This window comes from Borostomias antarcticus, assembly GCF_949987555.1.
Source record: "Borostomias antarcticus genome assembly, chromosome: 15".
NCBI classification, from domain to species: domain Eukaryota; kingdom Metazoa; phylum Chordata; class Actinopteri; order Stomiiformes; family Stomiidae; genus Borostomias; species Borostomias antarcticus.
Window position 1 is genome coordinate 7314358 of NC_140248.1, and position 69192 is coordinate 7383549.

A 69192-nucleotide genomic window follows, 5' to 3' on the forward strand; every position below is an offset into this window, starting at 1 on the left:
TCATGGAACAGCAGCTAGAGGACTACCGAGCAGACCACAGCAGGGAGGCTCACAGCGCTGGCCAAGAGCAGCTCATGACATCTCTGTGGAGGAGGGTATTGTTCCTGGACACTTATCAAGAAAACACAGACACACACCAAAGCAAAACCAAATAACGGCAGCCATCTTAAAAGGAGGGTAGAAGTATCATCTAACAAGCCAACATTGAACTGTCCTTACATGACGGTATGGCCTGTATGTGCATCTCATGTAAAATGATACGGTGCTTTGGATGGAGATAGCGAGGAAAAAGAGGGTTGGAGTCTTGTTTAGTTGTTACCTGTACCCTTATGAGAGGTCATGCTAGTTTGTTTAAGCAGAATGGTGATTTCATAGTAGACATGTTTGAGACCCTCCCAGAGTAGGAATGACATGTTTTTGCCCAGTCTTCCCACTAATGGTTATTTATGGGTCAAAGCCTATGCCGTACAGTGAGGAAAAAGTGCCCTTTCACAGGAGTACAAAAATAGCTACCATTATTCATTGTTAGTGTGCGTCTAGACACTTGCAGGATGTACAGTACACTCTTTCCAGGCCATGTGTGGGCGTGTGTGTGTTTGTTGGCGTGCGCGTCTGCGTGCGCGTCAGGGAATCGATCCCGTCCGGTGTGACCATCCATCACCCTCGTCCCACGTCCCCAGCCCTTTTATTCCCCGCTCCCTCTTTGTCTCCCTTTCTGTCTCTCCTCACGCTCTCATTCGTCCAACCTGGGCTGTCTTCTCTCGCGCCTCACACAGCGCTCTTGCTTCGGCCCAAAAAAAACACAGAGCGTCTCCCTGGGTCGACTACAGCGCCTAGCTCCCTCCTCTCCGTCTAGACAGTACAGTAACTCACTCGCAGATCCTTGAGGATGAGATATGAGAGTCCTCGTCTCCACCTTTTCGCCTCCCCATCCGCCCGCCCCCCCTGCCCCCCCTGCCCCTGGGGGCTTATAATGTATTGATGACAGCCGAGCTGATCTGCGTCGGGGTGTTTTGGTGGACAGCCACACACCAAGGGCCCGACCACTGAGCGGCTCGACCACGGTGTCGTTTTCCTTTGCCGGAGACGCGACCGCGGTGGCGCGGCGATTAGAGCAAGACTGGCGTGACTCTGCTCAGACACAGATCAGAGTGAGAGAGCAGGGCTTCCAGACCTCAACCTCCATCTTACTAACAGAGCCGTAGCCATGAGACTGGACCCATCTTCTTCTCTCGGCCCCGTCTCATATCACCGTGTGTGTGTGTGTGTGTGTGTCCAAATATGTCTGAATTTGATTTATAAGATTTTGTGTAATAAGTAAAATGAAGGGCTATTTGTTTTTGTTCCATGTGGTGAGTGTTTCTGGAGAATGTCTGACACATTGGAGACGATATTTTAGATAGACAGCGTTTATGACAGTTAGTTTTCCTTTACTGGATGCCAGGGTCATCAGGGATCCAGCTGTCTAGAACAATGGAGCCGATGGTTGGGGAGTTCCAGCTAGACCTCTGATTAACATTAAAATGAGGAAAATGCATCGACAGATGAATCTTACTTTCACTGAAATATTTAGGCCACATTTAGGCCTCAATGATAAAAACACAGTCAAACAACACATTCCAGCCAGTGTGAAAAGCGCTGAACAAAGTCTGTGTTCATGTTGGCGGAACCAGGTTTGTATTGTGTCACATCTTCAGCCCGTCATCCTGTACCAGGGACTCAGTAGGTGTCGAACCTCAGCAGTGATGAGTCACCATGGCTGGTTCCCACTGTGCTCTGACTCAGTAGCACTGAAGACAGGCTGGCAGAGAACTCGACAAGAGCATGAGTGACAATGGACAAACCCATGGGTAACATCATCTGCTTCTGGTTTTCTAATGACTTTCACATGCCCTTTAATGAGAATTGATTTGCATTTATTGCACTGTGTAGTGTAACCCTAGAACTCTATTGCTTTGAAAGTTTTGAAATATTTGTTTTTCACTGTCTATTTATATGTTTGGTTGATTGTGATCAACCCACTCAGCCTGATTGTAAGCAGTTGTTCACGGTCACATAAGGCCACGCTGGGGAACACATCTGAACATGAGTCAGCATTCAGTTCAAGGGTGGCATACATGTACTATACTCTAAATATGTTCACTCGCACAGACACCCCTTTCTACACCTACAGAAATAAACTCCACGATGATTGTGCTGTAAAGGTGAGTGAATGAATGAATGAATGACTTTATTTATATAGCACTTTTCCAAACGATAGATACGAAGTGCTTCACAGTTAAAACAAAATGCATAGTAATAATCAGGTCTGCATATGAATGTCATTTCACAAAATGGAGAAAAAAATACATCATAAATAAAACCACATACAAAATACCATTAAAACCAGTAAAAGAGAGACCGAAAAGCAGATAAAACATAAAAATGCCAACTTTTACAAAGTTTTTTTTTTTTTTTTTTACGTTTTTCTAAACGGGTCACAGACTAAGCTGACCCGGTGGTAAGGGGGAGGCCATTCCAAAGTGTAGGGGCCAAAACAGAAAAAAGCATGGTGATAGTGATGGAGGGCCTTGATACTCTTTCGTATCTTATTGGCCACTGCCCCCACCTCTGTGTGTGTGTGTGTGTGTGTGTGTGTGTGTGTGTGTCTGCAGCGGAGGCTGACTCAGCAGAGTTGCAGCCCAGCTGTCGTCTAGTCGCATGTGTCCATTCATCTGGAACTCCACAGGTCAGAGGTCATGCATGATACCAGTCCTTCTGGGCTTCCATTACTGCCTGCCTCTCTCCAGGACACACACACACACACACACACACACACGAATGGTGTTGCCTGTTCTGATCCACACTAATGATCCAAAACCATTAGTGTTCAGTTACTGGGTGTAATCTGCACTCCTGTCTGCTTCCATCTACACTTAAGGGGAATGAAAATACATGGATATCAATGAACATGCCCATCTGATATAAACTGATCCTGGTCTGGTTGTGGGTTACATCTAGTATGCAAACACCTTAACCTACAACTTCAACACAAATGAATCTGGCTTACAGGCTTATATTGGAGGACGGTGTAAATAAAGAGACGCCTTTCTGTGACTCCAGTGGTCTTACTGCACCCTCTAGTGGCCAGAAAGGAACAGCAGGGTACACAGCCACTGGCCTTCATTCCCCCCTGAACAAGCTACACAGCAACAGCTAATGTGAATGTCAAACAATTATATTTAATACAAAAAAGTTATTTTATTAATTTACTTATTCAAGTTCACAGACTTTGCAATCAGTGGCCGTTCATCAGTCCAGCCATTACATCTACAGTAACACACTGATGCATTTTTACAGATAGGCAGGTCACAAGATCGTAGTCCAGATACAGTATATGCATCTAATAAAAACATTCACACAAACACACATTAAAAACAAAATTATTCATATTTGTGCTTTACAGTGAGTAAATACACAGGATTCAACCTCAACCATCGCTATCATATGCATCTGATTATGGCCTCAATAATGCTTGAACAGTCACTGCAAAATAACCTCCACATAGAGACACAGTACAGTATGCTTGCCCTAATCATAGGTTCGCTATGGCCATCCAGATCTATTGCACACATCCTATTTCAAATATACTAGACATTGCTTACAATGAAAATGTTTAGTCAGTAAACACAGATTCATATGGTTAAGCACAACTCCAACTCATGGTTACAGTAAAACATACCAAAAGAGCTATTTATACACAAACATATTCATACTGTACTGTAGCAGGCCTTCGGTATTGTGCATTGAGACTACACTAGCTTCTTTATGTAGTCTCTTTAAAACTTTTACATCAATATCACGTTATACTTCTGTTTGATGTAACCTACATCTACACTACAGTATCTTACACTTTTCAGCAGAGTCAATAAATAGTCTGTACTCGGTCACACACAAATGACTCGTGCTCCCTGCCTCCCCGACCTGTCTCCACTCCACCACTACAACATCCGCATTACCCACCACCATCAACAGGACTTCCAACAGTGAGAGGTGTGAGAGCTGTTGCTGCTCAGTAAACACATTGAAAACAAACTCCAGATGTACTGTAATTGTCCATGGGCTGAGCTCTGATTGGTTAGGCATTTTTGTCATTTGTTGTCCCTGGCAACTCACAGCAGCGAACAAGGTCAGAGAAGGCCAGGAGAAGACTGCCTCAGTGACTGGACCCAGACCAGAGCAACCAACCAGGCCAAGAGGTCCACACAGGGTTTCCCGAGCAATTGTTCAGGGGCAGGGGTCAAAAGTCACAGGGGCAGTCCTCCACAGGCCTGAGTGTGCAGAGACAGTGGGAGCAGAGCTGCACACCAGTCCCTGTCGATGGCTATGAAGTGGAATGAGAAGTATTAGCAACAGAAGAGCAAAAAACTCCTGTTCTTAAAGGGGCAGTCCAAGTGCAAAAACAAGGGAAATGTTCAAAATCTTGGAATGTCCCTTTAATAGAAATCTTATCCCACAGCTACAATATAGTCGCAAAGATAAGCTCTGCATTTGTTACCTGAAAAAGCGGGGCAGTGTGTATCTGGGAGCTGGGTTAGTGTTAACCTTTAACAGTTGCACTGCTCCCTGCCCTGTGTGGTGCCTCCCTGTGGTGACTGGCGGAGTTGCCTCACTGTCGTGTCTCCGTACTGGATCCCTGAACCCATCCTCTCCGGGTCCAACTCACCTACAGCGCCGGGCAACACACCCACAAACCAAACACAGGTGAACAGCCATCCAACATGTGATCATATATTCAGGTTAAATACATAGACATTCATGCTCACATACACTGTGCGGCAACTCTGTGAGCTCGTCCTACCTGACTCGATCTTGTTGAGGATGGTGCGGGCGCATTTGAGGAACGCCTCCTCCACATTCTCTCCCGTGAGCGCACTCGTCTCCAGGAACATCAGCTCTGCGGACAGAGGCGCCACCCAGACAACGTCAGCCATCATCACTCTCCTCTTCCACTGTGTGGGTCATGCGGCCCATTCTTCGTTGCGCTACGTTACCGTTTTCCTGGGCGAAGCGGGACGCCTCGAGGAAGGTGACCTCCCGCTCTGCCTCCAGGTCCTTCTTGTTGCCGCACAGGATGATGACGATGTTCGGACTGGCCAGAGTCCGTGCGTCGGTCAGCCAATTGGTGAGCGCGTTGTACGTTTCCCGACTTGGTGACAGACGAGACAGAAAAGATTCACGAGTTCATTCAGTCCAGATAGTTTGTTCAGAACTGGACACGCAACATTTGAGTGAGAGTGGTCTCGTCTTACCTGGTGATGTCGTAAACCAGGAGAGCACCTGCTGCCCCTCTGTAGTAGCTGCGTGTCACTGACCTGGGAGCACAGGAGGGGGGCATGATGTCAGAGCAACACTCACCATCTCGTTACTAAGTTAGTGAATTTCTCTAACGGTACACCCCGTGGCCTTCGCCTGACCCCCAACAAACACAACATCAGGCACTACCTGAATCGTTCCTGTCCAGCTGTGTCCCAGATCTGCAGCTTCACTGTCTTGCCAGCCACCATCACCACCCGCGAGCCAAACTCTACCCCAATGGTGTGGCTGGAGTCCTGCTTAACTACATGCAACAGGACAGACAAAATTATAGGACTGTTACAACTTCTAGAAATAAGGTCAGCTGATATCATATTCGATATGATGGTAGTAGTAAAATAATTCTTAAGCATGTTGTCCTTGAACGATGTTAGAGCTGTATATGCAAGAATATGATTCTGAATTCTGTAGCTAGAGCTTAGGACAAGATCACACTGTGATGTTGGTGCTGGAGTCTTCTGGCTTACACTTGTTCTCTATGAACTGGTGGAGGATACAGGACTTCCCTGAACCTGCACTTCCAATCACCAAGAACTTGAAAAGGAAATCTGAAGAACAGAGAAGGGGAGAAGTTAACTTGCAGCAAAGGCAGAGTAAGGGCCATCTAAGTGGCTTGCTAGCTTCACAGAGATCGTTAGATCAACAAGAATAACGTTACTCGTCAATAACAACATCTAAATGGTAACAGTTACCAGAATCTCAACTGTGACACTTATACACAGATGAGCTGTCATCTGTCTATTCTAGCTAGGACACAACTAAGCTAACGTTAGCTAACTAGCGGCCGTTATCATAACGTTTAAACTAGCTAACTGGGTAGGTATGTATTGATGAATGTCATTTTCTTAAAGTATCCCAACTGTAGAATGTTGATAAAGCAAATTACAGCGCATCAAAATAAAAACGGGTCGCCAGTTAGTCAGCAGATGTTGGCGAGAAAAACAATTTGTTGCCAATGAAGACATGGCTATTTAGCAGCTAATGTTAATGTAGCAACAGCAGCAGCCATCTGAAGCTCGGGATGCATGGTTGATAGAAACATATTCCTTACCATATGTCTCTGTCATTATCCTTGATGGAATCAAGATGTTGCTGAGAAGTGATTTTTATGAATCAATAAGATTTAGAGCTAACTAGCAGTTCATCCACATCTCGGGAATCGGGACGGCTACAGCGGCTAGCTAGCTTGTTTTCACGTGATGACGACATTGCGACGTCAATTCTCTGCAACGTCAGAGGTGATGGCATGGATGCATGTTGATCAAAACATTATGTGGATGGTAAAGACTTACTGGGATATAGCGATATGTTCAAAAACAACGATAGCCTTCTAGAAATGTTTAAACAGTATCAGTCAAGTTGGAAAGATATGCAGAAATTAAATAAAAGTGTGAACAATGCAGTTTAATGACACTTGAGTTACAGAGTTACAGTACCATCAGATCCAGTCCAGCCATTCTGTATTTTGTGTGGTATAAAAATCCCCCCTAACCCATTTGACCAAATGCCTTCCAATCCAAATAGTGCATCATAGCCTAAGTATGTGCCAAGATCAAAATCGGTTTCCAGTCTTGCTTCCATTAACAAACACCATGATGGGGAAATGGTATGAAATGGCTCTTCCTCCAGACAAGAACCTTGTTTCCAGCAGTCCCCTTTAGATCCCACATAGCCCCACCCAGAGTAATCCAGAACGACCTAAGTGGCCTGATAAGACATGCGAGTGACCCCCTTGTCCACTGCAGAAGCCCCTCCATCTCATCACTTTGACTTGGTTTTTTGTTTGGCGGCTGGTGTTGGAGCAGCAGCAGGTGTTGGGGTGAGAGCAGGAGCGGCAGCAGGAGCAGGTCTGATCTTGTTGTACACCTTATTGTACATCCTCTTAAACCTGTGACGACAGAGGGCAGAGAACATGCGATTGAAAAAAGAGATTTGTGTCAATCAATGTTTATAATGTGGTTAGAATTGATGTTGACTATTTTCACTTGGATTTTCAAGAACAGAATATTAAATGCCCCTGGGTTTAGTACTAAAAATAACCAATGAATAATCAAATCTCTGTGACATAGCGCTCACATGTTTTTGATTCTCCTCAGGAGGGCCTTGACTGATCTCACCAACTTCTTCATCCGTGCCTGCGACCCGAAAGACAAGCTGGTTAGTGTACAACCCTGTGAATGCTGCTAAACATTGCATTTGTTGTTATTCCATTTACACATTCTGTATCTGTATGGCGTGGGTCCCTAATCACACAACCCAGGGTAACTACTGTGCCTGATGACAAGCACACTGCCTTACCTGCTGCTTTTTGTAGAGTAGAGGAAGAGAGAAGAGACAGATCACACCTGGATAAAAGCAGAGAGAGAACGAATGAGTGTAGAAGTGGGTGTGTGGAATAGATAGATCATAGATGGTGGAGCAGCAGTCTCACCGACAATCACCAAGGTCAGTCCATTGGTAAGGATCCCCACATAGGACAACAGGTACAGCAAAACTGCAAACTGACCACAACGAGAATTCCTTTTAAAATGTGCTGTTCAAGTGTATTCTGCTCAGCTGCAGATAAACACTGAGGGGTTTCTGTCAGGTCTAGGTGGGTGTTAACGGTGACCTCTGACCTGGACGGAGTCCTGGACACTCCCAATGAAGAGCAGGTGTTTGATCTCTGTGAGGGCGAAGGCGATGAGCAGCACTAACTGCTCCACCAACACCACTGTCTCCTCATCTGTCAGAGAGCCGTCGTGGTCCAGGTAAGACCTGAGGGAACACACACACACCCGCACACGCACACGCACACACACACACACACACACACACACACACACACACACACACAAATGTTTACTGTTGAGAAGAGATACAACACTTTTAAATGTGTAAAATGTATGAATGTAATTTTACATGGTTATTATTGTTATACTGTTTTTATATTGTTTTATACTTTATATGCTTTGTAACTAGGGCACTATTGTAAATGAGACCTTGGTTCTGGCTAAATAAAGGTAAAATAAAACCTAAAAACACATGTAGACGGATCTGCTGTCTGGACAGGACTCACTGAAAGGGATGTTCCTTTTCGGGGTTCCAGTGCAGCAGCTCCAGCAGCTTGTAGTAGAGTCGCAGGGTAAAGGTGACACACATGATGCCAAGGCACAGGTAGGACAGCACCGTGACTGCGCTGAGCTGGAACAGGCTGGCCAGGCCCACCACCAACCCAGTGAACACCACGCCCGTCTTCCCCATGTGCCGCCAGTACACCAGGTCCACAACTGGGCACAGACGAGACAGAAGAAAGACATTTGAATGCTGTAGTGGGGGACCATCGCTGACAGACGAAAGGTAGCTGTTTTGTTAGCTGCGGACGTTCCGACTGCTGTCGCTCAGGTTGTTTGGAATGGAGGCTTCAGGGAGGCAGGTTGATGTCTGGAAGGAATGGAGCTGTAGGATATCAAGAGAACTGTGTCTAGCTTTATGTGAAGCTTTGGTCTGTGTTTGTGTGAGAGAGAGGGAACCGACATGTCTCCTATGTTACTGGAGCTATAGTTATCCAGTGGCTCTTGTTCTAAGATCTCAAGCTCAGTTCAAGCTCTATTGCAATGAGGAGAGTTTAAAATGTAATATAGTAGTCTGGTGGTATGGGGACAGCAATCAAGTGACAGCCCATTTAGGGTCACCCTCATTATTCTCTCTCTCTCTCTTTCTCTGTAATATTCAGAGAGAGAGAGAGAAGGAGAGAGAGAGAGTAATATTCACACACACACACACACACACACACACACACACACGCACACATACATGCACCGATAAGCATATACACTCCATTGAGTAGTAGCAAGTGAGAGGCATGTCCTTGCATATCCGTTGAGTCCTGTTTGAGCTGCTAGGGTCCTGTCTGTGACAGCTAAAGCTTCAAATGAGCTCACTAACAACAGTGTAAATCTATAGGGGCACAGTAGTTATCTGATTAAAGCTTACATCTAGGAACACACATGAAGCTCCTCCATACTCCCACCACTTAGTCCTGTATACACAACAGCTGTACCCAGGATGATTCACCAACATGGCCAGGTCAGATTAAATCACCGAGGAGTCATCAATCCACACAGCCAGATTAGGAGATGGAGGATTTCTATGCAATATTCTGCTGAAAACAAGTTTTGTTTTAGTTCTACAGTAAATCCCCCTGTCCACCAACTTAGTGTATGTCAGAGACCTGTTTGACTGGTCCTCCAGTGCCCTGACCTGGCCAGAGGAATTAAGACCCCCCCTGCCCCAAGCCCTCTTCCACCACAGCCAGCTACACCCCCTCCTCTACCATTATCTACTCTACTCAACCTAGAGTCACACACCATTAACCAGCTTACCTTTGGTGGCCATCTCAGCAGCTGCTGTCTCACTGCTTGCCCCTCTCCTAAAACCCCTTGCCCTCCCACTGTATGGCTGGCCCTATACAGGCTTTTTTTGGACACCCCAGCCCCGTCAGCAGAGTATGGTCTGGCTGACCTAATTTTATCCTGTATTGGATACCCCCTGTTTGAGTGCACTCTCACTCTCTCTTTCTCTCTCTCTCTCTCTCACTCTCTCTGTCTCTCATTCACACTCTCTCCCTCTCTCCCTTTCTTTCACACACACACACACACACGCACGCACACACACACACACACACACACACACACACACACACACACATATGCACACACACACACACACATATGCACACACACACACACAAACACACAGACAAACACACACACACACACACATGCGCGCGTGCACACACACACGGCAAACTTGAGATGTCACCATGTGCTGAAGACAGTAGCTTGGTCTCTAGAGGGAGGTCTAACTCCTTGGTCTGTGATTGGTCTATGATCCAAAACAAGCACTCTTCAACCAATCAGACACCAGGACAGGTTAAACTAATCTTAAACCCCATAGGTTGAACACTGGTGGTGAATGCTGAGTTGGCAAACTATCATATCATAACCAAGTTGCTCTATCATTCAGATTAACCCTGATGGAGACCGCATTGCAGCAGAAATGTTGTATTTTTTATGTGTCATTGAACCTTTTGCATCAGAGCTTTGAGTGTGTGGTGACCTTAATTTATTTCATGTTTGTTGTCGTGGCACCTAATCACTACAGCTGGCATTTCACTTACTTGGCATGATATGAATACAAAAACATTTTCAGGGTGAAACAGTCCCCCAATTAAAAAACCTCTTCTTACTGATTAGACAAGGCTGACAGCATACTGTATATTGCTAATGAATAATTAAAACATGTCTCAGTACAGCACCATTTCAAATTTCCGGATGAACTATGCATATAGGTCACGGACAGATAGTTCTGAATACAGATTGTTCTGAACAACACACATATTGTTCTGAATAAAAAGTATGACCACCACTAAGTGCGTCATTCACAGATTTAGCTCCAGGCGAACACTACAAACGCACCAAGACATGACTCATGTCTTTCAATGGGAGCATCAGTGTGCATAATGAAGATGAGCCTCCTCTCTCTCCTCCCTTCCACCCCCCCACCCCTCTCTCTCTCTCTCTCTCTCTCTCTCTCTCTCTCTGCCTCCTCCCCCTCTTCTCCCCTACATGCGGTACTACAGTGCGTGCTATTATATACGAAGGGCTGACACTGTAATCCTGCAGGGGTAGATGCTCGGTAATCCAGCCTCTTCGAAGGTTCAGATTAACGGAGCCGGGAGGGGTGGGATGAAAAACAGAGCTGCAGATAGGAGGAGAGAGGGGGAAGGAGAGAGTGAACGACAGCGCACGCATGACAGGGGCGAGCCGTGCTGCTGCTGCTCGGGGATTGGTGCACAGAAATAGCCAACCAATCGCAGAGAAGGCAGGAGAAAACAAGTCTAAGGGAGAGCCAGAGAAAGAAGGAAGAAGAAGCTATGAAAAAGAGAGGGAGAGGGTGAAATCACAGGACTGGAGAGGAGAGGAGAGGCATAACAAAGAGAGAGAGAGAGGGATGACTAGCAGAGTGAGAGCAGATCAGTGAGACCTCCGGAGAGAGCGGGGAGAGGAGAGGACGTCGAGGAGATGGGCAGAGAGAGGCGGGAGAGCAGCCATCACAGAGAGAACACATCAGCCAGACCAACAGCGTCGTCCGCAGAGGCCAGGCTCTGAGGCCTGAAGCAGAGGGGCTACGCAGACACGGCTCGGGCCCAGCACCAGGCCCAGCACCAGGCCCAGCACCAGGCCCAGAACCAGGCCCACAACCAGGCCCAGAATCAGGCCCAGCACCAGGCCCAGAATCAGGCCCAGAATCAGGCCCAGCACCAGGCCCAGCACCAGGCCCAGGCCCAGAATCAGGCCCAGCACCAGGCCCAGAACCAGGCCCAGCACCAGGCCCAGCACCAGGCCCAGAACCAGGCCCAGAACAAAGCCCAGCACCAGGCCCAGAACCAGGCCCAGCACCAGGCCCAGAACCAGGCCCAGCACCAGGCCCAGAACCAGGCCCAGCATCAGGCCCAGCATCAGGCCCAGCACCAGGCCCAGAACCAGGCCCAGAACCAGGCCCAGCCACCAACCACAGCCGGACGAAAGAAGCCCCCCACCACCCCGCCGAAAACATCAGCAGCCATGAGGACAGCCAGGAAGGGCAGCGTGGAGATGCCGGCCTTTGTCCGGCAGCTGGTGAAGGAGACAGAGAAGAGGGTCAGCTCCTTCTTCAAAGGGGGCGGCGCGGGGGCTGAGCAGGCGGAGGGAGAGGGAGAGGAGGTGATCCCCAGCCCCTACCTGGACTACCCTGTCCTGGACAAGCTGACCGAGGAGGGCTGCTCCCACTGGGGCCTGAGCTACGCCCTGGGCAGCATGCAGGGCTGGAGGGCCAACATGGAGGATTTCCACAACTGTGTACCACAGCTTGGCGGACAATTGGCAGACTGGAGCTTCTTCGCCGTGTTCGATGGGCACGCTGGCAGCTCCGTGGCACATTACTGCTCCCAGCATCTGCTGACTCAGATTCTAACCACAGGTGAAATACATGGAGCGCAATCTGCACCCCACTTGTCACTTCACCAACTTCTTTCATCTCTTGGCCTCAGAATAGAGAATTCTTGATCTTGATACTGTAGATTGAGTTAGTGCAGTTTTATTGGGATTTAGTTATTAATTGATTGAGGGTGAGTTATTAGTAATGGTTCTTTGATTTAGCTGTCGGTAACTTATGCAGACTATTTATTATATAAAGGGTAGTTCCGAGCTCGCAATCTGATTGGTTAAGAGCCGTTGTAAAGCCTCTTTATCGTTATTTATTTTTTATTTTATTTTTTTAAATGTAATTAATTTATCATTTAAATAATAATAAATAATAATAAAACATAAAAATTATTTATTTAAATTAATTTAGTATAATTATTCAATTATTACTGCCTGTAAAAACGTTAGTTCCATTGCGTAACCGTCTGTTGGTACATTACGGTTTCTCCTCAAGAAAAAATTAAACATTCAATGTCAATTTTGAGTTGTTCTATCCGTCCTGTAGCCTAGCCTACTGTACCACTCTGGTTTATCGTCAGCACTTTTGCAACTCGTGTTGCACAGCAAAGGGAGGCTCCACTCCGCTCATGGCTAGCTAGGTTGGTCAGGAGCATTAGTTTGGTTGCTAGGGTTCATTGTTCGCCGTTTCAACTCCATAGCAACGTGATAATTTTATGAACTAGCCTACCTTTCTTGGCGGAGTATAGTAAAATACTGATATTAAGTCACTGAAATAGTCGTTATTTATCCCATAAATGTTTCCCGATGATGTAACCGTTGTATAAAAGCAATAGCCTAACTCCCTCAAGGGTTGTGGTCCATAGCTACCACACCCTCTCATGAGTTATTGCGTCAATAGTATGTGTTTATGTGTGCGTTATTTATGTGTGTGTGTGTGTGTGTGTGTTAAGGAGCGATTGGGTCTGAGGACGACCCGGGGAAAGTGCGAGGAGGCATCACGGAGGGCTTCCTGCAGACGGACAAGCGCCTGCTCACCGTGGCCCGCCGCCAGGGCTGGGAGCGGGGCGGCACCACCGCGGTCGCCGCGCTCCTCTCGCCGCGCTTCGTCTACTTCGCCAACTGCGGCGACTCGCGGGCCATGCTGTGCCGGGCCGGCCGGCCCTGCTTCTCCACCGAGGACCACAAGCCCTTCAGCCCGCTGGAGCGGGAGCGCATCGAGAGCGCCGGCGGCTCCGTGTCCCTGCAGCGCATCAACGGCTCCCTGGCCGTCTCCCGAGCCCTGGGGGACTTCAGCTACAAGGGGGCAGAGAACCGGCCGCCCGCCCAGCAGATGGTGTCCCCGGAGCCGGAGGTGTGCGTGCTGGAGCGCTCGCCCGCGGACGAGTTCCTGGTGCTGGCCTGCGACGGCGTGTGGGACACGGTCAGCAACGAGGAGCTGTGCGCCTTCATCCGCAGCCGGCTGCAGGTCTGCACTGACCTCAGGGAAGTCTGCTCACAGGTCATCGACCTCTGCCTCTATAAGGTTAGTAGGCCTACCTGGGGGTGATGCCCTCAGCATGTGGCGGAAGATGGACATCGAGAAAACCAGGGAAGGATCAGTGAACATGATTATTATTTATTAAGATATCCTTATATATGGAAACGTTTTAGTCAGAACGTGCATTTCTCTGAGAATACCTTACACACTGATATAATTATTTATACAACAGTATATAAATAATGATATAGTACCAAGGGGTGGGCTACTATATTTTGCCCACCACTTGGTTTTCTGTTACATCATAATATATAATCTCCTGGAATTAAGTTTGTGCTGAAATGAAGAGGGAATTCATCCAGTACCTCCAACCTGGACTTGTGATTGGCTCCTAGACAAGGTGGTGCCACAATGACCAATAGACACACACAGGTGCATAATCTCTTCAGACGAAGCGCAGAGGCCACACAACAAAGCCAGGAGCAAACAGACACAAATGTGCATGCAAGCTGAATGAGGGCTGTTCTGGCGTTCGCTGTCATGTGTAGCTAGATTTTTAGGGGTGACGACTATTTGGACACAGATGCCTTGTTAGGGATTAAAAATACAAGAGAGAATAGGAGGCCAAAGGTCTATACTAGGATACTTACCACCTGACCTTAGGTTGACGTGATCCAGTAATCCTGCCAGTGGCCTTGTGACATTAAGTCTTTCACTAGCGCCTGGGGGACAGACAAATAAATGGATTGACTGAGACATTTTCGTCAGGGGTGAACATCAACATGCAGCCTTGTTTAATGCCCACAGCATTGTTGTGTACCTCATGGATGTGCAAGCTAATAAATCATTCAACTCTGTTTACAATATGTCAGATGTGCACTATGCTAATGTCATGGCTCCTCTGTGGTGAAATGGCGCTCTTCTGCAGGGAAGTCTGGACAACATCAGTATCATCCTGCTCTGCTTCCCTGGCGCCCCCCAGCTCTCCGCCGAGGCACTACACCAAGAGGCAGAACTGGAGGACCTGCTGGAGTCCAAAGTGGCAGGTGCTGTGAGAACATGGCCGCACGCACGCACACACACACACACACACACACACACACACACACACACACACACACACACACACACACAGGCAGTCACACCTCGGGCATTCAAATACTACAGCTGTGGTGTGATGGTTCCATTGAACTTGAGTATTCATACAGGCAACTTAGAACTGCTTCAAAAAATAACCGGTGCAATGGGGTGCTTCAGCCTATAGTGTGTGAGCATCTGTATCCGGTGCATTTGAAACACTGCGTCTCCTTTCAACAGAGATTTTTGAGGAGCTGGTCGCTAGGAGGGAGGAGCCTGATCTGCTGTCTGTCCTCACGGTGCTGGCATCCACAGTCATCCCTGGCCTACCTCCAGGAGGAGGTCTGCAGAGCAAGTAAGAGCATACGTGTGTGTGTGTGTGTGTGTGTGTGTGTGTGTGTGTGTGTGTGTGTGTGTGTGTGTGTGTGTTCCAGACCTAGGCCACATTTGGGGACAAATGTTGGACATGAAACCAGTTGATTGGAGTGTTGGATTGTGTGTTGCAGGAGGAACTGTATCATCTCTGCATATTACCAACAGAAAGAGGCACACAGACCAACACTATCCAATGTGAGTAAGTAACCTGTAACCTCATCCAACCAATGAACAACTATTAAAAAAACACTTAGTAACCATGTTAATGATAAACAAATAATATTTGTTCTATGCTCATACTGTAACCTGACAGCAGTCTTGTTTCCTCCAGGAAGTAGGTGGTCCTGAGAAGAACACCTAGGATTGGTCTCAAGGGAATCTTGTGGAATAGAGCCAATGCCAAAATAAAACTTTTACTGTGGCAATTCGACCAATCACGCAAGGGGAACTGAGGAACGAATCACTGTCTCTCACCACCTCAGCCAAACAACTGTACACCCTAATGTGACAATTGCAGTGCAATTTTGAGAAACTACAGATGTAATATATTTCTACGATATTTTATATGATTATGAATACAGAGCAGCAGCATGACCCAGTAGATACAGTAACAGTAACAGTACAGTAACTGTTAATTGATGTCAGATCAAATGATTGATAATGAAAGATCTTAATTCATGATTGGATTTTCCATTGAAAAGTAAATAAATCAGAATAAATTAAATAAGCCATTGAGGTAAAATTGAAACGGTGTTATTTGGGGTTGTACTTCAGGTTGATATTTGATGCTTAGTGTTAAGAGTTGGGTCCCCACAGAGCGCTCTGTCCTGTGTTTGCTCTGGTCTGCATGCTCTGTTCTGTGCTGCCTTGCTGACCTCTTTCATGGTAGATGCAAAATGTTACATGACCAACCATGAGTGGTCCATGGAAGGTCAGTAAATTCATAAACATGTGACTATTATCCATGTGATTTCAATTAATATGTGCTTATATACTGTGCATAGCCTTAAATGTTTTCAGCCTAAATAAAGATTTGACTGACAGAGCATTATCTGTGGGTTCTACAAAAACACAAAACATCCATATTCTATTTTTCCATTCCATTTCATTCTTAATATTTTCAGTATTCATATTGTTGACAGTTGAAATTATATACAATTAGAATGATCAGTTAGAATCAGTCATATCCATTAGATGGAGGTGTTTCTCTAAGAATAACGAACTACTGATCCATGTGTGCAGGAAACCTAGGGTGAGTTCAATCTGAAAACGTGCACTGTTTTGCTACGGTTTCCGGGTTGAACAAAACGTTTGGTGGGTGTTATCCAATCAGTGGCCCAGTCCCAATGTTACCCTAAACCCTCAAGCCCTGAGCCCTCACACTTATTGACGTGACCTGGTAAAGTGGTTGAGTGTGAGGCGCTGCAAGGGCTCAAAATGGTATAAAAAGGAATGGGACAGCACTTGCAACATCATGTTACGTTGACGTCAAAACTTATTTCTTACTATTGTGGGTGTGGGACTTTTTATTTTACTTTTCACTCTTCATTTTACTATTTTTTTTTTATTGTAGGCCTTCATGTAAATTAATTTTGGGCTGAGTCAAATCCCCTTTACATTATCACAACCCTCTGTGTTACCCTCAAAACATTTCTGTTCCAACTTGTTGAAATAATTTTATTGTGTGGCCATAAGCTAACTACATTAGGCTACTGCCTGTGATTCTTGTTTGTGATGAATCCAAAAGTAATTACCCATGAATAACACACATTTCTGCATCTCACAACTCGTAACATATTCCATGTCTCAATCTCAGTTCAAAGAACACTGCACTGAGATGGATGATTGTCATGCTGCTTTTAACTGGGAAATCATATGATTTAGGGCAACAGAAATCGATGTAATTTATAACCATAGCCTACATATTTTCAAACAAATCAAATTATACAAACCCATGGGGTTGATAACCTATATGTAAAAATATTGAAACCAAAATAATTATAAGGCTACTTGTGCAGATAAGCAAGTCCAGCTGAAAACATGAAAACATATTTTGTTTTGTAACGTGAATGTTAGGGTTGATTGAACTGTCCGTGCTTGTTTATTGGCCGTTCTTCAGGTAACCCACGTCACAACAATATGAATTGTGGGTAATTTCCATAGGCAAAGTCTGCATGAGTGCAGACTTACAGAAAGGGGGCATAAAGGGCTCAAAATGTCTGCCAGAGAGCAATCATGCACTTGACGATTTGACAGTGAGACAGCCCTAAGCCCTCACGCACTTAGCGGGAACACACTCTCACACTCTCACAAGTCTGAGAGTCCGTAAGGGTGGACATTGGGCCAGGGAAGGATCTTCATAGGATGTTCCAACACACCACCGTTCGTTCCTTCGTTTCTGCTTCAGTAAATATTTTGCTACGTTTTGCTGGGGCTGAACTCACCCCTGCTAGCTCCTGCCGGTAACATATGACAGTGATGCTTTGAAGAGCATCTGGTCAAGATAACAAAGATTGATAAAGTGAAATACATATGGATGATATAGCCCGCCCATGCAGAGTGATTTGATTCTAATGTATAATGCTTTGCAGTATGTAATCAATTGTGTGGCCAACTGTAACTGGTGTCTAGACTGTGCTTTCTAGTGTGATTGTAGAGCTGGAGTGTTCATTAGCAAGACCTTCTACCCAAGCCTCATTTGATTAGATGTGTTACAGTATTCCTATCCGTCACACACATCATGATTGCACTAAATTTTAATGAGACACTGATTTAAAAAGTGTTGTGCCTTAATTTAGAGCAATCAGCATATTAGTACATGTTGTTCCTCCTTACACCTCGTTTCCAAGGGCTTTCTACAGTACCTAATTTAGAAACACCATCAAACAGTGATACATATTCATCAGGTACTCTAGCAGAGCCCTAGACTTTGACTGACTGAGGATGAAAATACAGGCACATCTCTTTGTTCACCGATGGGCACCATCTCACACACAGCCATCGTCTCAGGGGACATCTGTGGCGCTCATAAATCATAAATCAGGGCTCCCTCTCAAGAGGCCCTCCAAGACTCCCGCTGTCTGATTGCCTTCAGCATAAGCAAATCACTTGAGCATCTCGGAACCCTCTCAAGACCAATGTTCTCTGAATGACACGCATCTGTCAAATCTTCTCATTTCTTCTCACATCTTCTCCCTACAGAACAAATGGGGCTATTCAAGTATCAGCGATATTGATGAATGTCTGGAATTCATGGAGTGGGTGGGCTTTCAACAGTAACCATGCCTTTCATTAGCACAGCACCTTCCTGGAACATGTCTTTGATGGAAATGAAACCTCTGTCAGAAAACATAAACAGAATATCTATGCTTATCCGGAAGATCTAGTGCAAATGTCTAAGTCATTAGCAGCAATTAGCTGATTCTCTACAATCATGTACATTTCATTTTTTATCAACAGTGGGCAAACAGGTCCTTCATACAGTATGACCATCCCAGGTCCTTCATACAGTATGACCATCCCAGGTCCTTCATACAGTATGACCATCCCAGGTCCTTCATACAGTATGACCATCCCAGGTCCTTCATACAGTATGACCATCCCAGGTCCTTCATACAGTTTGACCATCCCAGGTCCAGAATCCATTCTAGAGAAGTATTCCAACGTCTCTGATCAAACAGTACATTCCTACGTTGAAACGAAGGCGCTTGTCGTTCCCTAGGCATAAGGTGCGTATGGTTCGTGGCGGGACTACCTGTCCACACTGGTCTCCTGCAGACGGTTGTTCATGATGGCCAACGCCCCCACCCCCCCCGAGAAGCCGTTGTGGCGCGCCAGGCTCTGCCGAGGGCCCTGGTGGGCCGTTTCACACAGCTGCTTCTGCAGCAGCGCCAGAGACACCTTATTGGAAGCCGTGAAGTTGTTCACCGAGATCAACTCCCCAGACAAACGGCGGCCCACGGCGTAGGCTTCGTCAGGCCCCGCCCCCACGTCCGTCTCGCTGTCGCACACCATCTCCACGCAGGCGTCTGCGTAGCGGTGGCGGCCGGGCGGGCAGTGGGACGGGGCGGGCTGCACCGCGTTGCGCTTCAGGCGGACCCTGGCGGCCGGGGGCCTCGGGTTGGGGCGCTTGTTTGAGAGGCAGGGGCAGCAGGGCGGCCAACAGCCCCTCAGCGAGGGGCAGGAGCAGCAGTGCCCGGGGCAGGCCAGCTTGGCCAGGATCCAGTTAAGCGTCTGCTTGATGATGATGGAGATGACGTTGAAGAGTGAGTAGATGCAACACACGCCCATGAGGATGAACAGGCAGTTGCCGAGGCGGTAGGCGTCCTGGGACTCGTAGCGCTGCCTCTGGCTGCTCACCAGGTCCCCGAAGCCGATGGTGCTGAAGGCCACGAAGCAGAAGTAGAGCGAGTCCACGTAGCTCCAGTCCTCCATGGAGCAGTAGAGGGTGGAGGCGCTGCAGGCAATCAGCGCGGACGCCACGCCCAGGATCAGCATCACGTAATAAACGGAGGGCTTCCAGCCCTCCAGACTGTCCTCCTCCCTGGGGGGCTCCTCCCCCCCCGATGAACCCCCCATCCCCGCGCTCCTCAGCCGCCGCTCGTGGCACCATCGCATGATGTAGGCCAGCATGGTGATGATCCTCTCCAGGAAGAGGTTGAAAAAGAGGATGGTGGCAGCGCAACCGATAAGACCGTAGAAGATGAGGAATATCTTACCAGCTATGGTGACTGGGGTGGTCATTCCAAAGCCTGGTAATAAAGGGGGGGGGGGGGGGTGCGAGAGAGAGAGAGAGAGTCAATGAGCAATTTAGGTTTCAAACATTTTGTTTAATAAACAGCCCCTGCATGTATAATATTACAAAAGTGGATAAGCCAGTTGACTTTTATGTTCTAGACCTGTCCTGAGCTAGTCCTGTCTGGGGACTGAGATGATCTCAGTGAATGACTTCACGGCCTCCAACTCCTCCCTGATTGTGAGACAACAGGCTCTTCAAAATGATGAAAACTATGAAGGGCGGAATGAATTATGAGGACAAGGGCTGAGAGAGAGAGAGAGAGAGAGAGAGAGAGAGAGAGAGAGAGAGGGGGGGGGAGCATTTTAAACTGAATTTATTAATTGTTCACAGAGTAGACCCGTTGGAATAACCACCCCCCTGACACCTCTGGTTTTAAGCCTAACTGCCTCACAGCTTCCTCCCTATTCTGAAAACTCATCCTCCGTGTCTCTTCCTCTCACTTCAGTCCAGTTCAAACCTAGAGCCTCCTGAGTCCAGTCATCTCATCGTCATGTAGCCTACAGTAGCTCTGTGAGGACATTATAGAGGAGCTACTGGCTCACCGATGGTGGAGACCACTGTGCCTACGAAGTAGAAGGCTCCGGAGAAGTCCCAGCGCGGTCTGAGGGCGTCCACTCTGATGCCCGCCCCGTTGGCCTCTTCATACTGGCGCAGCAGCATGTGCAGGTCTCCCTGGCTCACCCGGTGGTGGAGGGTGAAGTTGGCGAGCTGCTGGTCCCAGAGGTGGTGGGCGAGCAGCTCGGAGGGGCGCTCCAGGGCTGAGAAGACAGCGGCCCCGCACAGCAAGTAGAGCAGGATGAGCGCTGCCAGCAGACAGAAACGGGCGTTGTCCTCATTCAGAGGCAGTCGAGAGCAACGGCCACCGCCGCCGCCCCGCCTACGACCCATGATGTCAGTCCAGCACAACGCCGATGCACAAACATACACTACCCCCACACCTATCTGATCACTACACTCACAACTAACACAGCACACACCAAACTACCACACACACACACACACACACAACACAGTAGGCTACGTATATATGTCACATGCACAAGACTTCCATCTGGAGCTATAACCACAGAGTCCTTTTTGTGAAGATATATGGAGGTATGTATTCCCCTCCCCTGTTTAAAGCAAGTGACCAGGTTGAAGAGATCCAAACACACAAGGAGTAGCCCTCTGGCTTGGCAGAGAAGTTACTGTTTTGTACTGTGTGAGAACGTCGAGGGCTGGAGCAGTCAGTTAAATGATGTCCTTTGGGATTGGTAGCTGCTCATGAAAGACATTTGTCAGTCCTTCATCACTTAGTTGATCATTCTCAGCATGTTCTGACCTGAAAGAAAGGGACGCATAGTGTATGATCATAAATAAACTCCATCCTTCTGCGGTGACAAGAAGTATGCCTCAATAAAAAGGCATGGAAAATAATAGCCTATCTTAACTCTGTCGCCATTCCACCATTACATTACATTACATTACATTACATTACATTACATTAGTCATTTAGCAGACGCTTTTATCCAAAGCGACTAACAATAATTGCATTTAACGTAGGAAGAGCCAATGTACTACTACTTGCCAGAACTCACAAGTGCATCTTCCTTCTAAAACAAACAAGTGACTAAGAGCATAATCTAGTGCTGAAGGCAAAGTGCAAGAACCAGTATTTAGATCTATTGATTTAGGATCAGCGATGCAAAAGCATCCTCTCACAAATACACATACACCCATCAAATCGGTTACAGGTATAAATAAATGTATTACATAAGAAAACTTGATATTGAAGAGATACAATAGTTAACGATTTGTCTTGCCACTTGTTTAACATTAGCAACATGGATTTATTTACAATGAAATGGCGATCAAATCCGACGCTCGCAACTCGTAAATATTAACAACTCACCGTTCTTCTATCCACTGTCTGACTGAGTATAGCCTTCAATGAGGATCAAAAGTGAGCGCGTGACGCTTGAGGGTTAACCTTTTTGTAGAACAAGTGCGTGGATGTCTGTTGACATCACCCACTAATATTTTCGTAATTTACTCATGTGTGTGTTTGTGTTTTCAAGACAGACAGAGAGAGAGAGAGAGAGAGAGAGAGAGAGAGAGAGAGAGAGAGAGAGAGAGAGATAGATAGATAGGGGAGGGGGTTCGGCGGATGTGCAGGCATTGGCTACCTTGATTGGTGTAATCATCTCTTGAAGCCTTTATATTCAGGTCCTCCAACCTGTAATCAATGTTCACTTTAACTTCTCTTCTCACTTTTCAGAGATTGGTAGTTTTCAATGATGCTATAATCAAAACAACAGGTTCTTGTTCTGCCAGCCACTTATCTCAAGAGGGTTTTTGCATGTGCATTGATGGCCATATATGCATATTTCAAACAAATACGCCCCACTTGAAATTAGTTGTTTCATGACAAAAACTGTGGTGGCAGCTAATGCCCCCTTCCTTTGGAGAAAGTTGTCTTTGTTGCACAGCAGTCTGCTTTGTTCACCTTGAATGTTCCCTGTGTCTGTCTGCCTTTAATCTTGGCAGAGGGGCAGAGGCCAGGGGCTCCTCCCACTTGGGCCCTGGTCAACGCAGGACTGAGTGCCCAGGTGTGAAAGAAAGGTACCACATATAAAAAATAATTACACCTTATTTTATAACACCTGGAAGACAACCTTCAATGGTTTATGCTTCTCCTATCAATGACTGCCTGTGATGTGATATTTATATAAATAAGAAGAATCGGGTCAGCAATGTTAGTTTCATTCATTGAGATGGACATTGTTTAAAATAGTATCATTTTTATTTTCCAATCTTCATCTTTTCCCAGCATTGAGTCAACATAAATCAACAAGCTGATTAATAGGATACTCTTGGCAGTTTAGATGTAGCAGGAAACTTTATTAAAAAACACAATATAAGTGAATCAATCAGTGGAAATCTGAATGGATAGTTGGACCAAACGTGTTTGTTAGTAGTGACAGAGGTAGTGATATCAGCACTAAACTCAAGCCAATGTGAAACCTTAGAAATTATCAAAAGAAATATACTAAGAATACAGAGAGACAAATCTGCTTATATTAGTATATCTTCACACTTGCTTTGGCAATGTAAATGCATCTTTTTCACGCCAATAATGGAGAGAGAGCGAGAGAGACAGAGACACACAGAGAGAGAAGGAGGAATGTGGTATCAGTGGGTCTCAGAATAAGGGAGCAGAATCCAGGGCCTGTACCCGAGCAGCAAATAGCAGAACGTGCTTCTCAACTTCTGCATTGATTTCCTGCTGTTTGGCCCTTGGATTCCTCTGCACAAATTCAGCAATGCTCTGGATACATTCTCTCTGTGTGAAGAAATTCAACCAAGTTAGCCTAGTATCTCACATTAATCCGCACCATTTCCAAAGCCTTACTGTGTGGTTAACTGTTGTCATGTGGTTAGATTGTTCCTATCTTGGCCATTAGAAAGACAAACCTTAAAGGCATCCACTTGTCGTTGTCCAGTGAGCCGGTTCAGGAGCTCTCTTGCCACCTGAAACCCTGTGACAGCCGTCAAGATGTCCTTATCCTGCTCACTGTCAGAACGGAGCCAGCCAAGAAAGGCCAGCTGGCAAATATAAATTAAGACAAAGGGGAGATAAAATTAGATAAAGGAAGTTGAAAGGAAGTCAACTTCACTATTGCACTCAGCTGGCAGCACCTATGGGACCACAGATGTCGCCATGTCGTCGACAATTAACGAACACTAATTTACACCAAATGTTTACGTCAGCTTAAATTAAATTCACTTCATACACAATTCAGATCAGAGTGAAACAGATGACAAGCTAGCAAGTTAGATGGCTATCGTTAACGACTGACCTGTTGAATTAACTGCGAATTGGACATTTCACCGCCTGAGCTCGCTGGTCCGGACATGATATTCTTGTAGCTAATGATGACGAGCTAACGTTGGCGAACTAAATCTGTAGCTAGAATAATAGCTACCTCACAAACATCAGTTACGTAAATTAATCTGATATGTTAATGTTAGCTCTAAAAAAAACAACTAAAAATACGTTTACGCCCTCATCAGAGCTGGCAACGTCCTGTTTATATTGTCTTCTTCGTGTGTTCTGATCTACTTGGTGAGATAGCTCACTACTGTCACCTACTGGTTGATACTGTCTGCGTCGTATTGTCCATCCATCACCATTAGATGACACGATCACAATATGATGGGGGAAATATCTAAGATTTAAAAGCAGTCCACTAATAAGATGGCATGCCTCTGCGTGAAACTTATTATAAATTAATATGACACGAATTACTACTATTATCATCATTAATTAATATTTTACTCTGAAAAGACGTTAGGCCTACACATTGATGATAGCATTTTACAACGACATAAAATCGGCTCAACCCCACAATGAAAAGGTGAATAATCAATGTGTCAATCTTTATGTGGCACGGTGCGTAGCACTGTCGCCTCACAGCAAGAAGGGCCTGGGTTCGATTTCTGCTTGAGATGCTGTTAGCACTGTGGGCAAGTTCTCCCTAGGTTTGTAAGGTACCCTGGCAGGGTATCCCCCCCCTCATAAAGAACCCAATACAAAACACATGCAGAAAAACAGATTGCTAACACTAGGACAGCAGCACTTGGACTGGTCCTCAAGTGTGGCTCATGCACCCTTGATGGAATGTCCCGGGCTGGGTTAAGAGCAGAGAAACATTCAAGAGAGGATGGGTAATTGCAGAGAAACATTCAAGAGAGGATGGGTAAGAGCAGAGAAACATTTAATCGGCGACCCTGATGCAAGTTTGTGTGTTCCCTATGTCGTCCGTTACACTACATGTGTGTTGAGTGAAGTGCACCCGTGAAAGCCGTGTAACAAATAAATAATTCTTCTTCTTCTATTCTTTATAACAGGGTACATTCCTGTGATCAGACTGTACATTCCAGATCAATCTATAATGCTTGGAACATTCAACAGCTGTAGCACATCTTCAATCCCAACAGCAGTGGTGGGTATTTTGCAAGTTGCATGATCATAACCTTATACAGCATTGAATACACACAACACTTCCAAATCATTATAAAGCCATAACAACGTGTGAATGAAACGATAGTGGTCAGCTGTCCCTCTTTGGTTTGTAAAAAGAGCCTAGCTGTTTTGTGTTGACATCTTTCATCTGTTCTAGCTGCCGCTCTCCACGCCTGTAGAGATATTCTATGTGCATGACGTCAGTCTTTTTGATGCGGGAGTTCTCTCGAAATTCCTCCCGGATCCTGGGTAGAAAGCCTGGCTTGTCCTGGCCAGCACGGAGGAACTGCCGGTACAGAGCCAGCACCTGCTTCTGTAGCTTACTGTGGCGCACCATAGTGTGAGACACACGGCTCTGTGGTACAGCAGACGTTAGGGAGCACCAGCCAGAGAGTGGGTCTGGAGGAAGAATCTGTCTGATGGCTGAGTGATGTCACAACTCATGCATTGGTGTAGATTAAGTGTCTTCTAACCCTATGGGAGAAATACAGGATTAGCGGCTGAGACGGGAAGCTTGTCAATAGGACGCTTGAGAAATTGATGTTTAGTAGCCTACATGATCAAGGTGATAGCTGGGCTAATTGAATATAAACAGACTAATTATGTCATCAAACCTCTGTTGAGGCACAGTTCTATTCTAGCTAGCTAATTTAATACTGTGCTAGGTAGTCAGTGTCATTACATCTACTGACCAGCTATCTGTATACAGTAAATCAGCTATAGAGGCAACCTACCTTGTGACAGTGCTAGAAAGTTGGTTCACTTTTCTTCGACGGTAGGTTGCATAGAGAGGACCTTCCATTCATTAGTCACTAAAGCCGGAATATTTTCAGTCCAACCACAGCCATAATGAATTTAAATCTGGCCCAACTACTCTTTGCTACACCAATATGCTACAGAAAGCTGCTGGTCGACCTCGACATGTTGTTACGAAAGCCAAAGGCGATAATGCCATTTTGTCGTTGCTACACTGCCCTCTTGTGACTCGGCTGACTTTCATAAAACCCAATAAATAAAACACATTCAATTGATATTAATCTTTATTTAATAAAATATCTTCTGTAGAGGATCATTAACTTTACATTTATGCCACATTTTTCCCTTTACATTTATGTCAATACCGAGTAAAAGTAACTTTAGGTAAGTAGTGCAATTCAATATAGGGGTTGAGGACCAATAGTAGCTCATTAGGGATGATATTGATGCGGTGTTATCATGATAACCCAGAGCCACTGTTAGAAATGGTCACATACCTTCAGTTTCAAATCAAAGAAATAATATAATTAAATGTTGATATGTACATGAGACAATAAATATACTGTTTCTGCATTCATCAGCACTATGTTACATGAGGCAAGACCATGGCAAATATACAGACAATATAGTATACCTAATATGTTAACAATGCAACAACATGACTCAGCCTTACAGTAGATGTGTTGTGGAACTTGGGGAACCAAGACTAGATATGCTGTAACCGAGTTAAGTATTGATCCTTAAATAGTCATAATAATTTGAGCAGAGTTCACGTCAGAGCCTGTGTCAAAATAGTAGATGCTATAAATGTACCATTATATATTGTATCTTGATTTGGCTCTAGCATCTTAGTTGGTTAGGGAACTCTTCTAAATGTGTACTTCGTGTTTGCAATAGAGTGTAGTTGTGTAGGGGTAAATAGTGTCACTAAATCACATTGCATTTAGATAAATATAAACTTAAATCAGTAATATATTTGATTACATGGATCTAAATTTCGGTTTTACAGTTGACAAAATGTTACAGTTGACACTACTTCTTATTACCTGCGTTAGCTACATGCACTGCTCTGTATAATTTAACACTTCACATTTACTGTACCACCACATAATTACTGCTGTGTCTCTACTGAACTTGTTATAAGTGGCCTTTATTTAGAGAGAATACACAATGTAAATAGACCTGTGGTGTGTCATTTTCCTCACAGACATGGGCTTCACCTGTTCACAACCTGACTGACTGAATGTATTGAAAAGGCACATATTAAAGAATAATACTATGTTTTGAGCAGGTATAGCTTAGATACTAGGAATGCTAGTTTCTGCAAATCATAAAACTAATGTATGGAGTCAAATGTATGGAATGCTGTCCATGGGAGACTGTGGTATGTATGTGCACGGTTAAGTTATAACTGCAGTTAAAGGAGGATTGATGGTCTATATTTAAACAATCCAAGGAGAACGTGACACCGGTGGGCATGGATCCTCCAGGGAGAGAGTGTCTATCAGAGCCCCAGATATTCAGCCAAGAACACCGCCAGCACCTTGGTGAGGTTCTCCACCGTGGCGGAGTGGATGTTCTCGATAGCGTCCTCCACAGTGTGCATGAATGAGGGGAAGGGCATTGCGATCATATGTAGCACTGGAACACCTGCAGGCGCGGTGATGGAGGTAAAAACACAGGGGAGGGGAGAAGACAAATGAGATGGAGACAGAAGGCAGAGGGCACTCAGGATAATGGAGGAGAAATGGAAGGACAGTGCATAAATTTAACTCTACTTTCATAATGCTACAGAAGAGAGTATATGGACAAAATGGGACTGTCTTACAAAATGTGGATACAATACCCTTACAAAATGTGGATACAATACCACAATATAATTTCAGACATTCAATGTATGTATACTGTATGTTACATCAATATTATTTATTTTCATAGTATGTGTGTGTGTGTGTGTGTGTGTGTGTGTGTGTGTACTGTATGTGTGTGTGTGTGTGTGTGTGTGTGTGTGTGTACTGTATGTGTGTGTGTGTTTGCTCCCTCACCCATCTGGAGGAAGGGCAGGTGGTCATCATCCACAGGGGCCAGCTGTATGTCCTCCCTGAAGTAGCTCTGCTCTCTGGGGTGGGAGGCCAGCAGACCCAGCAGATGGAGTCTCTTCTCTGACAGCACGATCAGAATGGGTTTTAATAAGGATGGGAGGGCACCATGCCACAGGCTCAGAGCCAAGGGCAGCCCCCATGGGCAGGAGTGCCAATCAGAGACAGTGGAGAGAGAAGTGAGGGAGGAAGAACTGCATTTTACCAGGTGTATTGTTACTGTGCAAGAGAGGAAATGCAAATGGACTCTCTGTCGTGACTCTTTGTGTCATTCTATTGCACATTAGTCTAACATTTAGTCCCCTCTCTCCTTTATATCAGGTGTCAGTACTACACTACCAGTGAGTAAGATAGATCCTCTTACCTATAGATATGAGGCGTTCAAACCAGCGGAGTGTGTTGTCAAAGTGGCTGATAAATGATGGGTCGGGGGCACCAATGAGATCAAGCAGGACAAATAGGTCCTGAAAATGGATCATAACGTATCATATGAGGCTCAGCAAGAGAACATAGTAGCAACATGCAGACAAAGTCTCTCAGCCTCACCAGAGCCTGAATGAGGGTGGTGTTTTTGGCTCCGTGTGGGTGGGGGGTCCGGGACATTTGTTCAGCGAGGTGACGTGAGCCGTACAGACAGTCTGAGGACGTCCTCTCCCCAAATGCCTCCTCTCCATCAAAGAACACCAACTGCAAAGTAACCTGCGACATCTGCAACAGAGAAGAACACAGAGGGAACTAAAGTGAGACGGTTTTCTTGTAACGTAAGATGCTGACAGATGGTTTTTGCTATGATACTTTCTGTATCAACAATATACCGGGTGATGCTATAGTGTTCTATGGCCAAGATATGAGTGAGTGTTAATGATATGTGTGCCTACTGGTCAATGTAGCAGCAGAGGAATGCACACACATTAAACAAAGTGCAACAGGTGCTCGACAAAAAAGATATACTTAGGACAGAGAGAATGTCCGCACACGGTAAGTACTAGCTCCCACGGTGAGTTTAATAAATAGGGCAAAACGTTTAAGCACAAATGGCCTTCTTCAGGTGCAATGACTACAGGCCAATCCCTGTGGTTTTCACAATGAAATACTGGAAGAACGTATGAATAATTCATCGATCAATATGTGTCAGATAAACTATGAATAGACAAGTCAGTAGACAGAAAAAGTGCAGCCTAAGCAGTTAAGCCACATCCTGTCATCAAGTTTCCTACAGTTTTTTTGCTGCAAAAATGGACAACAAATTATGCCACTGCAGACAGGGACCTCAAAGGATTTGTCAAATAATCGCTTTCTTTGTAGCTCTCAGAAACGTGTCCGTGTCGTTATGGACGGGAACACACACCTGTTGTTTAAACACTCTGAGGTGTATATCCAGAGCGGTGACCAGCTCCAGGATCATGGCACACGAGACGGCCGAGTCGCTGGCCCCTAGAAACCTCCTCAGCGGACCATCGGGGGTCTTCGAGGCAGCGGGGAGGTCTTTGGAGTCGTAGTGACAGGCCAGCAGCAGCCGACGGGGGGCTACGGGGTCCAGAACCGCCAGCACGTTGGAGAAGCTGATTGGTCCCTTAGGGGTGGGCGAGTTGAAAGAGTCGATGTCCAGCGACCAGCCGGCTGACAGGAACTCCAGCTGGGAGTAGATGTGCTGAGGCCGTCACAGGAAAGGACAGCTTCTCATTTCATCAACGGAATCAGTCATGAATCAATATTTGGATCTAGCAGAGAAAATAAAAACAACCCCCTGCAAAGTAGCCTTCTACAGTAACCAAGGTGATCTTTACCTGCCGCACCATACGGCTGCCTCTAGTGCCTGGCAGTCTCTCGACCAGGATGGGCCTCAAGTGAGAGTACCACAGCCTTCCTCCATTTACCAGAGATACAAGCCGCTTGACCTGGGCCACAGTGGGTCGCCTAGGTTTATGGCGCATCTGCAGAGGTAGACAGAAGAGAGAGGCAAAGGAGGATTTGATTACTTCATGAAATGATCATTAAAGTAGGCTAAATAGTATAGTTTGGATATAGCTAATCAAACCCCTTCTTAATCAACAATTTACCTTGTCCCTAACAAGGTCTGGTTCACGAAAACGTATACTATCGTCACTTTGTAGGTCATCGCTATGTTCATAAGTTGAGAGAGAAAGCCCAAGTGTCAGAGCCATGGCCAGAATCCCGCATAAGCAGAGGAGAAGCACTCGAACACGGGATATCCGAAGCCAGTTGCAGCTCCCCATCCCGCTGCCATGGATGCCCGCGGCTGTCCTATGCCTTCGGACGGTCCTCATCATCATCTTGAAGCGGCTGGTTCATTCCGTATCGGGTGCGCATTCACAATGCGAGCACTTCCACGTCCTTCTAGACGCTGTGCGGATCAGAGCTAGAAGGTGCAAATGGGCAGAGCACGCGGGATCAATGTCACAAAATAAATGCGCCACATTCCATTTTGACAGGTCCAATTGCCTGCCCCCACTCAGCACGTTACACTCAAATGCAATTATTGTTAGTCGCTTTGGATAAAAGCGTCTGCTAAATGACTGTAATGTAAAATTAATTCGTTATGCTGGCTGGCTATATTAAAATCACTCGTGGGACAAACCTAGACCACAATATGCTTGAGTATTAGCTTACCTGGATGAAGAGACCGCGTAGTCATGCTGAGACATAGGCTGGACCGTGTAACTAAACGAGTCTGTTCCAATAGATGACCAGTAGCCGGCTTTACAGTGTATAAATGTCTATGCGGATCCCTGTTGCAGACCGTTCCCAGCACTCCGCATATCGCCTATATTAGCTGATGAGCAGCTGCATGCACCATCCTCGATACTTTCTGGGAGATCTTGGATGACTAGTGAAAATTGTGCGCGCAACATTCAAATGAGTGTCTGCTGTAGCCACTCAGTTTATCCGGAAATATTTTTTTTAATCAAAACTAATTTGCTTATATTTCATTGAAGAATAGCCAATAGAAGAATGTGTATCGGTAAATACATACTTTCTAAAGACGTATTATAATAAAAAAGATGACACTGCAATACTGGTTTATTTATATAAAGATAATTAAACATTAATTTCAAATATTGATTTTCCTGTATTTCTAGGTTACACATTTCCGCTATGCAACCCTGTACCGCTGGTGTCCAATGGGCTTTCTAGCCACAGACATGTTTAGCCACTCAAAACGTCTTACCTGGAATCTAGGATCCAATCACACGCCTCATGCTCAGAAGGAGACTGGTTGGTCTACTGGCTCAATAGCTGTTTCTAGGGTTAAACATTGTTAAACGTTTTGAACAGGCGTTGCATAGCTGTCACGGGGCATCTTGCTAGTTAGCCAGCTAACCTGAAAATTAATTTGGACAGATTGCATTTTATTTCCTCAGTAAATAGCTAATAGAACATGAACATGTAAACAATGTAGCCAGACCATAGATAAACAATATCGAGCTAACCGGAGAGTAAGTTCTGTGGCTCCTTTGGCTAAAGTAAGGGTAAGTTGGCTAAAGTAAGGGTAAGTTACTGGTTAGCTAAAGTAAGGGTAAGTTACTGGTTAGCTAAAGTAAGGGTAAGTTACTGGTTAGCCATTGATCGGCCTCAGCTAGGCTAGGCCAGATAACGTTAGCCCGCCTGCGATCTTTGAATGGATGACTAGTGAAAACGTTAAAATGTATTTATTAATAGTAGTGAAAATTGTGCGCGCAGCATTCAAATGAGTGCTTGCTGTAGCCACTCTGTTTATCCAGAAATATTTTTGGAGTATCACACATTTATAACTACAGTAGGACCCCACTTATCCGAACCCAACGGGACCGAAGGTCGTTCGTATCTCTGAAATGTCCGGATGACTGAAACTTATGTTAAAATGCACCAAATTCAAACAAGTGTTACTTGTTTCATATAGACTCATAATAGACCGATAAATACCCTTAATTACTTGTGAAAATGCATCAAAATTGCAATCAAATAGCCAACTAAACTCATATAGCCTAGCCTATAATAGGCCTACAGTAGCCTATAATAAAATAACCGAATTTCCACTTGAGTGACGTGCTTTGATCAAATACAGTACTTTATTCTCAAATGAGGCGTACGCTGCATCGATAGGCTACTGTATTCGCAGAACAAAATGGTATAGCCTAAAAACAACCCAACATTAGAACAATTAGAGCAAATGATAATCAATAAATAAATGAAATGACAGACAAGTTGTCGTGTCTTAGGCTATTGTAGCCTAAAAGAAAGTCTCTAAAACAACCGATGTAGGCTAACGTGGCCTAGGCTGTAGACTATTATTTAACAAATACAGTAGGTCTAGGCTAATCTACATGCCCACAACACGTCTGTGTTCCTGAAGTCCATTAACTGGGAACGAATAATGACTCGATGCTCATCTGCTTCAGGTTGCTGACGCGCTTTCTGGTACCAAGGAATGCAGCTCTCGCGCAGCAGACTCCTTTGCGTTTTGCGCTCGACATTAAAGTAACAAAGAAATGAAACGTGACAGTAAGCTACAGCCTACAGGCAACATGTAGGTCTACATACAGTTCTGTTTTTATTCACAGTAGGATACAGTACTGTAATGAAAATCCCACCAGTAACCAGATAGCAGGCTAAAAAAAAAAGTTTTTTAAGCCTGTCCGGTAGACCGGGAGGTTCGGATCTCTGAAGTTCGGATGAGTGGGGTCCTACTGTACTTTGCTTACATAGTAATTATAGGAATAATTAAAAGATGGCACCGCAATGTTGTAAGAATTAATCTTCAAACACAATTAAACATAGCTATCAATTTCAAATATTGATTTCCATGTATTTCTAGGTTAACTTTACACATTTCCACTATGCAACCCTAGTGTCCAATGCCACTAGCCACTCAAGACTTATTACTAGGATCTAACCAAATGCCTCGTGCTATGGAGATTGATCGGTCTGTCTCAATTTCAACTGTTTCAAGGGTTAAACATTTTAAATCTGAGTTGCGCATAGGTCGGCGGCATCGCTTGCTTTAGCTAGTTCTATAGATCAGCCTCTAGTTCCAACTCTATTCGGTTGTTAATCCTGCAGATATCTCTGGCGCCTCCTTGTGAGAGACTTGAGTCATGGCAGCTGGATCAACAAGAAGAGAGACTCTTAGAAGGAGGTAAACTAAACTCGATTGACACTGACATTGATCTGTTGCGTATCTCAGTATATGTCAACGAAATTGAAAGAAAATTAGATTTGCAGCAGCAGCTTCTTTGACTCTATAACAGTGCCTGGGCGCTCCTGAGTGTTGTGGATGAGTGTGTGTGTGTGTGTGTGTGTGTGTGTGTGTATGTATGTATGTATATTTAAGTATGAGTATACATATTTATACAGACTGTATGTATGTATGTTTATGCATACTGTAGGTATACAATTTAATTTAATCTGTTATGTTTATTCTCTATGTATATTATTTATTCTGCTGTACTTTTGCACTGCTGAAACACCCAATTTCCTTCCACGGGGATTATTAAAGTATCTATCTATCTGTCTATATTTTGATTTATACTGTACGGTAATTGAACCTTGACTCATAGAGAGACTCTTCTTGACTGGAACACGTGTTGGAGCAACAGTCTGAAAGAGATCGCCGGTCTACTGCCCATCAGTGAACCTCCAAAAAGCAGACGACTTACTAAGGTTGAGGGTTTTGAGTGTTGATTGTTTTACTTTTCTCGCTCTCATTACTTTATATGTTTTTGTGTGCATTGCTGAATCCAAGTCGGGATATAACGTCCAACAGCGATAGATACGGTAACTAACCATGCACCGTGTATAATAAGTGTGATGCGCCTCCTCCTCCTGTTCCCTCTTCAGAAGGAGACCCTGATCCACATGCTGCGCTACTTTGCCTTCCTTCAGGAGAAGATACAGACCCTGCAGGGCCGCCTGCCTCCACACTGCCTCCCCCAGGAGGATACAGGTACAACCGCCCCAAACAATCTCATGACATCGCTAACGCACTAAATAATCTCCCCAGCTGACCCCCCACCACTCACACCACTGGCGATTCACTGTGTGTGTGTATTTGTGGAGGAGTTTTTATTACTAATTGTGTGAGTTGGCGTGTCCATCCAGGTTCAGGGTCAGAGAGCGAAGAGAACCCCCCCTCTGAGCCCTGTACCCCTCCTCAAACTCTGAAGGCCAAACGCAAATATGTGTGCAGCCGTGGTCGCAATAGACCCCCCCCAACATCAGGTGGGTCACCAGTCTACCTCTCCCCTACGGTTCATGTTCAGCACTGACCAAATCACATAGGGTTTTAATCTGTAGCTTTCAGTAACTAATCAATACACATACACATTTTAATCAAGTTGAACTTGAACTTGAACTGTTTAACCTCTGCCTCTTGGCCAGGTCGTCATTGTAAATGAGAATTTGTTCTCAACTGACTTACCTGGTTAAATAAAGGTTAAATAAAATAAATAAATAAAAATTGATCTTGATCACTTATATACACATTTCCCCTGTTTATCCCATGTGGACCCAGGCTGGTCAAAGCCACAGGTCAGCTATGAAGAGTGGTCAGTGCACGACAGCGACTCTGTGCCAAGCTCCATGGATTCAGCCCTCAGCATCAGCCCGACGACACTCCGCCTGACTACACTCCTGGAAGGTGGGAGGGCCAGCACACTTCCTCATATGTGGTTTTCGGGGCCTTTCCTATGTGGCTTCATGTTCCTTCCTAATCACTTGTTTTCTCTCAGGGACCAGTGGGGTTCTGTGGTCTCTTCCCGGGGGGCAGTGCTCAGTGTGTGACGATCCCACCGGCAGTGAGAGCAGTCCAGGCAGTGTGGTCTTCGACACTCCGCCAACAGGGTGGGTTCCATGTAGCGTTGTATAAATGTGCGTGTGTGTGTGTGTGAGTGTGTGCATGCGTGTGTGCGAGTCGTCCACCTTTATGAGAGTGTGTGTTTCCAGGCCAGGGTCACTCCTCTTGAAGGACCGCATGTTTGGAGTTGTTCCGCTCGTGGGGGGGCGAAGGAAGGCCCTCCTCAGCCCCGCTGTCACGCCCACATGGCCTGGCCTGCTGCCCCGGCTGGGGACCGGGGAGACCCTGAACCTCAGCCCCTCCCTCCTCACCTCTCCCGCCCGGGGGCTCAACCACTGCCTGCTGCCCGAGGGCCAAGAGGAACTCCAGGGTAAAGCACTGCCACCCTGGCACCCTGGTACTGCCACCCTGGTACTGCCACCCTGGCACTGCCACCATCGCTGCTCTCACACACCTGCTAAGGTCTCTGGCCTTCTGCTGTGGTGTTGGAAGTGTGAGGGCTGGGTTTGGACTTGAACCTGACCCTAGAGGAACAACTGGCAGTGAAACCACTGGCGAAGGTCCTATTAGCTGCAATATGATCAGATTGTATAATACCAAACCACCCGTAAACCAAACCACTGTCTAAAACCTCCAGCTTTTGCAGTAACGCGCAATAAGTCTAAAGTGCAGTAAATCTAATACGTCCAAATCCCAGGTTTGTACTGCATTATCTACACCCAACCCTGAGCAAAAATCATTCTCTAAACAACCCTGTCGCATCTTCTTGCAGCCCTATTTGAGGATGTTTGGGTCACTCCCAAAATCAGCAACGCCAAGGTGTCCTGCCGGCCATGCTATGACCCCTATGACCCGGTAAGGCCCATCGGATCACCCTTCACCGAGTTTATTCCATGTTATGGATAGTGTAGGTCTGAATGTCTGTATGTAGACTTAGCTCAGCTTGGTGAAGCTACCCCTGCTCTGCCCAGCTGTCAGAGGAGGAGGAGAAAGCAGTGGCGCCACCTGGCGGTGGAGGATGGCTGTCCTCCCAGAGCGAGGGAGAGGGGGGCGACGTCACCTGGACCCCCAAGTTAAACGCCCCTCTGAAGAAGACCCGAACAAGGCAACGGGGCCGCAGAGCCAAATCGGCCACCAGGGGGCCTCGGTGTGCCCAACCAAACCTGAAGAAGAACCTGAAGAAGAAATGCGTCAACGGCTTCATCATGTTCTGTCGCGTCAACAGGAAGACCTACCTGCAGTGAGTGACCTTTCACCTTTAAACACTAAGTTCTATCAGTCGGGAGGAGGAGCCAGCTCTGTGGGTGTGTTCTAACATGTCTGACGTGTTTGTGAGCAGCACTCATCCCGGAACCCCCTCTACCGTGGTCACAAAGGAACTGGCCAGCCTGTGGCACGTCATGCCCAAGCAAGAGAGACGGATATACTGGTCAGTACCCCCCCCCCCCCTCACCCCCCTCACCGCAAGACACACCCGCAAGATTCACACACTGAGTCCGTGTCTGTTCTGTGTTCTCTCTCCCCCTCAGTCTCAAAGCCCACAGATTCAGTCGCCAGCACAACCGCAACGTGAGGAGCGATGGCGCGGGAGAGGAGGAGGGGGAGGACTGCGTGCCCAGCCCCCTCCACATGCTGCTGGCCTACAGAGACCTCTGTGCCACCACTAGAGGGATGCCTTAGACCAGCGCGCGAGTCATCCACAAGCTTATTACAAAGGACAGAGAGTCATCCACGCGCTTATTACAAAGGACAGAGAGTCATCCATGCGCTTATTACAAAGGACAGAGACTCTCTCCAACATTCATGTGACTTTATCTCAGTGACGTCAGTGGGCTGCTCTTCTCACTGGACCAAACCTTTTATAGTGTTATCCGTTTGGCATAGGACTATATCTTCATGACCATATGCACTCAGCATTGGACGTTCATATTTTGTTGTGCCCATACAAATCAACATTTGTAACATTTGTAATTTAGAGTAATAATAGAGTTAATTATGAGTTATCTGGAGAGATTAAACCTCCGTTTATAGATATTATTGAGAACCACTAAATATGGGCTGTGGTATTTTGTTTCAAATGTAATTATTTTTATTCTATAAATTATAATAATTTATAAAGGTTCTAAATTATTATATTTATTTATAACCTGACTTGTTTTATATAATGCATAGGACCAAAATAATTCCAGTCTACATTATTGTTAGCATACAATCACTCCCACCGTCACTAGCTGTTTAATTTATTACCTATTTATACATACACACGTTTTATCCATATTGTGGGCAGACCAACTGCTGCTGGGCTGCTGCATACTGAGGGTGAAGGGTTGAACTGACAGTTGCCATTTTAGCCACAATATATGTTTTCAGAATGTTCATTTGTTTATACAGTACATTACGTTTTTCAAATTGTTAATGTGTTACTTGTGTTCTCATTATATTTGTTCCATATTTCCATATTTGTTCTGAAAATAAAGTTTTTATTGTTAAAAGTATCTCTGAATATCCGTGAATTGCTAAGAAAAAGAATATAATGAAGAAAAAATAAGTTAATTAAATGATCTAATTGGGATTGACATTTAATAAAATGTAAACTAACAGTTAACAATAGCAGAACAGATCAGCTCACAGAGGATTAGAAAGCAGCTCCATGTGGAATATGAGTCCTTCTGTAATTATGCCTCCTGCAGACAACAGCATGACCTGCTAGAACTCCCCAGCCTCTCTGTCTTCTCTGTCTGGGTTTGACTGCTGTCTCTAGGATTCTCAGCTCACTCCCTCTCTACAGGCAGAATTCCCGGTGCCTCTTTGAACTACAGGGTGAGCTTACGGAGCTGTTCATTGGCTGTGACAGACTCCTCCCACAGGTGCAGGTTGGTCTCCTGTAGAGCTGTCACTTCCTCCAGAAGGGCCACCGTCTGCTTCTCCTGACGGAGCAGAGCGAGAGGTGAAGGAGTGAAGGGACGAGTGACATGGATGTAGCGATGATGGGATGCATGTAGAATGTTTTGTCTCGCTCTCTCCAAGTTGCTCTTCAAGTGTCTCAGTAGCGCCTCCAGGTGGTGGAGCCGGTTGGACAGATCACTGCAGACTTCACTGAGGATAAGATGCATAAAGTTGATGTTGTATGTGTGTGTCTGCATGCCGTGCACGGTGCCTTCTCTGTAGGCTGGTTATTATAGCTCTGAGGAGGGTAGTTGGTGGAGGGCAGGAGACGGCCATGTCCTCTGGTCCATGTTTACTGGACTTGCTGGGAAACAGGGTGCTCAATGTCCTCTGACCTATATGGTAATAAAGAAAGAAACACAAGATGATATCAGAATGTTCCTGCTTAGCTCTTGAGTCTCAACTAAATATACACTGTAGACACGCTCACACAAAGACACGCACACAAGGGCGCATACTCTCCTACTGTCATAGGCGTTGGCAGTGTCGACTAAGCTGGTCCACTCCGGGCCCCAGGCAGGGGGATGAGTCCAGGGTCCCTGCCCGCTGTCAGGGAGAGGTCAGAGGCAGACAGATGGCCCAGCTCTGGGCAGTCACACACAGGAGAGCAGCCCAGACGCGTCCAGTGGACCGCTACCCAGACTGTTCTCTGGAATTGGGCTTCCAGGACTCTGACCACACTAAAGAAGAGGTCAAGCGAGAGGAGATGGTCAACCAAAACATGCTCCTGAATATCCAGGCTCAAAGTGGATTTAACTACAGTATGTTACATTTCATGAATGACTATAGAGCATGTGTGTATTTAGTCTTATGGGTATAACTGGCCGTCTCTCTCAAGCTCTTCTGTAGTGTTATCTGGTATCCAATACGATGAGCCTCCTCAAAATGCAAAGTTTTTGAGATGAAATCCTGGAAATGTACATAATACATTACTATGTTATGATAATTTTTTTCATGAATATTGGAGATTTATTGAGCGAGAATTTGCAGTGGCTGCCTACAGAACATTCTGATGCACTGTGGGCTCAATTTTTTATATTTCAGAAATCTGGGAGGATGATTTGTGGAGGACAGTCTGAAGATAGTGTTGCAAATTTGTCAACTGACGAAAAATGTGGGAGAGATTTAATAGGTTTTACAGTTTTTTAGAAAAAAGTGATGGGCATCATAATTCCTACCAGCTCGAAGCATAATGTTTCTGCTCACTTGGGCCTGACTACATTTTGGTGGGGGCTGCAAAGTGATGATTCTTACAGCAGATTTGTTATGCATTTTAAAAGTTTAAACTTTAGGGAAGGAAAATAAATCCACTTTCATTATCATACAGCAATTGACACACCCACACGCATGCAGGACATTTAGACAGTTGAGGACTTTTGGCATAAGACTGGACTTAAAGAGATTTAGAAGGCAGATTTCATAAGAAGAATATTGGCAAAAACAAGAGGGACCAGCAGCCGAGCTGCCCAGCCCCTAATAAATACAGATTTTTACAAGAATTATGCTCTTTATCGCATTTATTCTAAGATGGGAACAGTTCAACAAATTTCCACCAGGTGCAGGATGGTAAGTAATTTCTAAAGGAATCTAGTTTTACAGGAATCTTGTAAATAGTGATCTTGCAAGATTCCAGTCTTTGCAAAATCTTAGTCTGTGACTAAAACTTCGACACATTGTCTGACTTTAGTCTTTGAAAAGTCTTGTAGTGTATGGTAGCATTACAGAGCTGGAACGTGGCAGCAGTGAACAAGGCATCTACAAACAGGTATAAAAAGGGCATATCAGGAGATGTATTAAAGATAGCACAATTCTGATTTCTCATTAGTAAACTAGACGTTGGATTATGCAATATACAGTGGATAAAAATAGTTTCCATTTTCCCACCCTAGGAGCATGCCCAAACTCATGGCTGTGATGAATACTGAGTGAGGAGACGCAGGAGCAGCCTTCCCTGACAGAGAAGAGGAAACGGACACTTTAGCCTCCCCCCCACCAGAGGAACCTCCAAGGGTGAGTGTATCACCCTCAAAGTATTTAAAAACAAATTCACTCAGCAGATTTAGGCCATTATGGTTGATAAACAGGTGTCTGATAACGTGCATGTTCTAACATACATCTACAGAAAGTCCACCTGCTCCACTGCTGCTCCAGGGCCCCAAGAATGAGGCCCTGCAGGTCCAGCTCAGGGCCTCCAGCCTGGCCCTCCTCCTCACCAAGCAAGCGCCCTACTGCCTGCAGGATGCCAACTGGAGGGAGAGCCTCCATAAGATAGTCTCTCAATATGGCTCTCTGCGTTGTGTCTAGGGCTCCCTGTCTCCGAGGTCAAGCCTCCAGCCCCCAGCTAGTCCCAGCTCCCCTCCATAACTAGAAAAGAACTATGTGGCAGCACTTCAAGAAAAATGTAGTTACAATCTAAAGCCATTCCATTTGAGAGAAAAAAATGTTAGGGGCTAGAGTAATGTGTCATACCTCTTATCATTAGATTACAAAGGAAGTATTAAAGTAGAACTTCCAGGATGCCCCTGTGACCAATGAGGAGTTGTCACCGCAAAGACATAAACCCACTTATCATGAAGAGGGGAATAAATAGAGCTTCAATGTTCATTATTAAAACACAATGTCCAGCTAGGTTTTCAGAGAAGGTTTTTAAGCTTATACTGTAACCACCAATACACCTTTACAGAATCACACCTTTACAGAATCACAGGACACAAAAGAAAAAGGTTGAAAAATAAAAGGCAGTGTCTCATTTTGTTTCTCCATAATGTAGTTCCCAGCAACCTGCGATCTTATGTTCCTTTGTCCATCGCCTATTGTAGGGCTGGTTGCTTTAAAAAAAACAGTTAACAGTATGTACAGAGGTTCAGTATTTCCAAAAGCCCATCATAGTGTTCAAGTCCCAAAATCTGCACAGTCCAATTCCAAAACACTTTAAGAGAACACAGCTGGTCAGAGCCTTTCACAGCTGGTCAGAGCCTTTCACAGCTGGTCAGAGCCTTTCACAGCTGGTCAGAGCCTTTCACACGTGCTGCAGTGGGAGAGTGTTTTGGGAGAGAGGGGCCTTGCTGCTGGGTCGAGGTGGTGAGGATGGTGGTCAGGATGCTGATGAGGTTGTCCAGCCCCCACAGGTAGCCGTCCTCCCGGTTCCCCTCTAGCCAGGGGGTGCGGTGGTCGAGGGTCAGCGGGGAAGGCAGGGGAACGGTCTTTCCAAAATCGATCATCCAGACTCCCGCCTTCCCCGTCCCGTCATGCACAAACAGCAGGGAGCTCCCCACCACCTGGAGAGAGACCAGCGTTAACGCCCGTGGCTACGTTCTTAAACCAGCATCGCATTGTACTAGAAACTGATCTTACCTCGTGGGTTTTGAAGAAGCTGGAGGTCTCCAACACCAGGCGAAGTTCCTTCAGCCGGGCCAGATAACCCCTCTGGCAGAGAAGACGGGAGAAAAAACAGGCATGGTTTTTTGTGTGTGTTTTTTTTTTTTCTTTTAAGAAAGGGAGATTTGAAAACAAGGACGAATATAAACCACACTCACCACAAACTGGATATTATGGTCCACAAAGTCATCCAGCGCTTCCATCACCTGATCCCTACTCTTGGTCCTCTTGAAGTTAGTGTTGCACATCCCATCTGCCTTCTGAGATACACAATGCTCTATGGTCAATGAAACAGCATCTACCTTCGTCTTTGGCCGCATAACTCAACACCTCTCGTCAATTCAGGTGCAAATGCTCTATTATTTGGTCGTTTCTTAAAGCCAGAATGAACAGTATGAGGATGTGAATTTACAGTGCAAGTTCAACCACCTTGGCTCTGATCTTACAGTACTTAACTCAACATATACCAAGTTGTATTTCATGTCTGTATTTGTTTGTGTGTGTCGTGTTCCGTACCTTAATGCCCTCGATGCGGAAGCCCAGTGTAGTTGTAGAGCTCAGGGTCTCCCTCCATTGCATGTACCTGGTCTTCAGCACAGCCTGATGGAGTCTCTCCTGCTCTGTGGGGGCCTCTGGATCCACGGCCAACATCTTCTCATACATGTCCTTACGAGGCTGAGGCCGCTCCCGCGCCTTCAGCAGCTCCTCCTCCAGGTATGTCCTGTGAGCACAGCGCTCAGTCTTTTAAACACACTCATCGCAGGATGACGTCACCGTGCCCGAGGGTTTCTCTTGTCACACACGCCGTACACGCTTAACTCACCGGCTGCCCATTTTGCAGTCCATGATGGCGGGCGAGTTGAAGTGAGTGAGCAGGTCGTCCATCATGTTGTAGTCCTGCTCTGCCAGCTGCACCACCCCATAGTAGGCTGGCACGAAGGGCCTCAGGGAGTCATCCATCAGCCTCTGCAGACACTGCTGCTCACCCTCACAGAAGCGCTTCAGCAACATGCCGTAGTCTCCTGCAAGGAAGCTTCCTGAAACACCGGAGGTACAGGGCCCTGTTAAATGTTATTAGAAGTGCTGCCATCTCTAAATAACAGTACAGCTACTACATTTTTGGTAAAGCACACACTGAAAGACGGTATCCGAGTGAGATTAATGAAGGGGGTAAAAAGGAAAGTGACAAACCCGCGTGTCCGACCACTTGTACCCATTGCTGTGGCGTTTTGGGCGGCGTTGCGAGGGGAAGCGAGGTCCCTGTGCTTTTGGGCGGCGTTGCGAGGGGAAGCGAGGTCCCTGTGCTTTTGGGTTTCTTCCATGTGCTGCTCTGCATGGGGAGAAAGCGAACGTGCAGCATGTTACACCTCACAGCCCTGTTCTAGACGCACACCCTCAGGCTCGTCTCTCTCCTGCGAGAGACGGAACAGCAGACTTCAGACTCCGTCAAAACAACTTCTGACCTGTGGGTGAGCGTCTCCATGGAAACCGCCATTGACCGGCAGACTGAGCAAAGACATGTCGAGAGGTTGGGCGCTGGTCTTGTGCAACAGCTGTACACATTAATCAACCATTTACAGGCTGGACTTGTTTTGTACAAAGCTGTTGTAAAGTCTATGCCACACCTACAGAATAGCATGTCCCAGGCATGCAAGGTGCTGTTGAATGAGTTTCCTTCAACATCCCAGTAAGAAGACAACTGGCAGCCTATGTAGACATATACTTGTGTAACATCATCTCTACTTGTGGACTGTGGCCTATATATGCATGCTGCTGGTCAAACCAGCAGAACTTACAGGCAGACAACACTGAGCAAGCAGAGAGTGAACAGAGGGCATCCATGTGATAAGTATCCGTGCATCCCAGCGCCGAATGCCACTCATAGGCCAAGGTGGTGATGGTTGCATTTGATGGCGAGGTGATATCATTGTGTAGGCTGAAAAGTGAGCATCGGCGCCATTTGGTTCCGAGTCATGTCGTCCAGTTTCAAAAATGTTTAGCATATCACTCGCAACATCTACCTAACCAACTAAAGGCTTCAAAATTCCACAAAGCCATCAAGTGTTTTAACTTGTAGAGCAAAACGTACTCTATTCTGGGAGTCTCTGTTTAAACATATATCCAATTTTCGGCATTTTTCGCGTATCCCATTCATTTTCCCATCGGGATTTGACTCTGGACCAAATGGCGGTGATGAGCCTACGTGACATTAGACTCTGAATCGCTGTCTCTAAACGGGGACAGGTCATACTGTGCACTCACCCGAGGGGGCTCATCTAGACAAGGCGAGACATTTGTCCCGTTTATGTGATGTCCATAGCTGCTACTTGCACCATCCTCTTCGTACTCCTCAAAAGACGAGGCAGGGGAAAGTATAGCCGAGGACGCGTTTGACAGTTTCCTGAGTAGCGGTGATGCAGGCGAGCCCCCAAACCCACTGTCCGAGCAGAGAGACTCTTCCTCGCCATGGGAGCCGAAGGAGAACCCGCTACTCACGGCCTTGAAATCGATTCGGCATGGACTCGTGACCACTAGCTGGGGGACATGTTCGCAAGTCGAAGTGAGACCAGCATCCTCGTGCTGCTCAGAGAGACCATCATCCTCGTGCTGCTCAGAGAGATCAGCATCCTCGTGCTGCTCAGAGAGACCAGCATCCTCGTGCTGCTCAGAGAGACCAGCATCCTCGTGCTGCTCAGAGAGATCAGCATCCTCGTGCTGCTCAGAGAGACCAGCATCCTCGTGCTGCTCAGAGTCTAGCTTCACGTCTGCTGACAGCTCTGTATCTCCCAAAGCGCCCGTCAAACTGCTGTCCTCTCCCATGCTGCTCCCCGTAGCTGGCGTTACTGGCGTTTTGGTCATCCTCTGTTACCGGAGAGTCCAATTAGCTAAATGCAATGTTTTTTTTTGTTAAAAAAAAAATGAACTAACGTTAATTGTAACAAGCCACGGGCAGCCGGGCACGATGCGTTACCACTTTACTAGCGAGCTGCCAATTCAATAGAAAGAACCTGGCTGATCTCAGCAACTCCTACCCCTGCGACCCTGGAACAGCTGAATGATCAAAAAAGTATTTTCCGAGCAACCAACCGCATTAGTCTATTCCTTTCCTCGATAAAAACGGAACCAACGCATGCAAATATGCGAGTCTCTTTGATAAAAACCGGTAATTAATTACAGCTAGCTAGCTAACCTAACCAAAACAAAACGTGGAGTGGCGCTGGAGCTGACACTGCCTGTGCTGCTACTAGGTACCACACGGGGGAGCCAGACAAGTGAGCAGCCTTTTATACGGGACCAACGAGGAAGAAGGCACCATGGGAACCAGGAAGTAAATAATGTCATTAGAGGATCAGCCGTGGGATCAGCCTGGATCAACTAGAGAAGCAGCTAGTTGTGCTTAGCAGCAATTTTATTAAATACTTTGTTTTGGATCTTGCCCCTTGAAAAAAACATCACATTGTCGATACGGTATTGTTGTCTCTCAGAATTAGACATGACCAATCGTCACAGTTAGATAACTAGTATATATAATATATATATGAGTGGACGTTAACGAGCCCAACGTTACATCTAGCACACCCCACCAGTACCTACACAAATTGGATTAAATTAGCTTGCTAAATACGAGCTAGCTTCTTGAACATAGTCAGCAGCACGGTATGTTCAACTTTACTTAAGCTTGATGAGAGATGTTTTCAATGCTTTTTCTATTGCATAATCAACTGGTGGTCATTTATACAGCATGTGTGTGTTTATTGTTTGTAATTCCTAGCCAGAATAGTCCTTTATTCAGGTGTCAGTACTGAGGAGAATGCCTCACCCAGATGGCCCTGGTCGTAAACGTTGGTCCCTGTCAGAGCTGCTTGGGCAGCGCAGGCTGTTAGGGTTCGGGGCTCTGCTGGCGTGGCTTGTCCTCTTCCACCTCCTGGTGAATGTGTGGCTGCTCTGCATCTTCACCAGTCTCCTGGTGGTTCTTGGAGGTTGGCTGGGGTCCCGCGCTGCCCTCGACGCCAACAGCCTGCTTCATTTGGAACACTTTGTCCCTCTCGGGAGGGTCCAGCCCGCTCTCCCCTCCCCTGAGAATGAATGGAGGCTGGACCATGAGATCCGCAGCACCGTACACAAGGCCATCCGTGACTTTGTCACTTCCTGGTACCGCACCCTGCTGTCCGAGGAGGAGGGGGAGTTTGAGCACGAGGTGGAGGACGCCACGCTGGAGTCGGTGATGGAGCTGAAGGAGCGCGCGCGGCGCGTGGACAGGAAGGCGCTGCTGCAGAGGGCCCTGGAGCTGTGCGGCTGCCACCTGCAGAGCTACATGACGGCCAGGGAGAGGCAAGCGGAGGCGGAGCAGCTACGGGGGGAGAGCGGCAGCCTGTGGGAGCTCTATCGCGAGGCGGACGCCCCCCACCCCGCCCTGAGCAGCGCCGCTACGGAGCTCAGCTACGCCCGGGCCGTGGTGAACCTCCTCCTACACGCGCTGGTCCCCATTCCTCACCTGGAGACCAGGACGGGTCGCTACATGGTCGGGGAACTCGTCACCTGCAATGTGCTGCTCCCCCTCGTCGACAGGGTGTCGGATCCCGACTGGCTCAACCTGACCATCGTGGAGATCTTCGCCAAGTCCAGGGAGCCGGCGGAGAACAACGCAGCGGAGCTCTCTAGGACCCTGTACAGGAGCCAGACCCGGCACGAGTCCTGGACCACCTGCCGCTCATCCTCCCCAGAGCAACAGGCCCCCCGGAGCAAGAGTCACTCCGAAGCGACGGCTGTTCCGACTGCCGCCGCCGCGCATGAGTCGCGCCGTCAGTCACGCGTCTTGAAAGAGGACGCGGTGCAGGACGGCGCGCTGAGCCTGCTGACCGCTGATAAAGGAGAGGGCTGCTCTTATCGGCGGACAGACTCAGACCAGGAGTCCCGCTCGTCGCCGGAGTCAAAGAAGCTCTCCATCGACATCGAGCCCCTGATCCAGATGGACTCCGAGGAGGATCAGGCAGACGGTTACTGCGAATGCACCTCGCCGGCTAACTTATGCAGCGCGGCGAGCTTGGACGATGAGCCGGCGGGATGTTTCGGTCCTCTGAGGGCTCTCGGGCCGAAGGTTTCGGCGTCAGAGGAGCCCCATTGGCCGGCGGGCATGGCCGAGGACCTACCCCCGGCCTGTGCTCCGGGGGGGCTGTGTCTGACCCCCTTCAGCTTTGAGCCTCCCGTCAGCCCAGACGGACCCGTGGTCATCCAGAACCTGCGCATCACCAGCACCCTCACTGCAAAGGAGCACCGCGGCACCGGCACCCACCCCTATACACTTTACACCGTCAAGGTAACACTTAACACTGTGTACATGTGTTTTAACTGTTGGATTTGGGACAGTTTGACTAATCCCATTATTACAGTGCAGAACATAATTGAATATGAACTCTGAATTCTGTTGTGTGCCGTAGTATGAGACGGTGGCTGATGCAGAAAGCCTGGGCACTTTGCAACCTGTTGCCCGTCACATGGTAAACAGGCGATACAGTGAATTCCTCAACCTGCAAACTCGTCTGGAAGAGAGGCCGGAACTCAGGAAGATGATAAAGAGTAAGTGTCCCATCCTCAGCATGTAGAGCCCATTTCTCTGCTAGTGTACAAACCTGTTCATGCAATGTACTAATAATAGTGATTCAAATCTCACCCCATTGTACATTTCAGATATCAAGGGCCCTAAGAAGCTTTTTCCTGACCTTCCCTTTGGAAATGCAGATATAGACAAGGTGGAGGCACGGAAAGCCCAGCTGGATACATTTCTTAAGGTAGGGACGGAAATATTCTCCTTACTAACAAGAACAGTGATTACTTTGTGTTCTGGTGTTTTGACTGTTAGCTGATCATTGCTTGTTTGTTCATCCCTGCAGCAATTGAGTATTGTTCCTGAGACGGCCCACAGCGAGGAGATGCTGGAGTTTCTTGCACTTAATACAGATGCAAGTAGCACCTTTGAGAAGAAGCCTATTGTTATGTCAAGGATTGATAAGGTGAGCTAGCGCTACAGTAAGGCTATATGTTTTGCATATGACACAATAGACCATAGAGTTAAATATGTCTCTTACAGGCCTGTGTACTCAGGCCATGGATGTATTAATAGAACAGCCTTTACTCATTCCTGTGTATGTTTTAGATAAAGAATAAATTGGTCAATTTAAGGTCGCTGAGACGATTTGTATGACTCGTCGCAGACAAAAATGATAGATTGGAGTTGCAGATTGTCTTGCTCCTCCTGAAATTTGTAAATGCACCGACACCATCATAGATCGTCACAAAGCGTGACGATGGTTTGACTGTATTGAAGCTTTTGAGAATGTAAACAAATCAGGCTGCCGCATAGTTACCATAGAGATGAAGCACAGAGTCGGACAGACCACAAATGCAGAGAGGGAGCGCAAATATTTAACTCTGCGGCAGTTTGTTGCACAAGCAAAAATGGTCCTTAACCCGGTGGTTGGTTGCTATTATAGATGGTGGTGAATGCTTTAGACACGTTGAAGACGGCCTTCCCTCGCTCTGACCCTCTGACCCCCACCGATGACCTGGAGGGAGACCCCGACGGCAGGGCTCACGCTGCAGACAGCAGGAAACCCAGGTGACAAGTCTGTCTCACAGATATGCACGGTCCGGCCAAAGCAACTCAGTTTTGCCTCTAACATACTGTATCATGGATAGTCAAAACATCTGAAAACCACCAGAGTTATGCAGTAAGCTAAGCAACCATTTAGCTTTGGGCATTATACACAAGGCTGTCCTTGCTTGGACATAGCATTGCAGTGAAATAGTATTTGTTTCATGTCTACGGTGGTTGTGTTTGATTGGTCAGGTCTCGGCTGAGGTTCTCCAGTAAGATTGCTCCTGCTCTCAACATACCTGACTTGCAGCCAAAAGTGACCTACTCCTTCAGTGAAGGCAGCACTGTAAGTTATTAAGTTACTGTACAGTAAGTTATTGAAGGCAGCACTCTAAGCCGTTATGATATTATTTGAGGTTTTGCCTAGAGCATGCATCTTGTCTCATATTCAACGTGGTGCAAAATGATCTATTTAATCTCTTCTTCTTTTTTTTAAAGATATTTTTTAAGGCATTTCTGCTTTATTATGATAGGACAGTGTAGGTGACAGACAGGAAAGGTGGGAGAGCGAGAGAGAGAGAGAGGGGAAGACATGCAGCAAAGGGCGTGGGCTGGATTCGCTGCAGAAAGGACTAGCTTTTCCATGGTAAGCGCCCTAGCCCGTTGAGCTACCGGGGCGCCCCTTTCGTCTCTTTTTTATTTTATTTCTATTTTAATGGCCCTCCTGTCCCTTTGGTTGTGCTGTTTGACTGCAGGTATTCAATGGTCTGTCCCTGTCTGGCCTGGAGATGTTTGTCACAAAGCAGGAGCGGCTGCAGAGTTGGCCCCCTGGGACCGTGCCTGGGGAGGTGAGGAGGGCCAGCGAGCAGCCTGGTAAAGACAGGAAGGGAGGGGGCACCTGGGAGAGGAAGCCTCGTGGGACAGGTGAGATCTGTCTCTGCGCTCAGGTATACAGGCTGGCTATGTCCCACAGCGGAGCGATGAAGCGTTATGAATCATGCATTCACAATGTGCATCTCTTGTGTGAGGTCTGTCTGCGCAAAATACTAGATACACTCTTGGTTCTCCACTGGAGGGCGCTATCACATCACTATTCTTAGGAAGTTGTTATACTCCTCTTAAACTGGTTTTGGTTTATGTGTTCCAAATTTTTGTTGACGTTGAAAATGTGATTCTATGAATCTGTTTTGCCTGTGTGTGTGTGTGTGTGTGTGTGTGTGTGCGTGTGTGTGTGTGTGTGTGTGTGCGTGCGTGCGTGTGTGTGTTTTGTAGACACAGCTGTAGCAGACGTGGCCCTAAACATCCTGTGTCTGCTGATGAAGGACCAGTGGAGCTGGCTGTGCACAGAGAACATCCAGAAGACCATCAGACTGCTGTTTGGCACCTTTATCGAGAGGTACTCTACTCTACTCTACTCTACTCTACTCTACTCTACTCTACTCTACTCTACTCTACTCTACTCTGCTCTACTCTACTCTACTCTTCTCTACTCTGCTCTGCTCTGCTCTGCTCTGCTCTGCTCTACTCTACTCTACTCTACTCTACTCTACTCTGCTCTGCTCTGCTCTGCTCTACTCTACCCTACTCTACTCTACTCTACTCTGCTCTGCTCTGCTCTACTCAACTCTACTCTACTCTACTCTACTCTACTCTGCTCTACTCTACTCTGCTCTGCTCTGCTCTACTCTGCTCTACTCTGCTCTACTCTGCTCTGCTCTGCTCTGCTCTACTCTACTCTACTCTACTCTGCTCTGCTCTACTCTACTCTGCTCTGCTCTGCTCTACTCTACTCTACTCTACTCTACTCTGCTCTACTCTGCTCTGCTCTACTCTGCTCTGCTCTACTCTACTCTGCTCTGCTCTACTCTACTCTGCTCTTCTCTTCTCTTCTCTACTCTACTCTACTCTGCTCTACTCTGCTCTGCTCTGCTCTGCTCTACTCTACTCTACACTGCTCTACTCTACTCTACTCTACTCTACTCTACTCTACTCTACTCTACTCTACTCTACTCTACTCTACTCTCCTCTGCTCTCCTCTCCTCTGCTCTGCTCTGCTCTGCTCTACTCTACTCTGCTCTGCTCTACTCTACTCTACTCTACTCTCCACCATAGACCTGAAGAAGCACTTCTGAGCTGTTACTTCCATTATGTAATTATGATTAGGTCACTAATTCAGGGCAACTTTTTCTTACACTATCTAGAAAACAACAAACACATGAAGGAGAAATGTAGACATTACACTTCACACAGACTACGTAATAAGCTGGTTTACAGTTTGTGACAGAATGTGACGCAGAAGAAGAAGACTTATCACTGTCATGAACCACGCATGTTACTGTAGTCTTCCAAATGGAGCACATGTCTTCTAGTATGTTCAGTTTACTTTGTGCATCTTGACAGGTCCTCAATTATCTCCTGCAGCTGAACCGCCAGACTCACACTGAGCCTTTTTTCAGATTTCCAGGAATGGTTTCCTGAGGTATTAAGTACAGTTTGCAGCTGGAGAATAATGCAGAATACTGTGTGTGTAATGACACAAGATTCTCTCCAAAAACAGCTGCTTTGCAACATTGTGCACTTTTTTTGTGTAACAATGGTCTTTGTGATTCATTTTCTTGAACCCGCTAATGTTAAATACTGTTATAAAATGTACGTTTTTTGTCTACAGGAAAAATCCTGATTCAGTCTTGATGACTTAATTGAACTGACTGAATGATGAGATGTTAGTTTTTAGTCCCCAGTCGGAAAATTGACAGATTTTAGCTTTGACCTATCAATAAGCAGTTTGCCCTGATCAAGCATTTTTTCCTAGCAGTTGCAAACTTGCACTTTGCAAAGCTTGCAGATTAATTTGAAGCCCTGTAGATAATGTAGATATTCTGCTTTCAAACACGCGCTTCCAGCGGCTTGCGTCTCCCTCTGGGACAGAACCAGTCAGTACCGGTCCTGGAGTGGGATGGGAGGACTGAGGGCTTGGATCTCTCATCAGTAGACATGTCTCCTGGTAGAATGGAGGTAGGCCGACCGCACCGGCATGTGGCGCTGCTTGATTCATTCTCCCCTCAACTCGCCAAAACTAATGTTTGTTTGCACGCACACAGAGTGAGCAGTTTTTCACTCGGTCTCACTCTGGCCTGATCCTTTCCTCTACTGCTGCTCTCTCTCAAAGGCCCAGGGTTTGGCTTGATGTAGTTGAGCCTCAGTAAAGGCCTCTTTATTACCGGGATGCAGGTTGTCCTTTTATTATAACTTGAAAAGCCATAAAAGCAGGCATGTTGACTGAGGAACACACTCATTTTATGTGCTCACCTTTGGGTGATATTGAAAGGTTTTGTTTTAATGATGTGTGCATCGTAAAAACAAAATTATGGGATATTTTAATGTTTTGATGTAATTCCCCTTTAGCCGGCTGCATTTTAATGATCATAATTGTAAACAGTTTTTGGGGTACTTGTTAACTAAAGATGTTTAGTTAATGAGTAGGGGCCCAAAAACTGTGAACAATTCAGATCATAATAGACCCAGGAGAGGTGTGCTGCAGGAGCGGGTGCCATGGCTGAGAGCTGAGACGATGAACCCCGGCTATCTCTGTCTGTCCACAGTCCCTGGCAGCCCTCGGCAGTCCTGGGCAGCAGGGAGCACATGGCCATGTCTGTCTGAGAGGACAGTGTTGACCATAAACTCACTAAATAAGTCCAGGAAAATGGCGTAAACACTATTTTCATTGTTAGTTTTCTGAGTACAATAATTATAGAGATGCTATTTTCTGCTTAATCTGTCTGGAGAAAGAGACCATAACATAGAGTGATGGTAGTAATTGATAGTGAGTACGGGCGATGACCAGGGCTTTAAAAAGCCTCATGCGTTCTGCTTATTAGGGTGGATTGGCACAGAATGTTCTGGATCTGGACTTGTACTTGATACCCAGTGGTTGGGTTTGGACAGTGTCATCATCAAGGGTGTGAGACCAGATTTGCACCTGTCTTATCTCTAGATAGATAGAACTGACACCATAAGAACTAACCATATGTGCTCTTTATATTATTCTAGAGAACTCAACTCTACACCATTACATGATGCTTTGAGTCATTTCGTATACAAACTGTCAGGCCATCATTGAGATGCAAAACTTTCAACCTCAAGAGGTCAGTTTATGATTTGCCTAAATGCCTTGGAGAGTAGTCCTCATGGGCTTTGTGTTTGCTGTGGATTTACTGTGCCTGGGAAGAATCTCAACATCCAGATATGTAGAGCTAAAAAATGACCCAAGAATGCGCAACATTTTCAATGATATAGAAAGAGGTGGAAGTAGAAACCACAACTCCAGGTTGTTGACTGGTCAAACGATTTTTCAATGATATAGAAAGAGGTGGAAGTAGAAACCACAACTCCAGGTTGTTGACAGGTCAAACGATTCAAACAAGGCACCATCATTAGATGAACTTAAAAATACATGTTATAATTGAGTGATTAAGGTGAGGAAAATTAATGTGGAGGCCATTTCATGTAGATCTGGCTTAAGTTAAAGCAGATCAGTATAACCCTATACTGATCTATATAGCAGTATAAGTCATTAATAAGTCATTAATATCCATTCACCTGTAGTTAACCTTTCTGCCTCCCTGTGCAGTGGACAAGACTCCAGTATTCACAAGTTGATGTGAAATGCTGCCAAACCCAAAACCCCAAACATACCTGTAACACACACACATGCACACACACAAACTATTCCACCCTCTTGAATTATTCCAGAACAATGGTTCTTCAGGCCTGAGAGCAGAGAAGAGAGCAGACAGGCTAGTGTGCAGACCTTGGCTCTATTGCCTAGGATGCTTCAGCTAGTACACTCGTCCACAGGACAGTACGCAGGAAGTCTCAACAGACGCCTGTTTGCAGCGACCTCCAGAACACTCCCACAGTTTGAATACTTTGGCAACGTGATTATGGAACGGAACAGACTTGTTCCGGTGTGTAGCACCCAATACTGTGTCTTAATGGGAAGCTCAGACCCAACGAGGCTAGCACATGCACCCCCCCCCCCACTAACAGAATCAGGGAAGGGGGAACATCTCTGCCTCCACCGCATCCTCCTCGGCCTCCTCCACGGGTGCGCTCCAGCTCCCCCGAGGCCGGCGCTCCGGAGACCTCCGCGGGCACTTCTAAACTCTTCTTCTGCTGCCTCAGTAGTTAATTTAATTAAGACCTAAACTAGACAAGCTGAGAGGGAAACCATGTGTGGGGTTTCAGTGTTGCTCTTTATGCGTGCCACAGTATGACCTCACCACAGCCCATGATGGTAAACTCCAAACACATGACATCAGAGGCCTAACACGGGTCCACAGTGAACATTGTACAGTAATGTGCCCAGAAGTGTCTGAGCAGAAACCTGACTCTTGGAGGGTAATATTAGCAGCGTTTTCTTCTTGCCATAAATCAGTTAATGTTGCTGCTTTTGAAATGCGCCCTTATCAACTTTCAGCGCTCCTGCAGTATCTACAGCAACTAGATTGAAGGGTACACCCTCTCTCTTTCCTCTTTCTCTCTCTCTCCCTCTCTCTCTCCCTCTCTCTCAACCTCTCTCTCTCTCTTTCTCTCTCCCTCTCTCTCTCTCTCTCTCTCCACATTACCACTTGGGGCTGAAGGGGTTGTATTTCTGCCATGACCTCCATCTCCCAGAGAGCAGCTTGGCAGCCCAGTTCAGACAGAGGCCATAGTCATGTCCTGTAACCTAAAATGGTAACAGAAGTGTGTTTGCTTGTTTGCTCCATGGTTGGCCTGCGCAGCCGTGGGGGTCACGGCTAGACTAAAGCCGTTTTGGGTTTCCCTTTGCGTTTAGGACCAGCCGTCTCTCAGCAAGAGGGATTCCTGAACTGTGTCCATCAGCCTGCGGTTCTGCTGTGACCCAGACCTTAATAACCAGCATGGAGGGACCCGAGGGCCAGTCAGCTGAGCCCAGTTAAGTCTGAGAGCAGGAAGGCAGTGTTCGTTCCTCACACACAGACACTTTTACACCCTCACTCTCTGAGTCGGTCTTTGAGGTCATCCGACCAGGGTCTCCTGGCGGTGCCCCGGACCAGACTAAAAACCCAGGGTGACAGAGCATTTGAGGCGGTGGCGCCAAGACTCTGGAACGCTCTTCCCCAGGCCCTGAGAGAGCCATCCACTGAACTCATGTTCAAAAAACTTCTTAAGACACACATGTTCAGGCAGGCCTTCGGCCATCTATAACGCCTTGCTGCTCGCAATGTTGTTGTTTTATCTGTTCTGTGTCGTTTTAATCTTGTCTCGTGTTGTATTGCCATTTTAATTTATTACTGTAAAGCACTCTGTGCATCCGTGCTGTGAAGAGTGCTATATAAATAAAGCTTACTTACTTACTTACTAGACATGTGTTGAGCAGGTGGTTGATTGTCTGGCTGCGCTGACCCAGCTGAGAAGATCTGCTTCTTGGAGACAGACACCCAGTAGTCTCAGGCATGTCAGAAATGCACGAGGGCTTAGCTTCGAGCTGTAGTACAGCGTGATGATTGAGGTTGCATGAAACGGAGCTTCAGCTAGCACACTTCACCAAGTAGTGTGGGCTTTTGTCAGCACGGGATAGAGTGCACCTTCAGTTGTCCTGGTGTTGCTGGTCTGCCAGTAATAGTAACCTGATTGTCTGGGTAGATTGGAAAGCTTTTTGGAGATTCGCTCTGGAAAATCTCTTTTACACTATGTGTATATATATATATACATACATACATACATACATACATACATATACATATTAATATATATACAGTATACAACTCTAAGATTTGTTTGGAGTTGTGTGCCCTGAAGGGGAGTATTTTAGTAGATGTCGAGTATGAGGACGGGCAGCCTGGGTTGAAGAAGCTGTCATCGTCGGAGCAGCTGTACAGTTTGCAGTCTGCCGACAGAAGCTCCGGGATCTGTAGTCTTCCCCTGCCTGCAATGTCATTTTCTACCAGCAGGAGTCAGCATTCACCCATACCAGGTCAAACATAGAGCAGACAGATGGGTAGGACTTGCACTGTACATTGTAGAACAGCAGGCCCCTTGACAGGAAATGTGAATGGCACATGAAGCACTTCTCTCTAACAACTCATTGATTGACTCACTAACTCATGTGTTTTTCACGAGTAGAAAGATAATATTGCACTCTGTACGTCAGTGGCCTCAGGGTTTAGCTGGTTAGAGGGGTGTAAGATTGCTCTTAGATGACAAGTGCTTCCTGGCAGTCCTGGGTGGGAGCATAATGGTCACCCACAGGGCCCCTTTGATTAGGACTTGAATGAGGTCCCTGCGTCATTGACCAGCGGTGACCGTGTAGTGCACAATGGGCACAATGGAACATTCTGGTTACTTTGATTTTGTTCATGGCCGGCCGTCTGCATGTCTATGGACCCGCTCCCACCGCGTGTGGGCAGTCCCAGCAGGGTCAGACGTTACGTTGAGGCCAGAGACCATAGGGCTGCTGGGAAAGTGCTGTGATCCGGAACACTGAGCTGTGTCTATTCACACGCCCAGCGGGAGGGAGGCCGAGAAACCAGCGCCGAGATATGAACATCTACGGGCGGTCATCCAGCAGACACAGACACACACACGTCTGCTATAGAATAGTTTCACAGCAACTCTCCAATACACATCTGTACCTACCGATCAATCGAACTGTCTGTCTGTCTGTCTGTCTGTCTGTCTGTCTGTCTGTCTGTCTGTCTGTCTGTCTGTCTGTCTGTCTGTCTGTCTGTCTGTCTATCTCACTTAAGAAGCAACCATGGTTGCTTTAACATTTAGCATATGACATCAGCCATATCTATCACAGACAGTGAATCTTTTTCTGTCATTCAGCTGAAACTATATTTTATTTATTTTATTTGTATTATTTTACATGATGAGGAATGTATTGTATCATATAGGTCTCTTATCACAAGGTTTCTTATAAAGACAGATCTTGAGGCCTCTGACTTCATGTCATCTTATTTTAGACAAGAATGCTCAGGCAAGCAATGTCTCACTGATGCAAATGGCCTTCCCATCAGATCAATACTGAAGATTGCGGACTTCAGGCCTCCAACACATTATCATATCAGGAACAACTCGTATTGCGCAATGAACCCGTTGGATGGCCCTCTGTGTTTGTTTGGAATATTCAACTTGTCCATTCTCTTCCTTTATGGTATCAACTCGTGCTTTAGGTTTGTCTACAGGTGTTTGTACTTACGGTCAGGTTTAGGAGCAAGCCAATCATACTGTAGATACCATAGGGGCAAGCCAATCATACTGTAGATACCATAGGGGCAAGCCAATCATACTGTAGATACCATAGGGGCAAGCCAATCATACTGTAGATACCATAGGGGCAAGCCAATCAGAGATTCACAACCTGATTGAGACACATTGTTTGGATTCAGTAGAGGTCATATCATAAATTCTGTGACCCACGGAGCTGGAGTGCCATTTAGATGATTAATCCTGCTAGCTTGCATGCATTAGTAGCAGTGACTGACTGGGAGTTACTGCAAGTTGACAGAACCATAGGGCTGCAGGTGCAGCGCTGGAACATTCTGAGAAATCGCCTAAGTGAATTCTGGGAAGGAGTATGTTTGTTGTATCCGTCTGTTGGTGGGTGTCCTGTTTCCCTGCCCTGTGCCCCGCTGCCATATTCCTCAGGCCAAGCATTGACAGCTCCCAAGTGCTCTGCACCCAAACTCTGGGTCACTAAAATAAACACTGACCATCAATGGCGGGGGTGCTATTTTTATCCTGGAAACAATTCCAGAAACGTATGAATCTATGATCCCTCAGCTGCAGGGTCGAGAGTATATGTATGCATGTTATTCACAGCTTATAATGTTTGGATTACCAGTCAATCATCTACCACCATCCGTGATGGTTTTTTCAGCCCTGCGTGCCGCTCATGTGGAAGATGTAGAGATTTGATAGCAGCTACCTCACTCAGGTCAGGAACCACTGCTGGGACGACTGGTACCGTAGGCTTCTGAGCCATGGCGCTCTGACAGACAGACAGAACCTCTTCCCGGGCCTGACGTGGCATGGCGGCTCCCATATCCAGACGTGCTCCGTAACCGCTTGGACCGGCCACACAGCGCCTCTGACAGTAAAGAACAGGCCATGGAAAGAAAAGCAGAGCGCAGAGACTGAGCGAGATCCTCGGTCTGGCTTCCTGTAGAGCTCAGCTCTCGCTCTCACAGCAGCTGCAGCCCGTAGTCGTCGTTATGGCCCAAAAACCAGGAAGTCAAAACAGCTGAAACACGTAATTAAATCAGACACTTCGAAATGAGAACAATAGTGTGGCTAGTGTGCAGAAAACCTGATCGAAGGAGACATCTGATTTTTTTCAAATGATTTGTGTGGAATTTTTGGTGTCGTTGCGTAACAGCATCTGCAATACGTTATTTTAATGTTCATTGGTTCTGTCTCTCCCCTATCAGATATGATGGATTGTGAATGTTAAGTGTTGCGTAGTCCTTTATTGAAGGAAAAAAAACAGAGTGAGCGTAAAATGAATGTACTGTACTGTATAGGAAACTTAATTTCGGTGGTGCTAAATTTGATTTATAGATTTAATGTTATCTTGTTCCGTTCAGGCCCCCCCATTAAAATGTCTCTCTACATTCTTGGGCAGGAGCCTCTTGCACACAGTTCTGGAGCTTTTGAGGTTCACTTAAAGTATTCATAAAAGTGTTAAGTGTAAACGCTGCTGCCTGACATGGTTTATGGGGGTTTAAGTGTTGTACAGTATGCATGCGCATGTGGACTTAGGTTACCTTATTGGCAATATGTAATACTACCTCCACTCTCAGCTCTGTGTCCGTGTGTATTGTGCTTCTTTTCCCAGAGTGCGTGTTTGCATGCATAAATGCATGTCTATGCTTGACGTGACTTTAATGTCTTTTGTCGTGTGCACATCTCATCTTCTCTAAACTGTACTGCAGAATGTCCAATAGAAGGGTGCATATTTGCCACCTAGTAGTGACATGTACCAGCGTCCCCCCCCCCCGTGTTTAACGCATCACTTCCTCCTGTGTGCCCCTCAGGTGGCTGGACGTGGGTGTGGCCCACCTGACCAGCGCCCCCTGCTGGGTGATCTACCTGCAGGTGATGCAGGAGGCGGTGTGGCCGGGGGGAACCCTGCCTGCCCAGCCCCGGCCTGACCGGAGCCACGCACAGAAGGAGGAAACCAAGCAGCAGTGTCTCAACTGCCTCATGCAGCTGCTTCCTGGTTAGTCACTCACCGACGTGCCGTTGTGGCTAGGGCTGTATATCATCTTGGATTTCGCGATACGATACGCATCACGATACACAGGTCACGATTCGATACGTATCACGATACAGAGGTCACGATACGATACGATACGATACGTATTGCGATACACACATCATTTACTGAAAGATTTTAAGTGTTCAAGACTGAAAACTGAATGGCTCAAATGCACTATATAGATAACTCAAACTCAATGACTGGACAGAGAGCTAGCTAATAAATATTTTACATTTGATATCCATGCTTTTTAAACTGTCAACATTGTAGTATTTATGGTTTTTCAAAATTATTTATATGTATGCTTTTTTAACTTAATATTGTAGAATATGCTTTTTAAACTGGATTTAAAAATTTAAATAAAAAAAATAAAATTAAAAAAAAATTTAAAAAAAAAATTTTTTTTACAGCGCCCGGCTGTATCGATACTCCGGGCTGAAAGATCAATACAGTATCGCGAGACTACGTACCGCGATGCATCGTTGTATCGATACAATCCTACAGCCCTAGTTGTGGCGCACTGAGATCTCGCGCTAGGCCAACGGGTGGGGTTGACCGCGTGTCTGACCCCGTGGATCTGTGTGTGTGTCTGCGTAGAGCTCATCACTGACATGCTGGGACCAGAGAAGTACAGGCTGAGCTTGGAGACGGTGCTGGAGTCTCTGCAAGACCCCCACATCAATAAGTGAGCCCCACCCCCACCACACATGTGCTTTGTATGCTTCTGCACATTTCTGCTTCTGCACATGCACTTTTCTATTAAGCTTAACCTGTCAATGTCACTCTCCATTAGTAGCTGACCATTGATGTGAGCAGAGTCAAGCTGTCCCCTGCTTCTGTGATCCTGTCCAGGCACCTGGTCTACTGCATCTGTGACCTACTGCTGGAGTTCCTGATTCCAGAATCTTCTGAAGAGGGTTTCCAGTGGTCTCTGCTTCACAGTCTGTCTGGGGAGGTGGAGAGGGTGTCTGCCTCGGCCTGATCGCACGTTGGTCTCTGCTTCACAGTCTGTCTGGGGAGGTGGAGAGGGTGTCGGCCTCGGCCTGATCACACAGTCTGTCTGGGGAGGTGGAGAGGGCGTCGGCCTCGGCCTGATCACACAGTCTGTCTGGGGAGGTGGAGAGGGTGTCTGCCTCGGCCTGATCGCACATGGAACACAACTCCCCTGTCCCTGAACCCATCGCCCTCTTTTGTCTGAAGTTCTTCTGTTGAAAATAGATGAGAAATTCACACCAACTGGTCACATGCAAATGTAACCAAGCTTAATAGCTTAGTGTGAACCTGGTGTAAAGTGCAGAGGAGCAGAGTCACTTGGTGACCGGCGCGGAGAAACACCCTCCGGTGTGAACAGCCAGGCTTCCGCTCGCGTGAGAGTGGATGCTTCACACTGCTCCCGCATCTAGTCTGAACCCAGCGTTGAAGCAGCAGTGTTTCTAGGGTTCGTTCATGTGTGTTTGTTGTTTGCCAGTTTGTGCCCGGAGAGGTGCAGTAAGCCCTGGTTGAGATGCTCCCGGGTTAGGAAATGCAACACAGCGACAGCTGTTAGACAATTTATTTTTTGTACATACTGTATAATACCGTACAATTTTTTAAATCCAGCACTTGTTGAAGGATTCCCTCAACCCATCAATCAATCAATCAATCAATCAATCAAAGCTTTATTTATATAGCGCATTTCATACCCAGAGGCAACACAATGCGCTTTACAGAGAACAAGGGAGGTGGGCAGACATCCCACCCCTACATATTCCAGAGGGAAGCAAAAAAACAGTAATCACCCGGGGGCCAGATAAGTGAGCTGTAAAAATTCTTCCCTGACCCCTCTCAACGAGGCGATCGAGCAAGCTCCTGGAGTATGTTTGTCTACCGGCTAAGAACATTTATAGAGCAATAAATAACATTAAATTACATTTTCAGAGTAAGAGAGGCTAATAACATCATAGGAGAGACATGGCAAACATTGGTGTATGTCTGTGTGTGCATAAATGTGCCTGGGCCCAGATAGAGGCAGGGGTCAGGGGTAGGATCGGGGTAGGAAAAGGATACGGACCCGGGTTAGGGGAAGGGGATCTGAGCCCAGGACTGGTGTATGTCAGTGTGCGTGTGAGTGTGCCTGGGTCCAGGTAGAGGCAGGGGTCAGGGGTAGGGTGGGGGTAGGAAGAGGATACGGACCCGGGTTAGGGTGAGGGGAAGGGGGTACTGGGCCCAGTTCTAAGGCCGGAAGTGGACTGTTGTATGTCTGTGTGTACGTGTGTGTGTGTTAACTAATTTGCTACGACATCTGCAGCAGACACAGGGGTATCTATCGGACTCCGGGAGGTCTGCTGGTGACAGTGGGGCATCCACTGGACCTGGTTAGAAGAACCCATGTAGTCTCTGGACACATCCTACTGTAAACTCCATCCCTGCCCCCCCCCCCCCTCCTCCCTCCTCCCTGTGGGAGGTGTTTCATCCCCATGGTGACCAGGGCCCTGCTGGGTTGATCATAATGGGACCAGTGGTTTACTGGAACTGCAGTGGATGTCAGCATTAGGGGGGAGAAGGGGTGTTTTTGGGCTCCTCAGCCTCCCAGACTCTTCTTTTCTAGGAGCACCATTAATTGTCTGAAGTATTATGATTAGGAAATGATGATAACATATGAATTGAAAGATGCTAAAGTGCAATAGTAGTGCATGACGATGTACTAATGTAATGTATTCTTAGAACTCAGCAATGTTGATATAGATATAGATATAGCTTTAAAAATATGTATATTATATATACTGGTGTATATATATATACTGGTGTGTGTATATATATATATATATATATATATAAAATATATATATTTGACTATTTTACTTTTATTTATTTATTTATTTATTTATTTGTAATGACATGAAGACATGCCAGTGTTGATTTGCACAAACTTAATGTATAATGAATGAAACAGAATACTGTTAAGTTTAAATACTTGATAACGTATAAAGATTTACATTATACAGTATAATGTGAATAGGAATAAAATGACAAACACTTTAAATCATCTGGTTGATTTTTACTTACTTGTGTATACAGTTGTTTTTTCATTAAAAGGAACTTGTGTTTCCTGTTGACCATGCCAGAGACAGTGGTGTTGTAAGGTCCATCAGAAGGCCTGTCCTGCTCCTGTGTGATTCCCAGACTCTGCTCAAACTCTATGCCTGACATACATGATGACTAATCCAGGCTAGGTTGATGTGATAGTATTGATGACATACATGCCCTCGTTTTCCTGGATTTATCTCAACCTTCAATTTAGGTCAATCCTAACTTTTTGTAAATTAGGGCTGAATGTACAGTACATAGTGACCTAGTTTCAGAAGATAAATGGCCAGAAGGTATAGTTTTGGGTAGACATAACAGAGACGCATATTTGTGTTCTTTTTAATGAGGTTATAAGAGTGGACGATTAAGGGAGCTTACAAAATGTGTCAGCCAACTTTTGACTGCTTCTGGCCTCTACAAGTGTGCTTACCTAATCTCTCCTGGATGAACTTCTCACAAATGCGTTTGATCATGCCACTCATTTACATCTGTTTTGGTACTCTGTTACGGTGAGACTTTTTTTTAAACACAAAATACAGTTTCCACAATCAGCCACGTTCTCTTACAGTCCTTCTATCGTTTCAACTGTTATTACTACTTTTACCTGTGCTAAAGTTGAGAACTGATTTGCCGGATCAATGAAAAGGTAAAAATTTAACCTTTCCAAGAACTGGTTTATGTCTCTAGTTTACAGCAACTTGTGACTCCTAATGGTCTTCAGAATGTCTCCATAACTTTGTTTCTCCACTGAGACCCAAAAATCTACAGTGGCTACCCAGTTTCCACGTTGTCTCGCTGGAGCACTTTGGAGCCCAGATTTGATGCAGTTGTAGCTGTCTGTGCCAACAATATGAGAGAATCAAATGGAATTGAATTTAATATGTTTTATTATTATTTTCATTCTTTTATGGATAGTCCTTGAATGCCTTGGAATGTAATCAAATCCAACTGTTGTTAATTTGTCTGATATCTGTACACACAGTCGGCTTGCTTCTCACTTTCGCTATTAAGTCGTCAAACAGACACATCAAGAAAAACAAAAACCAGAGCAGCTTAATTTTTTTCATTGCTTGAATATTCCCTTCAACTTCTATATAAAAGCAAAATTATACTATTTAATCCTACTTAATGAAAGGTAAGTGCTGCTATCTTGCTGAAATGCTGCCAGAGCACATTGCTTCAATCGGTTCATTATTCTAGTCCTCTGAAGAGGCCGGAGTTGATAGGGATAATGTTAGTTAATACTGTAACTTTGTAACTAGAGTTCTATGAAGGAGGCGCTCCAATTGGTATATTCCACCCCACAAACGTGGTATGAACTGAAAATGTATGCATACACTCACTTCTGCCAATCAGGATGGAGCAGCCTGGCCTTGTAAGCCATATAAAATGGCATCTGTCATTTTGTCCTCTGAACAATTCAGCAAGACTGATAGGGTCCAGTGCCAGTGGGAGACAAACCCTAAGGAGCTGTGCCTCCTTCATAGAACTGTATGACTAACAAAGCTGTATGAATAACAAAGCTACAGTAACTAACATTCTATGTCGGGAGGCTCGTGGTATACTCCTGGTATACTAGGGGCAGAGACCCCCATACTCCTCTCCCTCTTGAACCTGAACACACCCTAGGAGCGTAACGGTCCAGAGTGAAAGGCTGAAGTCAGAAGCCAAGCCCAAAAGTGAATGTAACATTACCCACACTGTGACCCTGCCAAATGGGAAGCAATCAAACACTCCACAGCACGCCGCTTGAGCGTCTGCCTCTGGCCAATGGCAGTGAAGACAACATGGGCAACTCCCAGGTTCCCCCGCAACAGAGGTGAGGAGACCGCGAAAGTCTGCTCTCAAATTCAGGACAAGCATCCCAAAGGCAGAACAAGCCGAACCAATGGAGGTCACAGGCGTGCGCCTGCCACTGGGGGCAATGGCTGACCTAGCCGGGAAGAGAAGCTGGGAAAAGGTGTCCTCCTCTTCAACGATGCAAGCGTCGTCCTCGCTCCCTCCGTCGGACGGTTCCATCACCTCCTGTACGGGCTGGTCCAATGGTGATTGCTGAAAAAAGGAGTTGCGGTGGAATCTCTCGGCGGCAGAAATGGTGCAGCAGGCCCCACACGAAGCCCTGAAAATGGCTTTTGAGGTAGTGGGCAGGGCGGTGCACTCTGGGCTCTCCCTGCACACATCCCAGTCCAAACCCCATGTCTCTAGTGCTCCAACACAGGGAGCTGACTTCATTCTAAGTTTTGTTTTCATTCGTGGATCCGGCCCGTGACTCGGGCTTCAAAATGAAATGGGTTCTAAGGTGGCCCATGATACACCCCTCCACCGAATTTCATAAAAATTGGTTGGGTAGTTTTTGCGTAATTGTAGTCCAAAAAATGAATGGAGGATTGGCTGGTCTGGCTGTGTTTGGGCGGCTGGGACCTGCCCCGTAATTCGGATCCACTCCAAAATGTAAGGGGTTCTAAGCTGGCCCATACACCCCTCCACCAGGTAGTTTTTGCATAATCCTGGTTCACGCATAAAAATACAGTTGTAGCTGTGGGTGGCTTCTCGTCAAGACTGTTCATACCCATGTTCATGCTTGTACCCAGCGCCGTTGTTTAGTGGTGAAAGGTGATGATTATAAGGGCCCACAAGCAAGCAGGGCCCACAAAAAAACAAGAGGTCCCTCTTTCTATGACGAAATTATTCTGCATGTAGATCAGTCACACTAATTCTGCATCAGAATTCAAATTAAGCCGCAAAAATGCAATACAGATGAAAACAAGTTTTAATTTCCTGAGCAATATCCCCCTTCTTAAATGGTTTGGTCCATGCCATGGTTCATGCTGACAAGTCACACATCTTTTGACATTAACGTCACTATGCCGGCGGGCTGTCAAGTACTAGCACTAATAACCTAACGTTAAATCATAAACATCAATACCATACATAAATCCGGGCACCTGGAGAGAGAGGCCAGGAGAAAATGCAGCAGAGCGGGAGCCCGGCATATAAGCATTTATTTCCACAAGAAAGGTGAGAGTAGCTATGTTGCTATCAGTCTGTCAGTTGCCCGCGGTCTCACATTAACCATGACAACGAGAGCCGTTAGCCTAGTGTGTTAGAAAGTGCTAAGCTAGGTAGCTAACGTTAGCTAGTAAGCTTACGTTCTGGTAACAACTCGATCTGGTTAGCTAGCTGCTAGCTAACGTTAGCTACCATTAACTAGACAGCTAGCTACAGTGCTAGCAACCAGCCAACTACTGTTCTGGTAAGCTAGCTGCTAGATAACGTTAGTTACCATTAACTAGACAGCTAGCTACAGTGCTAGCTACCAGCCAACTACTGGTCTGGTAGCTACCATTAACTAGACAGCTACTACAGTAGTAAGCTAGCTTTCGCTAGCCAGCCTCAACCACTGCACTGTTCTAGTGAGGTGGCTACTGGTAGCTAGCTTGCCAGCTGGCACACTTCCTGTCCAAATACCCAAATACTTCCTGTCCAAATAAATACATAAAAATCCAGTAGCAGCAGCCAGGACACATGTTTCCATTCTCATGAATGTTTAAATTATAATGTGCTATGCTAGCTAGCCGGTCCTGTTGACATGTCTTTTTAAAACCTTTATGTGCACAGAATCAGCTGTGCCCCCCTCTGATCTATACAGAGACTCCCAGCCCCCAGAAGATGCTTTAGATGGTGAGTGAGTGAGGTAGACACTGGTTGGCTATTAAACTTATTACTGAACTACTGTACTGAATAGCAACATGTAGATGTAATCCAGGTTAAGATAGCCTACATATGAAACAGTTACATTACATAAAGAAATTAATGGTTAATAAATAAATAGTGTTGTTAATTCATAGAAATTCATATAGAGCTGATTTCAGTTTAAATGCTGATTTGTTCAGTTCATTTTTGTTATTTTAAAGAGGGTATTTGCTCTTGAAATAAGAGAGGCGTTTATTAGCCAATCAACAGCCACCTAGCCATTTTACTGTAAACTCTACAGTGCTACATAGATTTATTCCCAAGTCTTAAGAAGACACTGTTCTGTTCTTACTGTCTACAGAGCCAGGTCCTAGCCAGTCAGAAACAGAGAGTGAAGGGAGTGAAGAGGCTCAGAGTAGTTCCAGTCATGAAACTGCTACAGACAGAGACAGTCCAAGCACAGATAATACACAGTGCATAATTTATTTATATAATTATTCCCAGTGTCTATGGAGAGGTTAATTTGAAAAAGAACATAGAGAAACAGAAAAATAATACAAAAGAAAAATTTAAAAAAGGGGTAGAAAAAAGTGGTGACAAAAAGTCTGAGGGGTAGGGGCCCACACCAATATTCTTTAAGGGGGCCCAAAATTCCTAGCAACGGCCCTGCTTGTACCACCAAATACACCATTATATCATTTAACTGCTCCACTAGGATGTCGACCATCTTGAAAAATGTCCGCCATCTTGAAATGTAAAATGTCCGGGACAATTTTCTTGTCAAGTGACCTATGGAGACAGCTCTTGCCAATTTTCACACTTGTATCATCAACTGAAAGATTCTGAACAAAATAAGCTCTTCGCCGCTACACTATCAAGTAGTCGGTTAAGGCCTTGTTCACACTAGACTTCTTTTTTTAAAGAAAAAGCGCTGCCCTCTGCGCCTTTTCAGCGCTTTCTGTGCGAGTGTTCTGTAATCTTAACAACGTGAATTATAGCCTGTGTTCTAACCAACTCAACCGTTAGCAAAATAATCCTTAAAGTCCCAGTTAACCAAAATCAGAGATTTGCTTGAAAACACATTCTATGTGTTAGTGATGCATTGCTGATAACATGTAAAAATGGGATGAACCATGTGTAGTACTGAATTGTGAAGTTAGACCAGTTTTGTGTTTTTGACCAGTTTTGATTTCTGGATTTTCTGGGCGGGCTTAAAACGGTACCGGATGACGTAGAGCGGTGTTCTTAGCATATCCCCGCCCTAACACTATATAAAGCTAGAATGGATTTGAATCTTCGGTTCTCCTGCTCAATCTTGAGTCTAGAATTAGCTAGTTTTAACCAACAGTCTAGAATTAGCTAGTTTTTCTTAGTTAGCAATGCCTATGCATAAAACTAAACGAAAATGCATCCTTCCTGGATGCCAGCAGGAATGGGATGATAAGGTCTCCTTCTTTCACTCCCGAGTAAAGCTGAAATGAGAAGCAAATGGTTAGCATTTTTGAAGAGCCATGGTGTTACAGAGTCTGTCACCGCTAGCGCCCGCCTCTGCAGCAAACATTTCACTCCCGAAAGCTTCTGCAATTATAATATGAGGCTTTTGGGTTTCACGGACTCACGACTGGTCCTGGTGAATTCGGCGGAGCCAACCATCTCTCTCCCCGGCCTCCATTCTCCTCCTGTCAACCATCTCCCTCCCCGGCCTCCATTCTCCTCCTGTCGCATCAACCTTTGGTGCCGACACCGCTGCCTTGTGTGCTTATAGCTAATTAACGTTATAACGTTAGCTAGGTAACGTAAGCAATAGGAAAATACACTGCTACGTTAATCTACAAAATGTGTCTTGACATTTATGTGGTAATGTCAGCTATGATGAATTATATGTAATCTTAGGAGGAATTATAGCTAACATTAGCTATGTAGCTTGTTGCAGATGGGAGTGTGTATATAACCTTAGTCTAGCTAACATAGCTAGCAGCACCGACCAGGCGACCACCCACCAAATAACGTTACGGATGATATATTATGACTATAAGCGTTAACTATACAGAAACTGCCTGCCATATTTGTGGCACCTGATGTGCGTATGGGTTCACCGGTAATGGTTACAGTATATTTCTCCAGCGGGAGACCGGGAGGCGGGAGCGAGGGGGATGGTTAGGAGACCGGGAGACCGGGAGGCGGGAGCGAGGGGGATGGTTAGGTAGACCAGCTGCAGCTGGAGAAAGACGCACCCTCTCCCAGGGAAGCGGTGCTCGGCGGCTACTGGCTGAACATTCCAGTTCTGTTGGATATGAGAGGGAAAGTTGAAGCCGAGTGCTCGTTATTCTCACACATAACATTGCCAACGAGAGTGGATGAGTCTGTCCCGATTATCAACTCCGGTAGTGTACGCTTCTTCGCGCTATCAGCGCTGTTCAAGCCAGTGACTAAAAGGTACATTTTAAACAACTTTTTCCATTGATCCCAAGGGACGACAGGATCGCCTGGGAGGGATAGGAATGGGTCCGGAGGTGGCAGGGAGAAAATAGGGACAGACTCATACATTCCTCGTTGCCTGTTTTTGTATTTTGCATCTAAGGGCAGTAACACTGGCGCGTTGGTATAGAGTAGCTACAGTTTTACCTGTGTTTGTCAGGAGGTAGGTTAGGAGGAAGCATCTGTGCGTTTGACTCATTAGACAAGTGTAATTTCAACTCCTCTGTTTTCACAAAGCTGTGCCTTCCTACCACAAAAGAGACAGCGTGCCAGTGTGACAATATGCAGACCAGAGAACGGTACTGACAGGTTCTTCCCTCCACACCCCCTCCCCACGCAATTGGGTGTGGCTTCTGTGCCTTCAGCAGACACGCCCCCACGGTCTCAGACCAGAGAATGCTGCTGATTTTTAACCGATTTTGAAGCCTTATTTTATATACTTAGCGACATTTTTAATCACTCAGATTTGGCTGGGTGGTTAATGACATGTTTTCCTGTGGTGTGTGAAGCTCATAACAAAAATTTGAATTGGGTTAACCTGGACTTTAACATCAAAGAAATTTGTAATATTAAGACCTAGCCCACTGAGAAAATTATTTCTTTATCCAGGCATCTTAGTTTTAACAGTTTCATTATAGCTGAGCAGGTTATATTTGCTGTTTTGCGGTATTTATTCTGTTCACAACTTCGCGATCGTACAGCCAGGCTACAGAGCTCCAGAACCCCTTATGCCAAGCCGAGCTGCATCACATTGTGGCTGGCCCAGAGAACTGTTGCGGGTACAAGCACAGGTTTAGAAGCTCAGTTTGTGGTGCTATAATATAACCGCGTCCGATTGGTCAGCTGTCTGAAAGGCGCTTGACATCACACAGCGCTTTTCTGAAAAGTTCAACAAAATTCAACTCAAAAAGGCGGAGGGCGCTGTGCTTTTTTAAAAAGTGGCCGCTTTTTAAAAAGGCGTCCGCTTTTTGCCTTTTCCCATAGGGTTGCATGTAAAAAAGGTGCTGGCAGTTAAAAAAAAGGAGTCTAGTGTGAACACGGCCTATATTAGTTTAGTAAGTCAAGGATAGATAGATTAGATAGATATTTTATTGATCCCCTAGGGGCAAATTTGGCAGGGTTAGTCGGTTAATATTAGTTTAGTTAAGTAAAGTCAGTTAATATTAGTATAGTTAGTTAATAGTTAAGCCGGTTAATAGTAGTTTAGTTAGTTAAGTAATACTCGGTTAATATTAGTTAAGTATAGTTGGTTAATACTGTAGTTAAGTCGGTTAATATTAGTTAAGTTAGTTAAGTATAGTTGGTTAATATTAGTTAAGTATAGTTGGTTAATAGATAAGTCGGTTACTATTAGTTTAGTTACTTAAGTAGCCTTATAGTCGGTTAATGTTAGTTTAGTATAGTTGGTTAATAGTTAAGTCGGTTAATATTAGTTTAGTAAGTTAAGTATAGTCGGTTAATATTAGTTAAGTATAGTTGGTTAAGTGTCAGTTAACCCAGCTAGCAGATCATGGGTGGGCATTCAGTGATCCACCAAAGATTAATTACTATGATACATTATGGAGATGGACACAACACATACAGTACATACTCTAGACAGAAGGCCTATCTATACACACAACTCAGATACACCATGGACATAAGGTACATTAATACACTATATAGATGACTGTACACACAACTCAGACACATGATGATACATTATGTACCTTAATGTATGACTGCAGCAACTCAGGTGTACAATAGTCTGATATCCTGGGGGTGACTAAAAAGAGTAGAATAAAAGGGTTGGACCTTTTATGAGACCATGCTGACCTTGCAAGCTCACATTCTGTTTCTCTCAGTCTGCGCATCAGTCTGGACCCGCTTGATAAAAATCCATTTATGCCTGAACAAAATTTGGTAGGACCACATTTGCGCTAAAAAGTTTTTGTTGCAAGATTTAAAGTCAGACTATTAGTGACTATGAATCAGGCACAAAGGGTCTTCAGGGTCAGTGTCACTTTAGTCCTTTGACCTCCATCCCCATCTGAAGCCATGTGTGTGTG

The 69192-nt window shown here is 45.9% G+C and overlaps 9 protein-coding genes across 11 annotated transcripts; 3 read left to right on the forward strand and 6 right to left on the reverse strand.

The window, feature by feature from the left end:
- Positions 1-3362: 3362 nt before the first annotated feature.
- LOC311318162 (ras-related protein Rab-4B-like) lies at positions 3363-6544 on the reverse strand. Its single transcript, XM_084449405.1, has 8 exons — positions 6407-6544; positions 5823-5903; positions 5485-5599; positions 5292-5354; positions 5034-5188; positions 4841-4936; positions 4538-4705; positions 3363-4363 (listed from the first exon to the last, which is right to left on the reverse strand). The coding sequence occupies exons 1-7, from the start codon at positions 6420-6422 to the stop codon at positions 4587-4589; spliced, it is 645 nt and encodes a 214-aa protein (XP_084305531.1). The 5' UTR covers positions 6423-6544; the 3' UTR covers positions 3363-4363; positions 4538-4586.
- Positions 6545-7237: 693 nt separating this feature from the next.
- On the reverse strand, positions 7238-9732 carry rtn2b (reticulon 2b; the record flags this gene model as incomplete). The annotated part of the gene is made up of 6 exons (XM_084449868.1): positions 7238-7243; positions 7654-7700; positions 7787-7856; positions 7974-8112; positions 8414-8624; positions 9720-9732. The coding sequence occupies 6 exons, from the start codon at positions 9730-9732 to the stop codon at positions 7238-7240; spliced, it is 486 nt and encodes a 161-aa protein (XP_084305994.1).
- Positions 9733-11963: 2231 nt separating this feature from the next.
- ppm1nb (protein phosphatase, Mg2+/Mn2+ dependent, 1Nb (putative)) lies at positions 11964-15613 on the forward strand (the record flags this gene model as incomplete). Its single annotated transcript, XM_084449869.1, has 6 exons — positions 11964-12357; positions 13274-13845; positions 14729-14846; positions 15118-15232; positions 15384-15447; positions 15584-15613. The coding sequence occupies 6 exons, from the start codon at positions 11964-11966 to the stop codon at positions 15611-15613; spliced, it is 1293 nt and encodes a 430-aa protein (XP_084305995.1).
- A 3389-nt stretch (positions 15614-19002) lies between these two features.
- On the reverse strand, positions 19003-20938 carry kcnk12l (potassium channel, subfamily K, member 12 like; the record flags this gene model as incomplete). The annotated part of the gene is made up of 2 exons (XM_084449399.1): positions 19003-20003; positions 20593-20938. 2 exons carry the CDS (start codon positions 20936-20938, stop codon positions 19003-19005), a joined length of 1347 nt encoding a protein of 448 aa, XP_084305525.1.
- A 1889-nt stretch (positions 20939-22827) lies between these two features.
- On the reverse strand, positions 22828-24119 carry LOC311318690 (uncharacterized protein). The gene is made up of 3 exons (XM_084450092.1): positions 23890-24119; positions 23504-23635; positions 22828-23372 (listed from the first exon to the last, which is right to left on the reverse strand). Exons 1-3 carry the CDS (start codon positions 23944-23946, stop codon positions 23232-23234), a joined length of 330 nt encoding a protein of 109 aa, XP_084306218.1. The 5' UTR covers positions 23947-24119; the 3' UTR covers positions 22828-23231.
- Positions 24120-27315: 3196 nt separating this feature from the next.
- On the reverse strand, positions 27316-30198 carry qpctlb (glutaminyl-peptide cyclotransferase-like b; the record flags this gene model as incomplete). The annotated part of the gene is made up of 7 exons (XM_084450534.1): positions 27316-27461; positions 27857-27973; positions 28275-28374; positions 28457-28618; positions 29259-29561; positions 29698-29844; positions 29971-30198. 7 exons carry the CDS (start codon positions 30196-30198, stop codon positions 27316-27318), a joined length of 1203 nt encoding a protein of 400 aa, XP_084306660.1.
- A 1077-nt stretch (positions 30199-31275) lies between these two features.
- Positions 31276-37071, forward strand: meiosin (meiosis initiator). Of its 2 annotated transcripts, XM_084450459.1 has the most exons (12): positions 31276-31401; positions 32972-33047; positions 33469-33571; positions 33749-33854; positions 34010-34129; positions 34422-34547; positions 34639-34750; positions 34853-35073; positions 35476-35558; positions 35675-35943; positions 36043-36132; positions 36233-37071. In XM_084450459.1, the coding sequence occupies exons 2-12, from the start codon at positions 33007-33009 to the stop codon at positions 36381-36383; spliced, it is 1422 nt and encodes a 473-aa protein (XP_084306585.1). In that variant the 5' UTR covers positions 31276-31401; positions 32972-33006; the 3' UTR covers positions 36384-37071. The 2 variants fall into 2 exon arrangements, with proteins under 2 accessions (XP_084306585.1, XP_084306584.1); XM_084450458.1 differs by lacking the exon at positions 31276-31401 and having other exon boundaries at positions 32274-33047.
- A 1855-nt stretch (positions 37072-38926) lies between these two features.
- Positions 38927-44249, reverse strand: itpkca (inositol-trisphosphate 3-kinase Ca). Of its 2 annotated transcripts, none has more exons than XM_084449546.1 (7): positions 43290-44249; positions 42219-42357; positions 41851-42064; positions 41544-41748; positions 41186-41287; positions 41004-41075; positions 38927-40927 (listed from the first exon to the last, which is right to left on the reverse strand). In XM_084449546.1, exons 1-7 carry the CDS (start codon positions 43884-43886, stop codon positions 40649-40651), a joined length of 1608 nt encoding a protein of 535 aa, XP_084305672.1. In that variant the 5' UTR covers positions 43887-44249; the 3' UTR covers positions 38927-40648. The 2 variants fall into 2 exon arrangements, with proteins under 2 accessions (XP_084305672.1, XP_084305671.1); XM_084449545.1 differs by having other exon boundaries at positions 41851-42088.
- Positions 44250-44838: 589 nt separating this feature from the next.
- Positions 44839-59656, forward strand: snx19a (sorting nexin 19a; the record flags this gene model as incomplete). Its single annotated transcript, XM_084449870.1, has 11 exons — positions 44839-46344; positions 46466-46604; positions 46716-46816; positions 46919-47038; positions 47519-47643; positions 47875-47968; positions 48378-48546; positions 48895-49018; positions 57684-57868; positions 58505-58592; positions 58760-59656. The coding sequence occupies 11 exons, from the start codon at positions 44839-44841 to the stop codon at positions 58887-58889; spliced, it is 2781 nt and encodes a 926-aa protein (XP_084305996.1). The 3' UTR covers positions 58890-59656.
- Positions 59657-69192: the final 9536 nt, after the last annotated feature.

Excerpts from the sequence above, each read along its gene's own strand:
- LOC311318162 (XM_084449405.1), bottom strand. Across the intron at positions 5,355-5,484 it reads GCTGGACAGGAACGATTCAG|GTCAGTGACACGCAGCTACT; the intron begins GTAGTGCCTGAT and ends CTGTGCTCCCAG. Across the intron at positions 4,706-4,840 it reads CCTCAACAAGATCGAGTCAG|GTGAGTTGGACCCGGAGAGG; the intron begins GTAGGACGAGCT and ends CCGGCGCTGTAG.
- LOC311318690 (XM_084450092.1), bottom strand. The coding sequence starts at position 23,946 with ATGTCCGGACCAGCGAGCTCAGGCGGTGAAATGTCCAATTCGCAGTTA. Across the intron at positions 23,636-23,889 it reads ATTCGCAGTTAATTCAACAG|CTGGCCTTTCTTGGCTGGCT; the intron begins GTCAGTCGTTAA and ends TATATTTGCCAG. Across the intron at positions 23,373-23,503 it reads GACAAGTGGATGCCTTTAAG|AGAGAATGTATCCAGAGCAT; the intron begins GTTTGTCTTTCT and ends TTCTTCACACAG.
- meiosin (XM_084450459.1), top strand. The coding sequence starts at position 33,007 with ATGGCAGCTGGATCAACAAGAAGAGAGACTCTTAGAAGGAG. Across the intron at positions 33,048-33,468 it reads AGAGAGACTCTTAGAAGGAG|AGAGACTCTTCTTGACTGGA; the intron begins GTAAACTAAACT and ends CTTGACTCATAG. Across the intron at positions 34,548-34,638 it reads CCTGACTACACTCCTGGAAG|GGACCAGTGGGGTTCTGTGG; the intron begins GTGGGAGGGCCA and ends GTTTTCTCTCAG.
- itpkca (XM_084449545.1), bottom strand. The coding sequence starts at position 43,886 with ATGACCAAAACGCCAGTAACGCCAGCTACGGGGAGCAGCATGGGAGAG. Across the intron at positions 42,358-43,289 it reads GTCTAGATGAGCCCCCTCGG|AGCAGCACATGGAAGAAACC; the intron begins GTGAGTGCACAG and ends CTCCCCATGCAG. Across the intron at positions 41,076-41,185 it reads ACCATAATATCCAGTTTGTG|AGGGGTTATCTGGCCCGGCT; the intron begins GTGAGTGTGGTT and ends CTTCTCTGCCAG.